Source organism: Medicago sativa, chromosome 3 (genome assembly GCF_051527215.1).
Source record: "Medicago sativa cultivar Bolivia chromosome 3, Bolivia_mono, whole genome shotgun sequence".
In the NCBI taxonomy this organism is placed as follows: domain Eukaryota; kingdom Viridiplantae; phylum Streptophyta; class Magnoliopsida; order Fabales; family Fabaceae; genus Medicago; species Medicago sativa.
The window spans coordinates 65,302,838-65,363,785 of NC_140751.1; the positions used below are offsets into that span (position 1 = coordinate 65,302,838).

Consider the following 60,948-nt stretch of genomic DNA (forward strand, 5'->3'; position numbering starts at 1 on the left):
ATACATCCTTGAGATCCATATTCTTCATGCTTCGGGTACGAACGAGCTCTTGCTGAAAAATCCATCCGACTACTACCTTGACGTCCAACCTGATATCTGAAACAAATAAGGATTGGGATGAGACATAATGTCTCAGTGAGTTCCCCTAAAATTCTAGGCTAAAGGCAACCTCAAGGGGAAACCTACGGTCACCACGTGTCTACATTACAACCTGACGGTTGATTGTACGTGTGTGGGGACTTGCATACTTAGACAGTCGTGCATACTAGGGCCGTCATAGTCTTATCTTACTTGTTATAGGCTTCACTTCCTATACATGTCATGGCGGTCGAGGGGGAAATCTAGGACCGCATTGCCAAGTATACGATCTACGCATCAAGGCCTAACCTAACATAATCATGACATAAATCTAAACCGGACGTTTAGGGGAAACCTAAGATCGTCATCGGTAACATGTTCTGTACTTGCTCTATTCCATGCCTTATACTTGTCCTATAGCATCTAATGCTCTTGTTCTTGAACTTATTCATGCATGGAAATAAATCTTGCATTTCATAACATAATCATAATCATGAGAAACATAATCGTAGCTAAGTTCATTCATTAGGTTAGCGTTGAACAAACAATTATTATCTTGATTCATTTTACGGATAGTCCCTGGTGGAGTAACCCCGAGATCAATACCATACATGACCGATGTACGTACATCGGACTCCCTCGGTGTCGTGCGGGTCCCTTGCGGCTTGAACCATTCTCCTTAGGTCGAGAACCTCCCGTATCCCCCTGGCGTGGATAACAAGAGACACGAGCACCTACGTCTTGTTAATTTCAGTGACATGCGGGTCCCTTACGGCTTGAATCGTTCCCCTTAGATCAAGAACCTCTTGTATCCCCCTGATGTGGATAACAAGAGACATGCCACCTACTTATTAGTCATGGTCTTGTCGTATACATAAATTAAACATGTACATACTTGATTGTTTACCTCGGAACCTTAATCGAACCGATTAGTGGTAAACCCTTACTTGTTCATATACATACCTAATCATGGTGGAGAGATAAACTATCTAATCCACATCTTAACATACTTGTTCTATCATTCTTAATCATGTGCGAATATAAAATACTTCGCGTCTTAACATCCTAGGATTGCTTGCTAAACCTGCTAGTTCTCGACTACTATGTCGAGGCTCTAGTTTTCACCCTGCTTAATGAATATCTTTCTACCCCATTCATGACATGATTCTCTCGTACGTTATGCTTTACTACCTTGTTAAATACTTGCTTCTCGTTACAAAAGAATTACTTAGAAAACCTATGCCTTGGGGGTTAGTTATGAAGGGTTTGCATTTATAGAAGGATGCCTAAGCGAAAACCAAACCACGCACAACGAAAGGGCCGAGACGAGCGAACAGGGCAGCAGCCCACATTCACTCGCCTTGCACTCGCAGTGGCGAGCTGGAGGCGAGTGAACACCCCTCCCTGCCCTTGTTGCTCGCAGTGGCGAGCTTCTTACTCGTAGTGGCGAGTTGGTGCAGACAGCACCTGCATTTTTGTTGTTTTAACCCAAAAATCTTCAACACATATAGTCCCAAGGCATACAACATCTCTAGTAATCAAAGTGAACCTGAAAACAATATTGAAGCAAGCAAACACAAGTACATAAAGCATAGCAATGGAAAGGGATAACAAAACACTAGTTAAAACCCTAGAAATATCATTCATGACATAAACATAATTCCAAGGGTAGGATATCTATCTATGGAACTCACCTAAACATGTTGTGATCTTGATTTCCAAGCTTCAAGCATCATCTTCACTATTCATGACCAAACCCTAGTTCTTGATTCACTTGTTTTCTTTGTACATACCATTCCATTCTTGTTATTTCCTTGCAATATAAAGCTTCATGATCCTTGCTTGATCATCTTGTTCCAACCCAAAGCTTCCTCACCTAAACCCTAACTTATTAATTCAACCAATCTCCCAAACCCTAAGCCAAACCAAGCTTCCCCATGACCATGTTATCTTGAAAGGACAAAGATTAGAGCCTTGCTAATTGAGGAAGAAGATTTGCAAAGGATTGATGAAAAGAAGAAGAAAGGGGGCGTGAGAGAGAAGTAGGAAGGAGAGAAGAAAGTCTTTGGCATAAGAGAGAGAAAGAAGATTGGAAAAATAAGATATTTTGGTACCATAACCAATTAAATATCCTGTCCCTTGCAATTACCAAATTGCCCTTGCCTCTATCGTTTTAAATCCGACACTGATACTCTATCCGTATAAGCTGACATAACATAAAATTATTTCCATAAACTTATTTTCCTTAAACTTTAATCCTCTGGCACGGTCGACTGATAATATTCCGATACTGTCAGGCTGGATATTACAGGTATGTTGTCCGATGTTTTCGTTTCTCGTAATGGGAATGCTCTCCGTCAAGTGTTTGGTTTTGTCAGGTTTTCTAATGTTAAGGAAGTAGACAAACCTAATGAGGCCTTGCACAATGTAATTTTGGTAATCAAATGGTGTGGGTTAATGTTGCTCAATTTGATAGGTTTGGTAGGGTAGGTAAGAAGGGTGAGAATGATGGTGTTGAGGGGTCGAAAGAAGGAGAAAGAAAAAACTTATATTTGCATATAGAGGGAGAAAAAAGGGAATGTAGTGAGGGTGTGAAAGGGGTTAATGTGAGAAAGGAGTTGGAGAATGTGAGGCACGTTGTTGAACGAAGATAATGATAAACGTATCTTGAAAACGACTTTTGGTTAAAAAATCGGTTTTTTGGGGAGTCACAATCTTCTTGGAAGGAAGTGGCTTTTGGTCAAAAATCAGCTTTTTATCTTCAATTATACAAGAAAAATAGTCTAACTTTACACATTCTATACATAACATTTACCTTAGCATGTTATCAATCCAATTTTTCTCTATCTTAATTACTTATTAATCATTTCAGACTCAATATGCTCATACATTTGTCTTAATGCTTAGTTACCCTAGAATTATAAAACATCCATACAGAACTAGACCATTGACCCGTGCTCCGCACGGGTCTTATTGACTAAAAAGACATCAATTCGTCTGTCTATAATACTTGCCAAGAAAAACGTATTATTCCAAAATAAAAGATAGTTCACATATAAGTCGTACCATTTTTTTAAGTTTAAAAATCTAAAAGAACGACTAAAATTGAGTGTTTTTGAAATGGGGGATCAATTCCGCGTTTGAGTAAAAATAGAGGGACGAAAACGCCTATACCGATTGACCCTGACTCTCATTGAGAGCCATTACTCATTACAAATGAAACAACTAAGCATTCATAATATTATAGCTTTTAGAAAAATCCATTTCAACAAACAAATAAAATAACTAACATTGTTAACGAAACAAAATGGAATTCATCTTTAATACTTGTTAGCTTTTAATTTTTTTTATTGGTGCTACATAAGCTTGTTAGCTTTTAATTTTTTTTATTGGTGCTACATAAGTGTGATGAAATCAAACATGGTTTTTTTTTGACACAGAAATCAAACATAGTTCTCACACAAATATAACAATTTAAAATCAAATTAGAAATTTAAATTATGTTAGCTTTTAATTTTTTTATTGGTGCTACATAAGTGTGATGAAATCAAACATAGTTTTTTTACACAGAAATCAAACATAGTTGTCACACAAATATAACAATTTAAAATCAAATTAGAAATTTAAATTACATAGCATTCAAATACAACAACTAAACATCAACCTGAATTTTAGTAAAAGGCAATTCTACTACTTCAGTTGACAATCAACTGCCAAAATAAAACCATGAATCAGTGGACCAAATTTTTAGATTATAAAAAGAACCAAAGTATATGTTGCCAAAAGAAATAGAAAGAGATGCGTAAGTGTCATTCGTCAATTATCGTATGTTTCACAGCGAAAGCAAGTATATAGAAAATAACACATGGCATGATGTTCACCAAATTTTTCATTAATTCTGCAAAAAATACAATACAACTTCTAAAAAGATGCAGAAAAAAAATATTATAATTCCAGCCCCTTCAACAAAACACCCTTGCTCTAAAAATAACATAAACAGACGATATATTTAGTTGTCGTGGTACCTCAAACTTATCACTTTACAATAGCACATGACTTGCCTTGAAAAAATATAACGAACATAAGATGAAACAATCTTAAATTCCACTAACAAACAACAAATCAAAGCACCTATATATATTCCATCAAAAAAGAAAACAAAATTATTTAGTCGACAACTGTAACAATCAAAAAAAAACCTCAACAATCAAAGACCTCAACAATTGACATAAATTCCTTGCAAACAAAGAGTAGTATAATTATTACTATATTACCTATCCAAAGAGTAGTATAATTATTACTATATTCGAACATTACTATAGTTTTACTTGCAAAAAATCATATCATAGCAAGATAACTTTAAAAAGGCAGTAGAAATAAGCATACCTAATAAAAGTGTAAAACTCAATATACTTGTTTGTTAGATATATAGTCTGCATAATATTGATACATGATGAGTATACTAATAATTAGTTCCAATATGAAGTCCTTTGCATAGTCACACGTTGCCTTAAATGTTAATTAATTTTGCAATGTTTTATAGTCATCATTCATATAGACTATGTAAATAAGAAACAAATAAGATACCAAAATATCTTACCTGCAAAGGACAATACATGGTTGAAAATGAATGCAAATAGTTTTGAAATTAAAACAACAATTTAGCAATTGAAAATGTACTCATAATATCTTTAATTTTCTGCATATAGAATAGAAAAATAGTAAAATACAACACCTTGGAGACTAATTTAATTACTAATTGAACTTACAAAGGAGCATCAATTAGCTAATATGATAGAATTGAATTTATAGAAAAAAATATTATCCTGTATATCTTGATCTTATCAATCAGGCCCGATAGTTGTATTGCACGCACACGTCAAAATGAGAAAGGTTACAAACTTACATGCATGATTCCACTAAAACAGTCAAAATAAATTTCCTATCAATGATGTTTCAAGTTCACTGCCATTAGTCTGGTTTACTTTAATTTGAACACAATATTCACCTGCAATGCATAATTATGAGAAGGTTAGTTGTCCTCATTTCTATCCATTCTGAAGTCAAGACTCATTGTTCATCGTCTAACTAATTAATGTTATATCCTTAGGTTTCATCTGCACAACTTTTAATTATGACTTAGACCATCAAATGATACAAAATGGAGTGATAAAAAAACTGGATGAGCAATGCCAAGCTCAATGACAGAAAAACAAACCAAATGAAACCCGACAATTATTTATATGAACAGTTACCTTAATTTGTCATAGAAAACTAAAAACAAAAATGAAAGAACGCATACCATTGTTAAATCAAAAAGCTGTGAACAAAATTCATGAATCAAAAGCTCAAATCTTAATGTTAACTATGAACACATTGCATCCGTGTAAAAACCTTTGCTTAATGGACAATAAAAATCAATAGCAGCATAATGACCAATGAGATTTTACATACCCATGCCTTTCAATGCAACAAAATGACAATAACAATAGCAGCAAAGTGACAATAAATGTCAATGAAAAATAGGAAGGGCAAAGACTAATAAGTATACAATAATCAAAGTAAAAGAGATGGAACCTTTGTTCTGCTATTTCTGGAGAACTCTCTCGGATGATATCATAAGCAAGACAATGCGTACATCGATTGCACTGGAATATGAGGGAAAACGTTCTGGTGGGCTAGAGCTATTCGCAATGAGAGAGAGAGAGAGAGAGAGAGAGAGAGAGAGAGAGAGAGAGAGAGAGAGAGAGAGAGTCAGAGAGAAGAAATTGAAAATTAGAAAGATTGAGGGTGATCACCTGTTTCTGGAGAGATTGAGAGAAAACCAAAACTTTTTCTGGAGAGATTCAGAGTTCATGGAGATTAAGAGTTTGAGGAAAACAATCTAGGGGAAATAAAAGGCAACGGAAGAGATGGAAACGATTTTGAGGAAAAAAAAAAGCACGTAAATTGCCATGAGAGTAGCAACTGTTTTGATAAGCATGAGTGATTACGTTTAATAGTAAGAGATATTTTGCTTTGCATAAGGAGCGATCTGTTTATTTTGCTTTGCATAACAATAGGAGATTTCCATAACAATTAACATTTTGATTAAATTAAATAGGGTTAATATAGTAAAATTAAGCAGAGAAATTAAAGTAAATCTAGGGCAAAATATTGCTTACGAGTTAACTTTGATTCAAGTAAAAAAATATATTATGGAAAGATTAGAATGGCCTAGATTACATATATAATTTTTGTTATCAGGTTTAAGTATCCAATTGGTTCAATTTTTTTTCCGAACATGTATAGGTATATCCTTTAAAAAAAAAAGTATAGGTACATAACCATGGCATAAAAATTCGCCCAACTTGTAACCTGGATAACTCCTACTTTAAAAAATAACTCCTACTTTAAAAAAAAAAAGTGTAGGTACATAACCATGGTCTATTATGTATGAAATTTTGTCTACTTTTCAATGATTCAAGTTTAATTTCAAAATGCTCTCTACTTTTCAACTCAATGAATCTTATCGTATTTGCATTCTAAGTGTTTTTATCATTTATCTATACTATATATAAAGAAAACTATCTCTTTCAGCACTTTTGAGTTGTATTTTTCTTTCAAAAAAGGCCCTCAATTTTTAATACAAATAACACATGTAACAAACAAATAGATAAGAATAAATTTAAATATTAAATCTAGACAAAAAAAAAATTAAATATTAAAAAAATATAACAAACACGATATGAATATATATATATATATATGTGTGTGTGTGTGTGTGTGTGTGTGTGTGTGTGTGTGTGTGTGTCTGTTTTTTTCTTTATCTTTTAAAAAGTGTAACAAACTGAATGAGTATATTTATACTTAATTTTTTATTATCCCAATTATACCCTTAAACAACTTTTTCTATGATAAAGACTGTTGTTGGTGTTATTGAAATAGATAATCATGTTTAATTTGGTTTGTTATAACTAGAAAGCAACAAACATTTATATTTTTTTTAAAATCAAACTCAAAATTTCATAAAATAAACATAGTTCATAATTTTCAAATTTTAATGCAGTAACAAGAGCAGAAATACGGGCACATGAGTGCCCGTCTTTTCGCTAGTTAACATAAGGAAAACCCAAAACTATTATTTTGTTTTTGTTTCTTTAACTTTTGTATACATCACCATATTCAATCATGATCGACGATTTGCGATTCAAATACCTTTTAGATTTTATATTATTCTAGGAAGCAATATCATGGTGCATTCATCATATTCATTCAACTAACTAACACCTAATTTGTCTAAAAAAAACCACCTATGAGAACAAAATATTATTTAAAAAAATAAAAAAGTGCATATTAAACCATGAGAATTTATTACTAGATCTGATGATTGAGAACAAACACAAAATAACAATAGGGAATTAAATAGAACACAAACAAAGAAACAAAAAAGTACATTTATGGTTATCGAAATCTCTAAGTGGTTTCATTTGTGTCAAGTTGATTCATCTTTGAAGTAATTTCCTTAAGCTTGTCATTAATTTCCCATGCTAGATCATTCAAAACATTTGTGTTCAAAGTGCTGACATAATTTTCTTGATTAAGACACTGTAACAAGATCAAGGACTTCTCCGTCTCCCAATTGGCCTTCTCCACTTTCACCAATTTCTCCTTTGACTTCTCAATCCTCTGCATCAAATAGCTCTCTTGGTTAAACTTCTTCCTTCCTTGTCCGAATTCTGAATAACTTTTGAACTTTGTGATAATCCTTTGAACCTCCAATGGGGAAGGCCATACCTCTGGCTCTGAATGAAATTCGCTATAAACTATAGCGCCTACATCAATCCCACATAGGGTAGTGAGTTCATCAACCATCTTTTTCAGACTCTTTTTTCTTTTGTTGTAAGTTATTTTCCTTGCAGAATCATTGACCATGAATGCAAGTTTCACCTTCGTTCTCATCCTCAATGTAGAAAAAATTTACAAAATGTTTTTTGTGTGTCTGTGGTTTTCTTCCTCAAAATATGAAGTTATTTATATAGACTAAATTGAGGAGCTCGTATAATTAGATGACTCGTATAATGACATCATCAGAACAACTTTCAAATATATTGTAAAATGCAAGATATCCGATTTGTTATCAATATTTTCCTATAAGGTAATAAAGTGATATGAATACATTTATTTTTTTGAATAAAAAGTGATATGAATACATAATTTCCATATAAAATTCTTTAAATTTTAAATCATCTAGAATGATTATACATGACTCGTACAATGACGTCATCAAATGTTATTATAAAATGATATTAACACATGACATAAAGGTGAGATATTATGGGATGTGTATGTATAATAGTTATTGTACATGAACATTCTTCCACTTATATAGAAGATATATAAATTTGACACGTAAATGAATATATGCAAGCTGTACAATTATTTTAAATATCATTATAATTATAAGGGCTTGTTTGGAAATGTATAAATTATGAAAAATAAAAATAGTAGTAACTTGTTTAATTTGAAAAGTTTTATTAAGAAGGTGCATTGAAAGTAAATACTATTCGAGATAAATTATAAAGTAATGAAAACATACATTTCATCTTTCTTGAAAATAAAACATACATTTCATCTAGTCAATTATACTTGCTTAAAAAAAAAAATATATATTTAATTATATCGTAAAAAAAAGGCTAAATTACACAAAGATCCTTTAAGTTTGAGGTTTGTAACAGATTGATCCTTTAAGTTATTTTGATCACACATAAGTCCTTTAAGTTTGAGGTTTGTAACATTCTGGTCCTTTAAGTTATTTTGGTCACAAATAGTCCTTTATGTTTATAAATGTTTTCGATTTAGTACTTCTATTAACCAAACAATGACGTGGTGAAAGGACTAGATCGAAAAGGTTAATAAACTTAAAGGACTTATTTGTAACCAAAATAACTTAAAACCAATTTGTTACAAACCTCAAACTTAAAGTACTTATTTGTGACAAAAATAACTTAAAAAATACATGCAAGAGTTTTACTTAGAGAAATGAATGCGAGTCTTCTCAAATAAAAAAAAAAAAAAAGTTATTGCGGGAGAAATGATCACGAGCACGACTATCCAACATGTTTTTCCCTAATTCCGAAATTTAAGCCTACTCCTAAGAACTCCTATTCTAGTACTCCCTCCGGTCACTATTATAAGCAAAAATCAATTTTTTAGGTTCATTCATTAAATGATGTATTTGGTTAATAATATAGACCAAATACATCATTTAATGAATGAACCTAAAAAGTTAATTTTTGCTTATAATAGTGACCGGAGGGAGTATTTTGCTATCCCAGTTCAACGCTTCATGAATTTTATCGAATAAAGTTCTGCATTTTATATCACATTTCTTTTTGTTATAATTAAGAAACAAATATCTATGAACTGACGTTAAGATAGAAAATAAAATTTGTCCCAGATTATAAGTCGATTTACATTACAAAAGAAATATTAGTATGTTATTTTTTTCTATTATATCCTTAACTGTTCATTATTTTAAACAATAAAAAATGGTATATATTAACAATGATAGGAAGTCCTAAGCACAAGGTGTACCGAGAAGACTCCTAATTACAACCTGTCAACATTACAAAAAGCGATTAGCCAACGCCTAAACACAAACAAAGGGCTTGACCACCACGTACTAAAGCCATAAACAAAGTTAGTGTTACTAGCTTTAAGCCACCATGAAGAATAGTTTTTTACTTTATCTAAAAGGTGAGCTATGTAATTTTCTACATTTTTTAATAGTCTATTATTACTATCATTCCATATAATCCAAGCACAAAGTAACTAAGCTAGCTGCAAAAAGGAGCGCCTTGCACGCGGAACCATCCGAAGAATGAGTAAACTGATATAAATGTTTGGAAATACTGTGTGGATCCTTAACTATTCATTACTTTCAATCGTTTCATTTATCTTTATCATACCATTATTAAGGACAATTTTGTAAAACAACTCATAATATCTCTTTCTCGCACAAAATTAATTATATTTCTTAATATGTGTGAAATGTCCAAAACATCATACAATTTGAGACGTAAGGAGTATTTGTTAAATTGTGTATTTATGAAAATGGTATTGTGTATTTATAAATAAATAATAGGTTAAAATGCACTTTTGGCCCCCTAAGTTTCGCCAAGTAGCGATTTTGGCCCCCTATTAAAAAAAATGACTTTCCAGCCCCCCAACTTCACCCCCTTTTGCAACTCGGTGGCCCCCTTCAATTTATTGAATTAAAATTAAAAAAAAAACCAACTAATTATTTACATAATTAAATAAATAAAAAAAGAAATAAATAAATAGAAAAGGAATATCTTTAATTAAAAAAAAGAAATGGAAAAAGATGGAACACGTGATTCATCACCAACACCATTCATCATCTTCCATCCAAACCCAGCAGCTTCATCAAGCAAATTGTTAAGAGTGGGAGAAAAACAAGCACAAACACAGCTGCCCAAGGGGAGATTATGAGACAACCATGCTTATCCCGCCTCGTCTCCGCTTCTTCCTTTGTACGTCGCAGTCGCCGCCGCACCAAACGCCACAATAAACTCAAACTCTCTGACCCTACCACCACCATCATCAACAACACCTTAACAGTCTTAAATACGCTAACGATACTGAATTAGTCTTCAAAACCATGTCGTTTCTTGAATCTCTCACCAACCTATCCAGCAATGCGGTTAGCATGATTCTCTCTTATAATCTCTTTGGTATTAACACTGATTCGTGGAGGCCGCCGAGAACGGAGCGGGATGGCTTTTGGGAGGATTCTGGGTCGGGTGTGTTTGGGTCTGGACCGTCTGTGCCGGTGGATCTTACACCGAATGTTAGGGTGTGTAAAGAGGCTTACACCGACGCGGGCAGTGGGTGTTATAAGACAGTGCAGGAAGCTGTTGATGCTTCGCTTGATGATTTGCCAGTGGGAGAGAGATTTGTGATACATATAAAGGAAGGGGTTTATGAAGAGAGGGTTAGGGTTCCGTTAAGGAAGAGGAATGTTGTGCTTTTGGGTGATGGCATTGGTAAGACTGTTATTACTGGCTCTGCTAATGTTGGACTACAGGAAGGGATGATTGTGGGGAGGGAGGTTGCGGTTTGATGAGAAGGAAGAGAGAAGGGTTGAAGATGATCACGTGCCCCTTCCTCCTTCCTTTTTTTTTTACCAAAATCATTTTTAATTCTTTTTTAATTCTTTTTTGTTTTTTTATTTTTTTTAATTAATTAAATGTCACGTGGCGTCCATCTATTGGCCACATGAGCTTTGACCGGGTCAAAATTGAAGGGGGCCACCGAGTTGCAAAAGGGGGTGAAGTTGGGGGGCTGGAAAGTCATTTTTTTTAATAGGGGGCCAAAATCGCTACTTGGCGAAACTTAGGGGGCCAAAAGTGCATTTTAGCCTAAATAATAATAAAAATGTAAACAAAAATTATGTGTCATATTTGGCGAAGAGATCAATTATGTTTGTAGATTACTAGTATTTAATCACTTTTGTAATATATTGTCCTAGTTGGTAAAGAATTGACTTACTAATAAGGTTGTGAGTTCAACTCTTGCTATTGTGAGTTCAACTCTTGCTATGAGCTTGATGATCTTTTTGGTGGATGATCTTTAAGTATCTATGTAAACGCTTTTGGGTTTTACTTTTCCCACCATGTGGGTTTCCTCGCGCGCCCTATTTATTTCCAAAAATGCCCTTGAGTTTCCGGATTTTATAATCCGGAATGGTGTTTTCTTTTGTTAAAGGGTGAAAAATGAGTAGCGGATTTTTCCAGATTTTGTAATCCGGAAACTTAAAAAAAATAGGGCGCGTTACATACATTTTCAGATTACATAATCCGGAAACCCCCTAAACACCCTTTTTCAAGGTAAAACAGTTCGGATTATATAATCCGAACTGTATCAGCACAAATTCTAAACATGTTTGTAACATGGATAGTCATTTTAGGGACAATATTTATCTTCCCAACTCTCATCCTTCTGTTTTTGGGTCATTATTACATGTTCTTAGTCAAAAATCGGGTTTTCGTGCTACTTGATTGAATTTCTCCGAAACTTCCCCAAAAAATCAGAAAAAAAATCAAGGACCATGACTTCCATAGAAGGGACTTCTTACGAGACTCCGCCCCTCAAAATCCAAAATTCCATCGTTTAGACACATTTCTCAGAAAAATCCGAAAAAATTTGCATTAGTTTTATTTGATTTTTAGAATTTTTTGGTGCTATTTTTATATTTTTATGATTTTATTTGACAGATTTTTAGCATTTTTTACTTAGTTTTTTTGTTGTTTTTAAAAGCAAAACTCAAAACTGCTGAAATGTGAGAGAGTCTGATGACTGATTATACATATGAATTGTCCGGATTATAAAATCCGAAATAGTAAACATGAATCCGGATTTTAAAATCCGGAAAGAACAAGGGCATTTTTGAAAAATTTACAGGGCGTGGGAGAAGGTCATAGGGTGGGAAAAGTAATACTCAACGCTTTTTGAGCTTTAATATCCACCTTGACCCTAGTGAGCTCCCAAAGCCCAACTCACCTATCTATTTTTAATAAAAAGGGTTAAGTGTTGAAATAACCTATGTTATACTCCCTCTGTTCCTTTTTAAGTGTCTTTTTAGGGTAAATTTTTCGTTTCTATTTAACTGTCTTTTTGATGTCTTAAGGGTATGATTTGTCAATTATACCCTTTATCAATTACTTTTATCTTTTTAAATAAAACTAATTAATGCTATATATTTAGACTAAATTTGACTGTCAATGGTAACAAATCTGAGCACCAACCATTTACTATCAATAAACTCTTGATTTACAAACATTTACAAACTCACCAATCTGACCAAAAAAGGTTAGATTGATGCACCTCTATTTCTTACTCAACTTTGATTAAACTAATGTTAGAACTTAGAAGGACTAATGTGGGGTGCACGTTTTGTTGAGATTTATTGAATTGGAAGAACTAATTTACCATGAACCCGTGTTTGTAAAAACTTGTACTTGGATTGAGTACATGGGTAACTTATTCATGTTTTGTACAATCTTCAAATTGACAGACTTACTTTAATTTTACTTGCCATTAACTCTTTTTGGAATGTACTTCAATTTGTTTCAGCTGTAAAATAAGGTGGTTGAATGTTCATTTTTTTTTCCTTCCTGATGGGTTTTACTGTGAAACAAAAAGAACACCAACGGTTAGAAATTGGGTTGTTTTTATTTTGGTACATTTTAGTGTTTTGAATGATTTAGACTTGTGATTTTCTAAGATAAGCTATTCTTTTTCTTAAAATTCCCACATCATTTGCATTATGCCGGAGATTAGTGTCAGACATTTTTTCCAAATCAAGCGGCCCTACATTGGAAGAATATCAAAAATCAAGCCTAAGATGGAATAATGACATGAAAGATACAAGTGCTAGCAGGAATTAACTAGTCCCTTCTGATTTTCTTTGAATATGTGTTTGATTCTTAGGATTGATCACTTTGTTAGAGTTATTAACTTATTACTACCACTAAAGCAAAGGGAATGTGATTTGAATTGATTGGTGTTATGATACCAACTTCCAAGTACTCCTATTCTATATTGGATCAACATTATTAAGTTATATTGAGCTTCTTTAAAAGTGAAGCTCAACTTACTAATAATGTCGTTTGGTTAATAGAAGTTATGCCAAATTGTTTTTTTTTTGGGAAGGTAATGCCAAATTGTTGATATACATTATGAAAGTGATTGATTTTAGTTTGATATTTAATTTGTTTCATTTTACATATAAATACTTGATTCATGTTAAGTAATAGTATTAAATACTCAAAAGTCAAAACTCAATGGCAACTTTTTTTAGTTGTTCTCATTTATAGCAAATATTTTTAGTGGGATATGCTATTAATAGTAACGGTAAATTTTGCTTTCTAGAATCAATAGCAACGCTTTTGATCTTTTCTCTTTAATAGTTAGGTGGGATTTAGCATGGGAAAGCAAAGTTTTTTCCCACCATGGGAAAGTTGAATTTTTACCACTAGATTAAAAGAAGAACATGCTATTATCATGCACTCTCTACACTGGATTTTTTATACTATCTTCCCTAACCATTCTCTCTCATCTCTCACCCACCACAACATCAAGCTCACGGTCCCAACTCTCCTCCACACTCTTCTCATTCTTCTGAAACACCATTGCTGTCATCCCTATTAACTTTAGCCTTGGACTTTTCAAGCAACACCGGCTTAAAATAAAACCTAAAGAAAAACCAAGTACTCCAAATGCTATCAACACGCCTTAAGCAAACTCTCAGTCTCATAACCACCTTGAGTACCAAGACCAACATCCAAAATATAACAAGGATCAGAATTCCACGGCTGCGGCACTGAAAGGGGTAAATTGATATCGGGCGGACGCGAAAGTATAACCTGTCTATTCATCTCTAAATCAAGTTCATCATGAGAACATCCACTTGAATCCATTGACAAAATTGTTGACGAATCGGGAAAGAAAGTAAAGAAATTCAGAAGAATGAGAAGAGTATGGAGGAGAGTTGGGACCGTGAGCTTGATGTTGTGGTGGGTGAGAGATGAGAGAGAATGGTTAGGGAAGATAGTATAAAAAATCCAGTGTAGAGAGTGCATGATAATAGCATGTTCTTCTTTTAATCTAGTGGTAAAAATTCAACTTTCCCATGGTGGGAAAAAAACTTTGCTTTCCCATGCTAAATCCCACCTAATAGTTATGGCAATGGCTTTTGGGTTGTTAAAAAAAAAACAAGTTATGGCAACGACTTTTATCTGTGGCAATTACCTATATATAATAATATCGTTGTCAGAAGAAAAGGCAACACCTTAGACTACAACGCTGGAAAAAGCATTATCGAAAAGTAATACAACGCTTTTAACGAATCAGGCAACGCTTTTCAGCCGTTGTTATAGACCGTAAATGTTGTAGTGTAATTACGAATATATCTTATCATTATCCTTTACTTTTGGATTTTAAAAATCATTCTAATAATTTTGATAGTAACTTCAAATTCTTGAAAATGCGGTCCCTGCATGGTGAGTGTAAAAATATTATTGAAATTACCTGGAATGATAGTGTTATAGGTTTTCCCATATTTGTACTAAGCTAGAAGTTAAAAAACCTGAAAAATAGATTGAAAACTTGGAATAAAGAAGTTTTTGGAAACATACATGTGTTTGTGAAGGATTCAGAACAAAGGCTTTTCTTATACAAGATCAAATTCAAAATGGTGGATTCATTGATGACCTGCTAAATCAAGAAAGTATTGCTCAAAAAGAAGATGATGAAGCTCTTAGCATGTAAGAGGTTTTCTGGTAGGAGAAAGCTAGAGTGCACTGGCATCTTGATGGAGATAGGAACAATGATTTTTTCCATATAGTGGCCAAAATCAAGAATACAACTAAACCAATATCCTTAATTAGAAATGGAAATTACCTTATTACCGAACCAAATCTGATAACTAAGTACATTGTTAACTCTACTAACCATTTGGTGCATGAACAATTACTTGTAGAAGAAGTTATTAGGAATAGATGAGAAAATTGTAAACTGTTATCTGCATGAATGAATGTGATAGTCTCCCACATGTTCATGGAAGTTAATCAGTGTGTAGATAAGTTAGCTAATGTGGGTTTGAATTTGCATGATTTTACTATTTGGAATTCTATCCCAAGTTTTTTAAATGAGTTGTACATTAGAGATAGGCATGGCTCCCCAAGCTACAAATTTATCTCTTTTTGAGGAGGTCTTGGTCTAGTCCCCTCCTTCTTTGTATTTTATTCTCTTTTAATATATTTTGGTGGTGATAGCTCTTTTACAATAATATAAATCATATATAATTTGTTGAACCTTCGGTGCTAAATATGATGCACTTAGAATGGTAATACAAGGGGTTGCAGTTGATTGTGATGGAACTGACACTAGCTATGTAGGTCGATCGAGGGACTTGGTATGCCTATTTGGTGCATTTTTAATATCTAGTTGTAAAAAAAGATGAATAATATAAAATCTCTTGAATTAACATCTTATGCACTTTTATTAAACTAAGTTTGATAATAGGATATCATATAATTCTAAATTGAAGTAAAGTTTTGAAGAAATGTTCTACATGAGATATTTTCCTAAATAGTTTTTAAACCATATTTAGGGTTTGAGTGTCAAAGTATATCTAATAAAAATATATAATAAGGTCTAATCCTAGGCCCCTCAAGCATTCTCTCTGAAAATTGTTTATGTTGCTTAATTTTAGAAATTCCAAAACAACATCATTCCATGAACATCTACAAGAGCAAAATACATGTAATCACTAAAACAAGAAATATTAAAATAAAAGACACAAAATATATATTAATAACTTTCAAAATTGTCATTTTTAACAAAGGCCACGGTTTAAATAATATATCTCATAAAGTAGAAGTTTTGTAAATTAGTAAAAATAGAAAATATAATAAAATTATTAATATAGATTCGCCATATTTTGACAAAGTAATTTACACTTGTAAAACAATGAGTTCCAAATTTTTCTATAGTAGAATATTGAAATTAAAGTCCTATGTTTTACCTTATAAAACTTTAAGAATTGAACAAATTGAATAAGAAAATAAAATAAATTTTGTAAATTCCAAATGAAAATATTTAAAATATTAACACAAAAACTATATATATTTTTTTTAGGAACAAGAACTGCCTTATTATCCATTTGAAAAGAAACTAACTTATAATGAATGTAAACAAATTTATTAAAAATTGATTTGAAGTTAGATGTTTCATTCTCGAAGAAAAAAAAAACCTCATCTATTATCTATTAAAAATAAAAAAATACACAGAGGGTCTAAATTAAGGTCTCTCAAGCATTCTCACAAAAAATTGATTATCTATAATCATTTTAGAGTTTAAAAAATAATATTATTTGATTTGAAAGCTGGTTAATTTACGTATCTAATTGTTTTATGGCGCTTTGTTATTATTCTGAGTCAAGTCTTGGCTAGACTTAAGCTCCTAGAGACTATTTTGTGTGGTTTTCACGAACAAACCCAACATCTCCTTGAGTTGTGATGGTTTCCTATGTGGCGGATTTCGTGTGGGGTTTATGTAGGATTTAGAGTAAAGTTGTTTCTGCACTTCAAATTGAGATTGTCTTTCCACACATTGTTGTAGGTATTTGAAAATGGGGTTCCTCTTTGATAATTTTCAAATTAATTGGCTTAATTGGATGCTTAATGTTTATGCCATGAATTTACTCTTCTTGTATGGATGATCATGCACTAACTCCATCTTATGACTTTTTGGGGAGCTTATCAGAGTCTCCAAACCAGATATCTTAGCAGCATCTTCACTAAAAACTGGAGGTCTAGACAAGTAAGGATTTCTGGCATTTGAATCATAACTGGAATTGTGTTAATCGTTACCACCAGGAGGAGGAATAGTATGAGTGGAAGTGGAAATAGACATGTTTTTCTCAAGATCTCGCATCTATGACATGATTAAGTGTTGAGTTAAAATACCATGCACTCTGGTACTAACTGCTGGTGAGATAGCACACAAGGGGGAGGGGGGGGTGAATTTTTCTAAGTTTTAAACCAAAAACAGAGTAAGCAAAGATAAACAAAGAAAAGGTAAGAGAGTAGATAGCCACACACGCAATTATCTTGGTTCACCCTACAATCCAATGTTAGTCTAGTCCCTTTGCACTTCTAAAAGATTTTACACTATAATTACAAAAGATTACAATCACTTAAACACATAAGTCTAGAATTTCCTTTACTTACACTTGAGGATTTCTACAATTAGAGTTTACAAATAAATTTGGTTATGTTTACAATTTGATACTTAGAGAGTGGTAAACTAACTTAAAGCTCAATTGACTTCTGACACTGGCGAAATTCTAAGATTGAAAGACTGTAAGAATTTTTCCAAGTGTTTGCGTGTTATCGTATTTGATAAAGTTTTAGCACATTTAAAATTTGTGAAGTCTCTTATGTTCATCAAATTCTCAAGGTCCTTAAATAGAAGAAGATAATAGAGTCGTTGTTTGAAGAAGTGTCAGTGGATTAATTCTTCGTTGAGAAGCTTTGATAAAGTTTGAAAGCTTTGCCTCTAATGGATAATTATGTTGAATAGTAGTAGAGATATCCTTTGCTTCTCAATGTTATGTTGCATTCTATTTGCCTTTCAAGATCTTTGTTTATTTCTGCAGGTGGTCAGAAGAAGACAAATTGTACTTTAGAACTTTAAACGCAACATCTCTTCAGAAGAAGACAAAAATGGTTATGGTCGCATAAGAGTTCACTGTGAAGTGTCCATTAAATGTTGACTTCATCAGCGTGTGCGTTTGTCAGAGTTTGTTTTTCATCAGATTCTGCTAGGCTCCATGCAAATTCTTATCAGAGATTTGACTTTTTGTTGACTTTTCTTCACATCATGGCCTTAGTCTTCAAAGATTCTCTTCAGTACCAAATGTATTCCTTTACGTTCAGAGCTTGGTGTTTCAAAACCAAAAAATTTAATTCCAAGTCAAAACCTTAGAAACATTGTTCTAAAACTCACTTTGGTTCAACACGCCTATGAAAGTAACTTTAACCATCATGTACATAATCCCTTGGTTGATGAAGAAAACCTCCAAGACAATTCAAATCCAGCAACTATTTGCATGACAATGATTTTTGAATATGAATTGTTTGTTTATATGAGTATAACATAACGAATCTAGGGGGGGTATTTTCCCTCAAAACTTTACTCGTGAAAATGTGGTTTTTCAAAAAATCATTTGAAAAATTGTTTGACTATTGCAATTTATATAAGCAACAAAGAAATCAAATCCAAACAATGTACACACTAAAAACCAATATTGAACGACGATTGATTCAATATATCACAATCAATTATTATACACTCAATTACAAATCAAATTCAATCTTAAATCAAACCTACACCTTAACCAATGAAATAACTACCAACAAAAATCACAAAGATTTGATCATTGATGAAATCATAAACAAGCTAATTTCAATTATAACAAGTGATTGAATAATGACTGAAAACACAATATACTTCAAAGAAAAACTAGTTTTAGCACATTCAATCACTTAACACATATTGAAATTCAACCTCTCAAAATTTATCATGAATCAAATCATATAATGTGGAAATTAAAAGATAAAGGAATAGAGTACACCAGATTTATATTGGTTCCCCCCAATCGTCCTTGCTATGGAGTACATTAACTCTTCGTAGAAAAACCTATGGTCTAGCATTATGATTGAATGTTTTACAATTTACTACAAGGTTTGATTACAAGTAATTAACGAATCTTATCACTCTTTAACCCAAAGATGACCAAAACCCTAAATCTACTTGTAGCAAGACCACCTCTAACTTGATGTAATTCTGAGATCCATGAATTTGATACCTCAACCCTTAAAATCTTCAATCATATGATATCCTTCAGAAATCTTTGTCATGGTCCCTTCTTCCACATAGATTCCTTTGATTTCCTTTGATTTTGACGAACTAGAAAATCCTTAGCTTATATAGAGGATAAAAAAAATCTTTGTTATGTCTTTAGGAACTTTGAGCATCTCAAATTCATTGAATTTTTTTCCCTATAATCCTAGATCCAATTCACATAAGTGTTAGTAAATATGACGATAACGATACAAATCTTTGTGGGGGTATACATTTGTCTTAAAAACTCTTCGTGGAAACGTAGTTTGAAAAACTTGTTGCGAATACACTTGACTATTCGAATTGGTACAAAAGAAACAACGATAAACTAATCACACAATGTGTTATTACACTAATTCACTTTTGAACAAGAGATTCACAATCAAATTATTGCATATCAATCAAACTTAATACACAAAACTATTATGATACCAATATCAATCTCAAATCAAAACTAAACTTAAACAATTAATATGTTAACAAAGAAACCCACAATTATTTGATCTATGATGAAATTTAAAACCAGTTAATCCCAAATATGAGAAGTGATTGAATTATCAAATTAGTTCACAAAATTATTCCAAGAAAGTAGGTTTAACGCATTCAATCACTTAACACATCAATTAACCTAATCAACAATTATCATATATCAAATTATAAATTGCAGAAATTAAAGAGAAAGGAAGAGAAACACACCCACATTTATAGTGGTTCCCCCAATCGTCCTCGCTATGTGGTACATTCACTCTTTGTAGAAAAAAATCATACGGTCTCCAACTATTATGTTGCTAAAATTATAGTCAAGTAAAAAGATTCCTTTAATTTAAGAATCCAACCGATCCTAAACCTTCTATGCTAAGTAACTATTCTAAAACCAAAATCTTCAGATCTTCTTGAAATTGGTTCTTCCAAAGTATTTGAATCTTAAGTTTTCATGCACTCCTTCAAAGTTTGTGTCCAAGAAATCTTCAATGCTATGAACTTTGCTTCATTCCCTTCAACTTTGATGCCTTGTGAAAAAACCCCACACAATCACGTTTGGAGGTGAAAATAAAACCTACTTTTTGCATTAGATCCTTGATTCCCTATCAAGATCCTTGAGAGAAACTAGCTGTTACAAAAAACTATGGCATCCTATTAACCTAGATATCAAATCCAACAAACTATCCTTGAAAAAGTGTTTAATCAAGAGTTGGAGAGAGAGAGAGAGAGAGAGAGAGAGAGAGAGAGAGAGAGAGAGAGAGAGAGAGAGAGAGATTGTACATAACTTGTTCCCAACTTTTTTAACCAAGTTTTTATGCAACATTTTATTTTTAGAAACACCATAAGGAGGATGTGACCTGGAGTAATAAGGTGATTTACAAAAACTAAAACACATAATCAAAACTTTCTAAAATAACCTAATCAACCTAAAGAGAAACTTCATAAAGTGTTTTCTTATAGTTTTTGAGAGAAGGATAATAGAGAGAAAGGTAATGAATGATTTCAATGGTTATAAGTAATGAGGACACTGTCTAAATCGATTCAGAGAAATTTCAATTCGATTCCATTGAAGGAATAAAATGCATTATGAGCATCGTTTGAAGATTGAATTGATTTGGATGAAGATTAAGTCGATTCAATGATCCTCCTCTGAAGATTGAATCGATTCAAATTGTATCATATGATTTTAATCGATTCAAAAGTATCTCAGAACTCTTTGGTTGCACTGAATCGATTCCAGGTGTCCTTTGAAACGATTAAAAAATGTATTAAAAATAGTCGACAAACTCTCTAAGAACCTGTAGTATGTTAGATATGATTTCCACTTCAAAGTAGGTTCAATACATGAGTTTCACAAATGTTTTTTGCATGCAAACTATGTTAATGCAAGATGATAACATTTTCTAAACTTAGAGGGACAAAATACAGTCTAAAACTATCCTACAAAATGAGACATCACTCAAAACCTAAAATAAAGTATTAGAAACTACATGAATTAGTTCAAATAGTTGCAACATGCCTTAATTATGCAGCTAGAAACAAAATGGTTAGCTAACAACTTCGAGATATGTCTCAATTGGTTGAGACTCCTAGGTAAATCGGAAAAAGTGAATCTTGAGAAAGAGAAGTTTAAAATCAAAATCGAAATTAGACCATTTAAAACATCCAAGTTCTTCTTTTAAGAGAATGAGGAAATTATATTTGAAAATGAATCCAGTTAAATGTGCTTTGGTGTATATGTAGAAGATTCGTTGTATTCTAATACAAGAGAAATGAGTAGAGTTGGATACAAACAAAACAAAAGACATTTAGAATGTGCACCTCCACAGAATAAAAATCACTTCAATCCATGCTTTGGTTTCACAAATTGTGTTTCGATACATGAATTATTTTTACGAACACATATGGTTAAAAAATCCTATTTTTTATAATCCTCTCTCTATTCGAAAATCAAGTATATAAACTAGTTTTCCTTCATTTCCTTTTCAAAAAACACACACTCTTTATCTGCTCTCTGAATCTTTTTCTCTAGAACCATTTTCTAAAATAACAATTAGATACTTTGAGTGTAGTATCAAATTGTAGAGCGATAACGTCCAATTTAGGAATTGTTCTTGTAAATTAGGTCGAGTGTGTTTGTGAGATTTTTGAGCAAAATCTCAGGGTTTTCACCTCAATTGAATTGGAGCATTTTTAAACAACACTTGCAATCGAGGATTCTTATTTTGGCGAAAACATTGGAAAATCAAGTAGGAAGCGGTGCTTCGTGAAAAGATGATTCACAAAAGAAGCAAAGATGAATCAAATCGAAGAGCTTGGGTCATTGATTTTGGAGGTTCAAGATCAAGGGTTGAAGAAGAACTGAATACACCATTACCAATTTAAAGATTGGGTTGTCTTCAACCTTGAAGTTTGATTGTTTTAACTTTTCTCAACAATTATCTACGCAGTTTTCATTAATAAGAGGTCTTAATCTTTATTCGAAGATTAGGACATGCATACCCAAAATGCGAGGATGAACATGAGAAACTGTCTAAACAATTCATTGTGCGATATTCTTTTTTCTCTAGAATAAAAACATCAAGAGATAAACCTAACTTTCCTAGAACATCAACACATTGATTGTTGTCCTATAAGTCACAAGAGAACTGAATCTTTTCGTCCTCCAAAAAACCAAAGAGAAAGTTTTGGGATGACAAAAACATCACATTTTATTTTTTATGGATTAAAATCAAAATTCGCTATATTTTTTAAAATAAATATTTAACTCTAATATTTTTTATTCTAATTCTACCTTTCGCTTCATTTTAATTTTTTTTATTTCATATATCCTAACAAATATCTTAATTATTTTAAAAATTAAGGATGCCATTGTGTTAGCTGAATTATTTTAAAAATCAAGTTGCACACTCAATATTAAGGGGTGCATTCTCTTAATTAAACATCAAGTTGCATACTCAATATTGAAATCTCACACCATTATTGTTTTTGATGTAGCCACTGCTTCATCATTGAAAGCATCAGAGGAAATTACTGCTTCTTTTTCAACAAGTACATACTTCATTTTCACATAACCACATCACAAAAACAACAATGAGAAATCATATTAAATAAAAATCACAAGAAAACAATAAATTCTAACCTTTTTCACTTTGCCACTACATGTTCTCTTGCGACCTCTCTTAATCCCGCTCTTGATTCTTTTTGATAATTTAGAAATTGAAGACAAAGGCCAAATATTTATTTTATTTTTTCTGTAATCTCTTTAAAAAAGTGATTTTAGGCGCGAGTAGCAGTCTGAACTTGCATTTAGATAGGCGCGAGTTTTGCTAGGCGCGAAAAACGTTTAGGTTCCAATGAAAAAAACAATTAAATGGTGTGTGTTTTCAAAGCCGGCATTTGAAAAAAGAAACAAAAAGCGAGGCGATGTGATTGTACATGTCGCAAGTATTTAAGAGAGAGTGTAAAAACAACTGTCCGTAGCATTTTTCTTCAAAAACGATTATATGAAAACCAATACCAATTGAAATTCCAACATAAACAACACCAATACCAATGGAAGCCAAACAATTCAGGAAGTCTCTATTTATTCATCATAACATTAACCAACAATGATTAAATGTTTTTCAAACAAGAAATTATAAAATAAAAATACACGAAGCAATAAAATTATTCCTGTGTCCAACTCTAAGCACGGACTCATTTAAAACAAAAGCAATAAAATTAAACCAAACATAAATTCAACAATTGAAATATAGAGACTCATAAAAAACAACAAAGTAGATGATGATCACTTTTCAAGGACTTGTTGATCAAGGCCAGAAACCATGTGGCACAATGTTACCATTTTCAAATGGTAACACATCACCAATGTTGTTGTTGGTGAAATCCATTGGCCAATGCTGCCTTTGCATTGGATCAGCAATGTTCTCCAAACCCTGCTCCCCTCCTCCAGTCACATTTCCAGCTTGGTTTTGAACAACCTCTTCAGCTTGAGATTGATCGAGTTTCCTATCGATCTGTTTCAAGTTCTGATCAATCAACCATGAGATATCATTGAGATCATCCATGCCAACATGGTCAAAAATCTGACCAGCATTAAGGCATTGAAACATCAGATGAGTCATTTCCTTCCTTTTGTTGTCATTCCTTTGTTTCTTCAGCTGTTCTTGAGCTTTTTGGATCCTTTGCTTCAAGAAACTCTCTTGATTGAACATTTTTTTGCTTTGCTCTAGTTCGGGCAATCTCCGGAACCTTGACAGCACCTTTTGCACTCCCCATGGCGAAGGCCAAACCTCTGGTTGAGGATCGTTTTGATCAAAGATGATAGCACACGCTTCGATCCCACAGAGCGTGCTGATTTCATCAATCTTCTTGATCAAACCTGGTATAAAAAATACAACAAGATAGTAATTAATGATTGAAACAACAAAGTAGGTTATTTAAGATAAATAAAAATTGGAACAACTGTAAATCATGAATTTGTGAGTTTTCTTCTACTAATCGAAAAAACAATTTTATTTTTTTTTAATAAAAAGACCCGAAACACCAATGAGATAAAAATAATTTCAGCTGAGCTCACACAGACTCTATTCCAAAGGGACAAACATGTTAAATATATTTAAAATGAAATAAAAATTGGGGAAATAAACCAAGCCAAACAACAAAATGAAATCTCTCACTTAATTTAGTGGCAAACAAATTTATAGGTTCATTCTATTGAAGTTGATCTTATCTGAGCTACATGATAATAAATATGAGCACCTTTCACAACTGGGATTTGAACTTCAGTTTACGATGTTGTGGGAGTTTAGTCCATTTTGCTAGACTCAACTCCCCATTGATTCAATTTATCGATCTATAAATTTAATTATTAATTTTATTTTTTTTCAAGTAGATATCTAACTCATGAATGCTAGTTTTTATCATTTTTCAATGGTAATTACAACATGTATGGTATGCAACTATGCAAGATTGATTCTCTAAAAAAATAAAACTATGCAAGATTGATATAGACATGGTTTATATAAATAAAAGAGAAGAAAATCTCAAACCATTTTTTCTTTTCTTGAATGTTCCCCTCCTCTTTGTGTCACTGGTGATGTAGGCAAGGCTCACCTTCTTCCTAGTCATGGCAGCGTTGAGAAAAGAGAAAGAAATGAGTAAGAAGGAAATTCTACAAAAAATGAAGCTTGGTGTATGTATTCACTCATGTTATGCCAATATTTATAGTAGATAAATTTGAGATTAATTGAATTTAAAATAATAAAATAATATCCACCGACATATGTGCATTGTCTTAGGACGAAAATTAGTGATTAAATCTGTGTGCGATATATGCCTTTTTCTAGAAGGATTTTGCAAATAAAACTTTTTTTAAATGACCCTTCAATATTTTGTCAAAAGAAAAAGATCTTTTCCATTTGGAGAGAATAAATAAAATCCAAAATTTTAATGTGTAATTCACTAAATGGGAAGGTTGTTCGACCCAATTTGTAAAGTGCAGCGGAAACATGTAAGGGGGAGTCTAGTATGAAAACGTGTAATTCAGATTCTTCTATTTGTCAAAAACAGCCATGAAAACGTATTCATAAATAAAATAAAAAGTTCGAAGATTTTTTCTATCTTAAATTGATGCACCATCTCTTCTCTTTATCTTAATTTTTATTTATAGAAAAAAAAAATTGACAGTATCCTCGTATTTGGCATACGGGGAACCACTTTGGTGCCATTAATGGCACCAATGTCACCATACCATTACATCTCCACCACACACACACACATCACACACACATTCCCACACACATTCACACACATCAACGGCCAGGATTTCTCCAATGGCACCAATGGCACCTAAGCTAAGTCACTGAAGTATTTCCCTGGCATACGTGATTGAAAAAGATAAAATATTTTTCCATTAGACGAATGTTAAAGATTTTTTTTAGATGCTGATCTTTTTACAAAGTTGATTATTGAGACATAATTTCTTTTGTTGACTGGATAAGAGACATATAGTTTTTTAGATAACATCATTTGAGTGTAAAAAAATAAGGGTTAATTATGTTTTTGGTCCCTACAAAATTGCAACCTTGTAAGTTTAGTCCTTACTTAATTTTAATAGCATTTTTAATCCCTACAAAAAATTTCTGCACTCAATATTAGTCCTTACTCAATCCAAATTTGTTTAATTTATGCTTAAACTCTTAAGTTTTTCAACAATTTTTTACAGGCGTGTTAAGAACGTTATTAAAAGGTCATCCGAAAAAAATATCGCAAAAATTTGATTTCTACGTCCATATTTTTGTTATTTATATCTTAAACTTTTGTCGTTTTAAAAAATTCATATTTAATTTATTTCATGTTAAAAAATTATAGATTTTAGTAAATGAACCGTTCATAGTGTTCTAAAGTTGTATAAAAAGAATCGTTAAAAAATTTAAGAGTTTAAGGATAATTAAACAAAATTTATTTTAGCAGGGACTAAAATTATAAGTAAATTTTTTTTTGTAGGGATTAAAAATGCTATTAAAATTAAGTAAGGACTAAACTTACAAGGTTGCAATTTTGTAGGGACCAAAAACATAATTAACCCAAAAAATAATAACATCCTATTGAATTTTATTTGACTAGTACAACTATTTATTGAAAATTAAAATAATTTATTCTTATTTGTTCGTTAATTGTTTTTTTTCTTCTGATAATTAAAATTTTATTGATGTTATCTAGCCAAGAAATTAAAATAATTTATTTTTATTTCTTCGTTAATTGCTATTTTTTTTATAATTAATATTTTATTGATGTTTTCTAGCCAAAAAGCTAGATAGAGAGATACAAACGCCTTGGAATCATGACTGTAGTTATTTATAATCGATAATATTATGTAATAAAAAACAAGAGTTCACATTGCAACACACAATTTTCTGAAATTATTTTGCCCACAAACTTATTAAATTGAGATATATTAAATTTTATGAGCAAACTCTAACCGATAAATGTCATGGATTTCAAAATATTTTTTAATTTAATGAATTCTAATTATAAAGTTGTGTGAAGATCAAAGTTTATTTGGAAACCAGTTATTTATATTCTTTTTAGTCAAAAAAAAAAGTTATTTATATTCTTTTATAGGTAAGCTATAATTTATTTTATAAAAATGGCAACTAAATCAATGTAATTAATGGAATAACTCTTTCTTAATTAGAGGGAATTTTCTTTAACAGACAACCTAGATATTTTTGTGTGAATCGGGTATTATTTTTTCGATACAAAAAACCAAATATTCTCTGCAATTTTAAAAACTAATGTGTTGAGTTAGATAAAATGAATGAATGACCTGATGAAAAAGAAAGATAAAATGAATGACCAAACTCTCATTTCTCAAGAGATTTAACGTTGCTACATTCTCAAGATTGAATTCAAATTTACAACCTCCAATTAAGAGGAAAAATATATCTAATCATTTCATCTAAGAACAATGTTACTAGGTAATACATGATTTAGATGAAATATATGGTTATCTTATATACATTACTTTTAAAAAATATTTACATCAACGGTTCGAATTTTATCATTTATTGCAAATCTCACACGATTTTTTCTTTTTAAGTTTATAATCATATGATTTTTACATCAATTAATTAATGAATTTGAATAAGAAATATTTGTTTACAAAAGTGTGATCAGAAGGAGTATATGTCTCTTTTTTTGAGAAGGAAGGATTATAAGTTTTTTTCTTTTGACAAGATGAAAGAGTATCCGATTATATACTCTCTGGTCACTATTATAAACAAAAATCAACATTTGAGATATATTCAATTAATAATGTATATGATATTTATTATAGTCCACATGCATCAATTCAATTAATTATGATGTATGTTATAAAGTTCAAAACTGAATTATTAAATTTATATCTAATGATAGTAATAAAGCCTGTCTCCTAGAGGTAGTTTGATTGTAAGGTTGAGATTAAACTTTGTGGTTCTCCGTTTAAGACTCGGTATCTCCAAAATTCAATAATGACCGTAATAAAATTTTAGACATAAATTCAATCCGATCCCTTATTTTTTTTTTTGAAGGAATTCGTTCCCTTATTTATTTAATCATGAATTTAGAAATTTAGTCCACCAATTTTATAAGTTTTACGATATATTTTCACCACCAAATTTTTAGCTTAATTTTATTGATTTGACTTGGGGGGGGGGGGGGGGGGGGGGGGGGGGGGGGGGGGTAAGCTCTTCAGATAAAACGAAATTGAAAAACCAAACCAAAACCAAATAAAAAATTACCCGCTCTTTTTGGTTTGATTCAAAAACCGAAGCAAACCCAACCTGAAGAAAACCCAACTGGACTCATTCGGCTCTCGTTTTCAAAAAAAATTAATGAATCGACGAACCAAACCGATAGAAAAGATAGAAAAGTAGTGCATACCTAACTCCAAATATAAAACTACTTTCCTAGATTTATCCACACTTTATCTAAGCCGAGTTATATCCTATAAAGTCCTCCAAAGCGCGTGTTTTGTATTTACTTTAATTCATGTTTAGAATGTCTTCAAGTTGTATGGTGAAGTGGCTTGTGCATGTCGACTGAGTGATCACCATTTTTCAATTATTAAGTAGAGTAATTAGGTAGAAAAAGGTTGTGTTTTACTAGCATCTTTATGGTGAATTTTCTAGGCCTACTGGATTGAAGTACGGAGAACCGAACTCTTTCGAGCAAAAGACTGCCAAACATGTCGGGTCAGCTAAAGGCTCTTGGTGTTTTTATAATTCAAGGATATTTGTTATTTTGCTGTCGAATTTTATTTTGCAAGTATATTGCCTGAGGATAAGCAAAAGTTAAAATGTGAAGTTGTGATGATAGTTAGTCATATAGTGTTTTTAATATCATTTAGGAGTCATTTTATAATCTATTTAGCAAGTTATCATTTGTTCTAGTCGAGATTTTGTAAATAAATGAATGAATGAATGAGCATGGAAGAGTTAATAGGCAGACAAGACCTTGAAACATGTTGAATCACCCAAATCAGACAACTTTGTGGTCGTACTATACTTTCTTACAATATATATCAAGTGTTTTTTTGTAGTATAATCACTACAAACGTTTCAGTTAGGAGAAATAAGACAAGATGAAGAAACGATGAAGGCTCAACTATTGATACATGTGTGATGCATGCTACGAGCCACACATCGCGCATTTTAAAGAACATTTGGTTCAAACATTCCTGCCATAAACTCTGTGAAATCACTGTTGAGTACAAACTTTGATATGAAAGATCTAGGAGAAGTTGATGTAATAGTTAGAATTAAGATTACTGGATCAGAAAAAGGAATTTCCTTGGATCAATCTCACTACATTAAGAAGATCTTAAGGAAATATAATTATTTTAACTGTAAACCTGCGAGCAAACCTTATGATCCAAGTGTAAAACTCTTTAAGAACACTAGAGATGGTGTTAGATAAATTAAATATGTGAGCATCATTGGCAGTCTCAGATATGCCACTGGCAGTACTAGACCCGACTTTGCCTATGTCGTGGGACTCTTATACAGGTTTACAAGTAGGCCAAGCAATGAGCATTGGCATGCGATTGAAATAATCATGGGATACCTAAAACGAATTATGACTTTAGGACTGCATTATCAAAGATACCCTGTTGTACTTGAAGGGTATAATGATGCAAATTGGAACACCTCGTCGGATGATTCCAAACCAACCAGTGGATATATATTTAGTATAGCTGGAGGAGATGTTTCTTGGAAATATAAGAAACAAACCATTTTGGCTCAGTCCTCAATGGAGTCTGAGATGATAGCACTAGCTACTGCTAGTGAAGAAACAAGTTGGCTAAGATGTTTGCTAGTTGAGATTCCTTTATGGGAAAAACCGTTACCAGCTGTGTTAATTCATTTTTATAGTACCGCGACTATTGCAAAGATTAAGAATCGTTATTACAATGATAAGAGACAACAGATAAGGCAAAAACACAGCACAATTAGAGAATTTCTCTCTAATGGAGCGGTTAAAGTTGATTTTGTATGTACTGCTGAAAACCTAGTTGATCATTTGACGAATGGACTAACTAGAGAGAAATTCCAAAATACATCCAGTAGGATGGGACTAATGCCTATAGCTCACTAAGTGATGGTAATCTGACCTACATGATTGGATATCCCAAGACGTAGGTTCAATGGGTAATAACAAGTCATGAAGTGACAGAACATGTTATGATAAGATTAAGGAAGCATGATCCTGCAATGAAAGAAGGATGAGATGATACAAACTCTTAATGAGATCTATACTCTATGTTGAGTGGGGTACATAGCTACAAGAGTATACCCTTGATAGACTCACCTATATAAATGTGGAACTGAGGCGGTTCCTATGGAATTTTGAGGCGGAATTCCTAAAGCATTAGTTAAAACTAGGATAGATGTGCAGGGCCATAAATGCACGAGCTTTTACAAAACACTGTAGGAAAAGGTATGGGTGCATACTCTAAGTCTGAGATAGTGTTCAAAGATGTAAGCAACTCTTGTTGAATGAGAATAGCTTCCTCTATGCAAAGGTTCAAGTTGTGGGCAACACCCTTGTTTATTAGCAACCTTATGGAGACGTCTTTGACGGTATTTTTCGAAACCCTTTTTATATTCAAGTGTGGGATTGTTAGACACTAGTTGAATTTTAGTGGAAAGTTGGAAGAATAAACACATGTCCCATAGAAAATAATTAGTGTTGGTATGAATTGAAAAATGTCCCACATTAGATAGGACATACCCACTAGTAGTGTTTATATAAGTGAGAGATGACCTCCAAGGGTGTGCTCTTGTGGCACCCACTTTTGCAAACTAGGAAGCGCTTAGGAAATATATATATATATATCACACGCGCGACGTGGATTCCTTAAAGATTAAGTTTGCTTAATCAGTAAGCTAACTTAATCCTCCTGTGATTTTCCTCTCTTCTCCCTCTTTCGACTTGTGTTGACGAGTCCTTCTTCCTTTCTTCTACTCCTTCTGTTCCTTCAGTTTCGAGTGGTCTTCATACCATATAGAGTGGTTTAATACCATATTGAGGGTGTTATTTCTCGAACGATTACTTACGGTGCAGTACATAATCGAACAGGTGAACCGGGTTATTTTATCCTAGAGGCGGCTCAGTTAATAGTCTACCTTGCACAAACTCGGGTAGTGCTACAAAACGTCTTAAAGAGAGTGACCTGATCGTGACACAACCCGGTAATATCTTCGATGGTGATTTCTTCATTTTTAAAAAGGTACTTCTCTAAATCTGTAAAAAAAAAAACATAATCTTCTCTATTACTGTTTGAACCATGTAATTTATTGAGTACCTTTGAAAAATTGCAATTGCTTGGTTTTATTCATTATGATTTGTTGTTAATGCTTTTAATGCGTTTATGAATGTCCATAAAATGATATAATCTCAATGACTACTAACCTTGGATTTAGGATTTAATCTCTTGGATTTAATCTATTATAATTGTTCAATCTATATAATAACTTGACATATTCTATTATCGTCTTTGTGACAATAGTTTGACGCTCATTCAAAGGTTACATACTCCCACAAGACATTAGGAGTTGTAACGAGAGAAGAGTGTTAGTGACCAAGACATTGACCTAATTATTCTGCTCAGACTTCCTGAAAACTAGACTTTTCACCCGTGCTGCCGCACGGGTCATATATAGTTCAAGAAACTACTTGAAATTCAGTAAAATAATCCATTGCGATATATTATATAGACTGTTTCTACAACTCGTTAAATACGTCTGTATGTTAATTTGTTATATTAATTAAGCCTTTTCCCGTCCGTAAATTTTATGAAAGGAAGCATATCAAAATCTTTAGTGTTTATTGCACCTTGAAACAAAGTAATGGTTTGTAGATTTGCTTAAACAACGCTATTGAAATGAAAACGCAATTACATTGGTTCCAAATCGCAAAAAGTGGATTAGGAAGTATAACCAACAGATAAATTATTGAATATTGCTTTATTATGCAAATCAACCATGAAATTATCAAGCAGAATATCAGTTTTCATGTTTTCGTTCTGTGTCAACATGGTTCCATTAGTAAACAGCAAGTTATAGTTCAATGCACTAATATACATATACCATGGCCCGACTGGTATGAGTTTCAGTTGAACCATATAACAGAAATTATACGGCAACATGACAGAAGCCATTCCACGCATATATAAGAAATTATACGGGAGCTGATACATAAGAAAACACAAAACAACATGTCTGCACGGATACAGTAGAACGCAGCCTTAATAATCAGGTATTATTTCAATGTTTAAATAGCTGCTACCAAAAATAGTTCAATACATAGTACAGATTAATAGTCATAAACTATATGACTTTCAATGAGATGATGAATCTTATATATGTTAGTAATTATCTAAAATATAAGACTTTATCTTAACAAAAATGGCCTAAGTTTGGAATAGTTTTTGCTGGATGCAGTAATAGGAACATTGCAGACCGATGAATCATTACTTGATCATTTTTTACAGACAACTTGATCACAACTTATACATATTTAAGGTTCTCCACAAATTTGATTGTTTCCTCCGTGATCCAAGTCATTACACTGTCTATAGAGCCAATAGCTTGTCACCAAGGTGTGTCCATGAAGCTTATTAATGTATTGTTCAATATCAGTGATTGAGGACATTTAAGATTAACTTAATAATGTGACAATAGTTTAACATAAGTACCCAATTATAGATAATCATAATCCTCGGTTAAGCATTCAAATACACAACTATAAGCTCCATTGAGAATAATCAAGATATATAAACACACTTCAGTGGAATACAATCATATTTTTCTCTTTATTCTCTTTCAATTGTACTATAAGTGTGCCACTTGATTATGAACATGCCTAATATGTGATGTAGTTTTTGAAAACTGAGAAATGAATTGATATATCACTTGCTGTTCAAAAATAAATAAAAATTGATACATCACTCAACAATAGATCCCATATAAGAGTGTGAGAGCTGCTGATCCAAGATGGCATTGGATGTGTTCATTGGTTTTGATTCAACGATCAAGTAAAAGAAATTAAGGTCAAACTGTAACCCAATTTTGTAGGGCTTCGCGTCCACCAGATCTGCGTCATTTGCAGCTATTATTGACAACTGCAGGTTGCCATAACAGGACCAAATTTGTCTCTGATTACCGACAAAAGAGCCCAGCTGCCCTCCTCGTTTGGTCTCGCTGCATTCACGTTTAGTTTGTATCACCTGGAGGTGGATAATCCAAACACACATTGGAAATCAAAATATCCTATATTTGTTAGGTGCAAAAGACCATATCTGCTACTTTTGATTTACTCTTTTAATTTGCAGTGAACATTGCCCTAGCTAAATTTAGTTCTTGTATCCCTTTATCACAGTAGCTATATATTAACTTTAGATAATTTCCAACTCTGCTACCTCTTCTCTAAATAAATAACAACCTACTATTTGCTCTCATATATTTTATCATTTTACACTTTTCTGAATTTGCTAAACCTCATAACAATCAATGTACGGTTGTCCTGAAATCCTGCTAAATCTTAGTAACACCGTTCAATCGCAGTCTATCTGCAACTATCAGGAGAACCCTATTTACATATTCACTCAGTCAAATACAACACAACTTCTTGAAAGGTACCTTGTAATATAGAATAGTAGCAGATACGAAACTGACAGAATCAGAGTTTCAAAAATACAACAATGACAGATCTTACTATTAAAGATCTTCAATAATTTTGATTACTAAATATGTTTTTCTATTGATGTTTAAATAAATCCTGCATAATTTATAATACAACAACACTTTCTAAGTTAAAAGGTCAAGTAAATAAGGCCTAATTTAGAAAAGAACTCACTATCACTTTTTCTAAGTTTATATAAGTGGATGAGTTGGAACTTAAAAGAGAGAGCTACCTATGAATTCAAACATTAGCACTTTTAAGTTTTTTTTTATAAGTGGAGGAGTTGAACCTTAAAAGAGAGAGCTACCTGTGAATTCAAAAAAGAATTTATTTTTTAACAGAATATGAATCAACATCTATTGTCATCAACATATAAAAAATCTCAACATAGTAAACTCATTGAAGAAAACTGTTAAATTTTTCTCAGTAGCTATTCAACAATTTCAATAAGAATAAAGGATTTAATATCATCACTCACCAATAACTACTTGAAATTATAGCTTTAAGTATAATTCAAAATATTATTGTAACTACATGTACCTTGATTGGTTAAATAATCTCTCTGAGTACACTGCACAACCAATGACTCCATCATAACCTTTTGTACGCGCTATTCAACAACACAGACACACCTGAAAAGTTAGACATCATTCTCTTGTTAAGATAAAGGAAAGAACACACTTGAAAAACAAAAAACAAAACCCGAATACAGTGGACCAAAACTTTAGTTCTAGATTATTAAAAGAAACATAATATAGGGTGCCAAATATATAAGATAACTAAATAATTGCAAGAAACTTTGATATGCAGTGTGACGACATCAAAATAATGGAAACCTTGTGGAATTATCCAAACGATCCCAAGCTATATCAAGATCAACATTAGCTATAGAAACATCCAGTATGTTGGCTGCAACCAAGCATTGTCATTCTTGCCATTTTATATAGGTTTATCCCACTAAGCAGAGCTGATAAAAAATGTGATTTTATGTTGACATATTCAAATGCTAAAAGTAAAAATAGGTCAAGATATGTAGGAGTGACTTAAGACTTTGGTCATTATTCATCAAGAATAGAAATAACATAGTATTAAGAATCATAGTCATAGACTCAACCATGCTCAACCACCCTATCTACAACTCAGCTCAATCTATCAATGCAGTCAGAAATGAACTTACCCGGCCAGTCCACAAATAAAAGGACAAAAGAAAACCTTCGAATATGGCCTTTATTTTGCCAAGGAACCCTGCAATGGTACATCATCATTGTTAAATTCAGAAATTGGAGGAGAAAAAACAATAAGTTTTAAATTACAGGCATAATGGGAGCTATTATCTATTCCATGTCATGATTTAAGAAATGCACAGAGAAGACCTCAACTAAGTTCTAATGATCCTTTTATCAAACAATTAGAATGCAAAGTACATCCATCAATGTGAGTGACTGTAAATGATACTGAATTGGGCACTGCCAAAGCATCACATTCCCATTTCTCATGTTTTGAAAAATCTCTAGTGGCTGCCAAAACACAGGTTTGACCCGTACTTAATACACTTTGTCACTTGTCATAATTTGTAAGCTGTCAAAACAAATGAATGAACCACAGCCAAAGCATCACATTCCCAATTCACCTGTTTTGAAAAATCTCTAATGCAGACAAACAACACCATAACTAAAAATTAAACTATGCAATCAAACCTAATGTCACATAATTTCATAGAGTTAAAACGAAACAAAAATAAATTATTCAGTTGCATTACCTGAATGGTCGAAACCAAATCGTCACAACAACAAAGGAAATTCTACAAACAATGATATACAACCCAGATCGAGATGCAGATGATTTCATGACTATATTTGATGTGTGATTCTCTTCAGGGTATGTTCACTATCTCAACTCACTGTTCTCGCAGCGGTTTTCGGTGAGGTTGCCGGAACTGGAGGAGATGAGGATGAAGAAAAGCAGCGAAATCAGCGATTGAGAGAGGAGTAGCGAAATCGGCGGTTGAGAGAGGAGAAGAGCAACGATGGAGGAGAATCGGAAGATTGGGGTGAGAATCCTCCCAATCCAAAAACCCAATTGATTGGTTGGTTCAAAGCTGCAGTACCTAAAAACCCAATTGCTCTATTTTGTTTATACACCATATAGTTGCCAAATCACAGCTCATATTTAGAATCAAATTTGATTAAACTGATATCTATCATTATCACATATGAAACATGATTACATAAAACTTTTTCAGAAACACAGTGATTTGGTTTTCAATCAACCAACATGCAGAACTAACAGAAACACTAAATTTTTGGAATTCATCTAAACTCTACAGAAAATACCTAGGATCAGAGCGCGATTTGCAGAAAATCCATGGAATAAGAGAACCTATTCCAGAACCAAATCATAATCTAGCTGGAAACTTTCCATCTATTATTGTCTCAATGAAATTCAGTCATATAGCAAATAACCATTTATTTCAAACACCTGCAACATTAAATGATTAAAAAAACAGAGAGCCAATATTAGATGCATATATGCAAATTAAACAACCAAAAGACCAACTTTTTAGGACGTCCTAAATTTTATTCCCTAAAATCAAATATAGACACCAATTAACCATAATACATGTATCATATTATGCAAAATTGTATACTATAAATAATTTGTATAACTTATGTGCAACATTTACTAAAGTAATAAAATTGGATGAAGTAAATTGAACATCAAATACACAAAAGAAGATGATTACCAAACACATTGGTTCCTTTGGCTCAATTGCTTGCTGGCTAATTGAAGGAAGAAGATTGGATGAGAGACATGGAAAGGGAACAGTGAAGTTGGAAAGAATAGTCCTCTCTCACTGTGTCTGCCATGACAGTTGCCGCCACCGCCGGAAGCCATCGTCGTCGTCGACAAATCTGTGGTGGAGGAGGATCGGAGCATGTCATCAGATCTGGTCGGTGGGAGGACGAAGGAGAGGATCAGAGCGAAGATTGAAAGGACCGGGGTGGAGGAGGACGATGGTCACCAGATCGGGTGGGTGGAAGAACGATGGGGATGATGGAATTGGAGATTGAGAGGACCAGGGTGCAGGAAGAGGTCGGAACAGTGAAAGAACATAGTGAGAAAGAGAGCAAGAAGAAGAAACGTGTGTGTTGTGTTTTGTTATCGTTTTGTTTCCTATGCGATGTGTATCAATTTTCAAGGAGAGATTTGATCAACGGCTGATGTGCTAACCTCCCTTAATTATAATGATCTAACGGCTGAAATTGATTGGAGCCAAAAAAAATTAGGTTTAGGGTTGGAATTAGGGGTTGGATGTCAGCTAGGATTAGATATAAAAGATAAGAAAGCAATTGTAGACCTTCGTGGACTCACCAAATAGTGAAAGAGAAGTGAATCGAAAACGACCAAATCATTCTATTTACATTGATTTTATTTCTTTAATGCAAACCAAATTTATGGCCTATGTATTCCCTCAATTTTATACTTTCTGAGTACAACTGATTTGTCGAATTGAAATTTATCAAACAATCCATACAAATACGAACTTTTATAAATATTATTAGTTAACGACAATTTAATACACATGCTAAACCGACCATCAAGATCTCAACTAGGTTGGAACCTAAGAACACTAACAAACACTAGCAGCACAGTTATGTATATATAAAAAAAAAAAAAAAACAAGATTGGATTGAAATAAACCAAAACTTACATAATAAATTAAATAATAAAGCATTAAAAAAAATGAAATTTTGAAAGTCCTTTAAATTCCAATTAATGTCCGTTCTTTTAGCTTCATGAATATTCAATCTTTTCTACTGAGTCTTGGATAAATATAGGGTAAATACGATATCTCCTTTTGTAGTAAGTGTTATCTCCACAACTCTTATCCTTTACAACCTCATAGGTTTTCAAGTACATGAGCGTTCTTTCTGCACTACATGTTTAAAATTGCGAAAATCATCAATTTTTATAGTTACCTGATGTGTCTCAGGAATGATTATGGTTTACCCAAAATCTAGATATTCTTTCTCATTAAATTAGGCTTCATCAGAAGACAAACTCACAAGACCCCACTCAAAGGCACCCAAGCAAGCCCTACACACAGACAGCTACCGGCTCCAACAGAGGATAAGTTCCACCACCCACTCATAATGAAATCAAGGAGAACTAAGTTGACTCCGGAAAAACCAAAACCATGAAAAGAATTGGATCTTGTGAACCAATTCCTCACATCTAGTGTCCTATCGAAAACCATCTTTATAAATTTTTCGACGTAAATCTGGAAAAAGAACTTGTTGGAACAAAATGTGTTTAACAATGAACATTAAAGAGTTTTGATGATAACAAGGTATTAAAAATTGTAAATTGGACTAGCTAATATTTGTTCAAGTGTACAGGACCATAGTTAAAAATTTACATCATATAAAGGTTCTGAAGAACAAAAAGAGAGCTAAGGAATCAAGAAAAGGAAGCTTTAAAGCGTCTGAAGAGAAGTGCTCCTGAAGACTAAAAGTGCTCCTGAAGACAAAGTGCTCCTGAAGAATGTTGACGTCATCAGAAGCAGAAGTTCATCAGAAGCGGGTAGTTCAGAAGCGACTTCATCAGAAGCTGAAGCTCATCGGAAGCTGATTATCACCACATGCTGAAGATTCAAGGATCAACACTCCAAAAGCTGTCTATTGGATTCGAAAACACTACGGAAGACTAGTGGAATTTCGCAACGGTCATTTTGATGAAGATTTGAAGGCATTGGAAGCTTATCTTCAAAAAGTGTTGACATTGTACTATGTACGAACTGTACAACCACCTTCCCCACTACTCTGCAGTTGTCCACGCTACAAGACAAGAAAACAGCTCCAGACTACGGCTACGCCTGCAAAAATGTTCCTTCACAATGGGAATGGATTTCAAATTGGTTCTTCATAGGACAACAACCAAATCAGGCAAAAGATCACTGGTGAAAGATCAAGCTTCAACAACGACTCTTTTGATGTGCTGGCAATTTCACAACGTCTCTTTCACACCTCTATATAAAGGAGTGAAGACTTAGAGTTTTGGTACTCTAATGCGGAACAAAAGACTCTCAACAATTATACAAGTGTCAAACCTCTGCTGAAATTGTTCTGCATTCACTTAGAATTTTTGTTTCTCAAAGTCTTATTCTATAAATTCTTAAGTCTTAGAGTCGTATCTGATTTGTATTGTGAGCACCTCTGATTGAATATCAAGTGTTCAACTTCAAACATTTTTCTTTGTAATCTTGTTTGTTTAGAAGTCTCTTACAGTTGTGCTTGAGCATAGAAGTCTCTTGATTGTGTTCTTGAGCATAGGAAGACTCTTGCAAAGTGTGCTTGAGCAAAGGAAGTCTCTTGCTATGTGCTTGAGCAATTGTAATCAGATATTACATTTTAGTGAACTCTCCTTGGAAGTGCAAGGGGGACTGGACTACTTCCGGATTGTGGAAGGAACCAGTATAATTGCTTTGTGTCTTTCTTCTTCTTCTTCTCTCTCTCTCTCTCTCTCTCTCTCTCTCTCTCTCTCTCTCTCTCTCTGTTTTTTATCCGCTACGTTCAGATTCTGATTATCACTTCAGAAGCTGTCTCACTTAGCTTCTGACCAGTGTGTTCAGTTTAGGAGAAACGAATAATTTTTCAAAACACAATTCAACCCCCCTTCTTGTGTTTTTCTCACCTTCAGAACTTGCGTATATCATTCCCTTGTTTCAGTAGCCTCTCCTGAATTTTAATTATTATTGAAGAGGAATGCATGCATGGAAGGATCCAACTCTAGTTGTTATTAATATGAATATGAATTAATGAATGGAAATAATGCCTCATTGATTGATTAATGAGAGTAACCCATATATACATATATATATAAAAGTAATCTAATTCTTCTCACTATCATCTTTATGACGCAATAGTTATATATATAAAAGCTTACATTAAAAAACATCTCAAAATAGGGAGGGAGGGTAAGAAAAACATCTCAATATTGACATCTAAAAACGAAGCCAGGCCAAACAGGTAATTCACACGGCCAAGAGGGTTTCACAACTGTAACACCCATACCAGACGTATCTAGAAAGTCCGGCACGTGTGTTAATATTAGTACTGGATGCATTAAAATATACAACTTAAAAATTTTCCGAATGAATAATATTTACATCAAGTCACGTTCGTACAAAACTTAATACAATACATTCATCCATACATAAAAATACATCCTTAATGTCCATAACGTCCTGCAGCTTACGAACGAACCCTTGAAGTAATATCCATCCGGCTCCGAACATGCATAAATATCCTACTTATCTGAAACAAATAAGGATTGGGATGAGACATAATGTCTCAGTGAGTTCCACCTAATCCTAGGCTATAGGCAACCTCAAGGGAAACCTACGGTCACCACGTGTCTACATTACAACCTGCCGGTTGATTATACGTGTGTGGAGACTGGCATACTTAGACGGTAGTGCATACTAGAGCCGTCATAGTCTTATCTTACTTGTTATAGGTTCCACTTCCTATACATGTCATGGCGGTCAAGGGGTATCTAAAACCGCATTGCCAAGTATACGATTTACGTATCAAGGCCTAAGCTAACATAATCATGACATAGATCTAAACCGGACGATTAGGGGAAACCTAAGATCGTCATCGGTAACATGTTCTGTACTTGCTCTATTTCAAGCCTTATACTTGTCCTATAGCATCTAATGCTCTTGATCTTGAACTTATTCATGCATGGAAATAAATCTTGCATTTCATAACATAATCATAAGAAACATAATCGTAGCTAAGTTCATTCATTAGGTTAGCGTTGAACAAACAATTATTATCTTGATTCATTTTACGGATAGTCCCGGGTGGAGTAACCCCGAGATCAATCCCATACATGACCGATGTACGTACATCGGACTCCCTCGGTGTCGTGCGGGTCCCTTGCGGCTTAAACCGTTCCCCTTAGGTCGAGAACCTCCCGTATCCCCCTGGCGTGGATAACAAGAGACACGAGCACCTACGTCTTGATTACTCAGTGACATGCGGGTCCCTTACGGCTTAAATCGTTCTCATCATGAGAACCCCTTGTATCCCCCTAATGTGGATAGCAAGAGACATGCCACCTACACTTATTAAGTCATGGTCTTGTCGTATACATAAGTTAAACATGTACATACTTGATTGTTTACCTCGGAACCTTAATTGAACCGATTAGTGGTAAACTCTTACTTGTTTATTCTTAATCATGGTGGAGAGATTAACTAATCAAACCACAACTTATCATGCTTGCTATATCTTACTTAATCATGTGCGAAGATAACGTACTTCGCGTCTTATCATTCTAGAAATCTTGCTAACTAACTCGTTCTCGACAACTATGTCGAGGCTCTAGTTTTCCCTTGCTTAATTAATAACTTACTACCCCATTCATGAAACGAACACTTCTCTCATATGTCATGCTTTCCAATATAAATAAATACTTGAATTTCTTTCGACACAACGTTTAAAAACCTATGCCTTGGAATCTTGTTTTGAAGGGTTTATATGTATAAAAGCATACATGAATGAAAGCCGAACCAAAACACGACATCTAGGCAAGACGAGCAAAACAGGGCAGCAACCATGCTTTACTCGCCATTGCGAGTTGGCTAGCTCGCCATTGCGAGTAGCATTTACTCGCCATTGCGAGTTGGTTGCGAGCAACCCTACAGGACGGCCATTTTGCTTGCCATGGCGAGTAATAGCTCGCCGTGGCAAGTTATGACAGTCCAGCACCTGCACAAAACATGTTTTTGACCCAAAATCCTCAAAACAAAGTTTTCCAAGGCATATCATGACTCTATGGATCAAAATAAACTTGCAAAGTAGTCTTGGAACAAGTATTCACATGTATTGGGAGCATGACATAAAAAGGGGTTACTAAACATATACCTAAAACCCTAGAATTATCATATGTTTCATATTAATTAACAAGGCTTAACATAATCCCAAAAAGGGTGGGAAAACTAACTATGGAACTCACCTAGTGATTGCACTTGATTCCAAAGCTCACAAGCATCATCATCATCACATCCTCAATCTCCATTCCTCGGTACATTCTTCAACATAAACTTCCATGCTCACACAACCAAAGCCCTATCTTCTTGATCCATAACCAAACTCTTGCTTCCATGATCACATCTCATAAGAAACAAGGTGAAGGGAGAGCATAATCCAAACCCTAGAACATGCAAATCCTTTCCGAGAGTATTCAAACTTTGTAAAGGTTGGAGCTAAACCATTCTTGATGAAACTTTATACATAACCCTTCAATGTAACCACTACCAATCCAAACCCTAACTCTTGGTTTTCTTCTTGAGAAGAGAAGTAGAGAAATCAACAAGGTACAAACTTCCCCTTAACTTGAAAGATCATGAAGAAACATGACCTAGAAGCTTGCCATGAAAGAGGAAGGTTTAGAAGACTTGATGGAGGTGAGAAGAAGAAGAATGGCGTGAGGGAAGAAGAGAGGAGGGAAAGTCTTACCAACTTTGGAGAGAGAAAGGGATAAGGGAAAAAAATGAGATATTTCTTGGCCATAACATATAAATATCCTTTTGTGTGCAATTACCAAATTGCCCTTGCCTCAAGCGTGTTAAATACGACTCTGATGCTTTTCCCGTAAAAAGCTGACATCTCATAGAATATTTCCATCACACTTATCTCCCATGAATTTAATTTCTCTGACACGATCAACGGGTAATATACCGATACTGACAGGCGGGATATTACAACAACCTACGCATAGAAAGTACAAGGAGATCCTACGAAATTACCAAAAACTACTTCTAGGTAAACAAATGCTTTTATGACATTAATATGGACATTGGAGCGAGTAATGGGAGATAGGTGCTTGGACTTTGTTTTTGTGGCTATTTACGATCGGCTGTGATATTTTAGTTTAACTTTTTGTTTATGTTCGTTTCTGGGGGTTTAGCTTGGTTTGGATGTTGATTAGAGGTTTGCATTTTATTGATGTTTAAGATGTACGATGTATACATTTTTTTTAGTGTTTCGCCTATATTCATCGGTCCATATTCGTCTTGTGCAAAGACTTGATTATTAATAAAATTTTGACATTAAAAAAAAAGTTGTATTTACAGCTAGATCAAAGTCATATTTTTGGGATTATGAGTTATTTTACTCAAGTAAAAAAAGGAATATGAGTTATTTTATTCAAGTAAAAAAAAAAGGAATGAGTTATTTTTCCAACTTTGGGTGCTATTTGTACTTAGATGTTTTAAAAAAATATTTTATTCAAAGTCATATTTTTAGGATGATGAGTTATTTTATTCAAGTAAAAATATATATTTTTTTGAACAAGGAAGAATGAAACTTATCTTATATTAAACGATAAAAGATGCTCATCTCAACACAGGATGTGCCAAGAAAATTACAATACACAAAAAAAGAAGAACTAAAGTAAAATCATCCAACCATTGTCCAAACAATTTAAAAGAAGACACTAACGATATTTTAATAATTAACCAATATGGAATTTAAATTGTCTATTAAAATTACAGAATCACGATTTTACCATTCAATGGTAAAATCGTGGTTCTGTACATTTATTAGTCTATTCATTTCTTCCATTTGAAGAGATACGGACACAAAGAAGTTTAAAAATAATTAATAATGGTGGGACCCACTACATATTTTTTGTAACTATCTTTCATCAAATGACATTGTCCATTTATTTAAGGAGAATGCTAAAAGAAGAAAGTTTTCACAAATAAGTGATGTAACAATTATTTGGTCAAAAGTAATATCTTATATTCCCAATACAAAATTTCTATTCATGAATTCCTTAATCAATGCACCAGGGACACCGGTTAACAAGACCCTTTATTTAAAGCAAATATAAAGGATCTTAACTCATTTTGCTATTGTCTTCTGATAAAGAAAATAAGTATAACTTGGAGTTCAAGGTTAGTTTTTAATTATATTATTTTATATTCTTCTAAAACAATTATTGAATTTTATATTAGCAGCGGGACAGAGGTTTGAACAAAGACACCCCACTTATTCACCTTAAAGATGAATTTGTAGGCACAAGATTATTTGACTAAAAATAATTGTAAAATGTGTAAAATATATGTCACTGTTACAAAAATACTTTAAGTATATAAAAATATATTTTTTTTCGCTAAACTAGGAGAAATGACAGGCATCATGGGGAAGCAATGACATCCCAACTAGGCTGACACCCCGATGAACCCCCATCATACTCCGTCAAACTCAAATATTATTATAAAAAGGGGAAAAATATATACAAGAGAGGGGACTAAACCAAAACCCTCAAAGATAAAGAAAAAGAAAGCGGAAACATAAAGAATATAAAGATATTATTAATTTTAAAAATAAATTAGTCAATGATCTATTTAAATATTTTTTTTAAAAATAGTATTAATTTTTTAATTGAAAAAAATTAATGTCTCTTTTAATATTTTTTAATAAGTCAATAGATTATAAATAAACATTTATTAATATATATGTACAGTGTCCAGATAAAATTTATATTAAAGATTATAATTTGTATTTAATATTTTTTTATTGTCTCTTTTAATATTTTTTTTATAAGTCAATAGAATTAAACGGTCTTTAATATTTTCGAATTTATTTAAAGATTATAATTTGTATTTAATATTATATTTTTTGTTACAATATTTAATATCATAGTATTGTTTTTAATAAATATTTATTATTATATTTTTAAATATTTTAATGTATCTCAAATTTGTCTATATAAGCAGCACAACAGGAGCAATAAGAAAAACATAACATAAAGCATTTTCACAATTTTTAATTTGTTTTCTGATCCTCACTATCATGGCTAGAGGGAAGGTGAAACTAGCATACATAACATGTGACTCGAAGAGGAGGATGACATTCAGAAAGAGGAAAAATGGTTACATTTAGCCTCTCTTTGCATATCATACATACAGTTTTGTTTTTATAGAATCAGCAGATGTTAACAGTTTTTTATATATTTTTTAAATTATAATTTTATAATTGTGAAATTTCGTGAATTAACTTTTATTTAATAAATTTGGAATTTTACTATAGGTTATATAATGTTTATGGATATGTTTATTTTTAATAGGAATTATGAAGAAGATTGATGAAATTAGCACTCTTTGCGGAATAGAAGCTGGTGCAATAATTTACGAGCAAAACAATCCTCAAGTACAAGTTTGGCCATCAGATTCAGGGGTTAGAAGTGTGATATCCAGGTTCAGAAGTTTGCCTGGACTGGAACAAAGTAAAAAGATGGTGGATCAAGAGGTATTCTTGAGGCAAAGCATTGGGAAAGTCTATGAGCAGTTGATGAAACAAAGGAAGGAAACCAGAAAGCAGGAAATGACCAATATCATTCATCATTTCATTCATACCACAGAATTTAATGGATATTTAATGAGCAAACCTGTTCTTAATGATTTGTCCTCTTTTATTGCTGAGAATTTGAGGGAGGTCGATCAAAAGATGAAAGGAATGCTAATCGAAGATTGAGAGGAGGTTGGAAATGGAGGTGGAGTTATGAATGGAACAAAAGAGCAGGGAAATTCAACTTATGAATATATTTTCTCTTTTGTTGTATAATATGGACTCTCTCCATTATCATTTGATTTTAATGTCTTTTCCTTTATGTTTTAAAGTTGGTCTTCATGTATGTTTGTTTATTTTATGAATGGTGTTGGAATCCTAGATATTGTCTAGCTAGATTATAGCATTGTGATTTTTCGCGTGTTGTGAGTGGTTTATGTAGTGGGGTGTTGACTGTTTGTATTGGGGTACTTTCGGCCTTAGTTTGATTGTGTCTGGTTGGGATTTTGTTTGGTTGTTTGTGTTGTTTTGTTGTATCCAATGTTCTGTCCGTCTCGGCTTGAGTGGATTTGGTTTATTAATTTTGTTTGCTGTTAAAAAAAAAACATGTAGGCTTTGTTTTTTAAGTTATTTTTACTTTTAAAGTATTGATGATCATCGGTGAATCAATAAAGACTATTTTTTAATCTCCAAATGATTAGTGTGATGGTTCATTTATGCATGTCCGTAAATTTGGCTTCAACCCATATAGTTGGGGGAATAGAAACCTCTCAATGATGAAGACCATCAAAATTCATATGGCCTAAAGCTGTCCCACAAATCCTAATTGGTTTTCCATTTTTATATTAAAATATGTTTTAACAAAAAATATCATGCCATACTGCTTATCAGCATCCCTATCAATAATCTTGTGTTATCTGCTTAGCCTACAGTGCTCTGCCTTTTGTTATTCCTATTGAGTGATTCTTCCTTATGTCATTAATGACATCTTGGATTGTAACTTTTGTTCGCATATCTGTTTGCAAGAACCCTAGGACAAGTGTGCTTTCCCACTAAAGTCTTTATTTGATAAGGGTGCATGTCCCCCATTTTAGAACAAAGAGCCAAAAACCCACAATTGCCCTTAGAGACAACCCTTACCCCATAACTCTCATTTTTCACAAAGGTAATTTCATACCCATTAAATATGGTCCACTCAATTTTTTCATCCTTGAACTCCTTTAGATAATTGAATTTCATACCTAACTTAAATTCAAACTTCTTATTTAATTTCTCCTTTCTAAACTTCTCATACCTAGGTCCTTTCGCATGGTCAGATTCATCTGGATCTGATCTCTCTAACTCCTCACTTAAGTAATCAACATCTTCCTCCTTCATATGACACTTACCTTTACCCTTACTTCCCTTTAATGAACTATTGCCTATTACTAATTTCTATGTAGGGACTTCTTCAGATTCAATAACATCAAACCCATCATCAAGTCAAGTAGCTCTCTCATTCTAGTTGTCATCCAACTGCACATCATCACTACTATACTCATTCTTTCCACCTTCAACATCAATACCCTCATTCATATCAAAACACATAGGTTCTTTAACTTACTCACCTCTTTCTATGACATTTTGTACATTGTGCTCTAAATACAAATGTCCATCAACTTTCTCACTCATAGCCCTATAAGCAACCTCATCAGCAATATGATCAATATAAATTTGAAAAAACTCAATATCTTTCCCATCAACTCTAGCCCAAACCCTAAAGTCTTGTTTCTCATAACCCCACCCAGTTGCAAGTTCATCAATAGCATCCATACCCCATTTCTCTATGTCAATATCAGATAGTTTTGTTTGGATCCCACCTCTGTAGAACAAAACTTCATCCCTAACAAACTCACCACCATGATGAAATATGCAGTTGAACAAACATTTTTCTGCCAACAAATTTACACAAATCAAAGCAAGACACGTGTTAATATGGACCCCACACACAATCAGAAATGCACATTTCATATTTAGGAATAAAAAAAACCCGAAAAGACAAAATAACATGCAAATACATGTCTGTTTATGCCATATTTTCAGAACCACAACAACCATAACATTCAAATATTTGTTCATGCAAATATTGAAAAAAGATACAGAAGAAAAAAGATGTTTACCTCCGACGCGATGCCACTTCCTTCTTTGTTTGTTTTCCTTCCACAATCAACGATCGTATTTCCTCTGTTTTCCTTCGTTTTCACCGATACTTTGTTCTTCATGTCATTCTCGTTCTTCATGTTCATCTTTTTCACCGCCACCTTCTTCTTATTCGCGTTCTTCGTATGTTCTTGGTTTCAAAAATCATCTTCTAGGTTTCAAAAATCAAAAAGGTATAGTAGTGTTTGATTCTGGGTTACGGTTTCGAATCTTTCTTTGATTGGATTGGATTCTCTGATTTTGCATTTGATTGGGTTAGGGTTCGAAGAGTTTTGAGTGTTTTTACTATGTTAGGGTTGAAAATGAAACCCCCAAATATGAAAAATTCTTTTCTAATTCTCAGATTTTTAAGTTTCTTTTTTGTTATTTTATTAATATTAACATCAATTAATGATGTGTAAAACCATTACATAGATGTCATGTTTTAAAACAATGAAAAATTAAATTAATTACACAGTGGCGTGCAACGTCAGCGCCTGGAGTGTGTCAAATGGGGCCATGGGTGTTTTGTGGAGAATCTTCATTTTTCAAAGTTGGAATATAAAAAAAAAAAAAAAATTGCAAGGGGGTAAACCCGAACTCGCCCAAATTACATGGGGTAAATACGTATTAACCATAAATAATATCACTTTTTTTTAATGAAAAGATAAAGTCTCATTTAAAAATCTTCTTTAAACCTATAAATATGTTTAGTAAAAAAAAAGTCTATAAATGTAGGGAAAAGAAAAATTTGTCAAAAAAAAAAAAGAAGCCTATAATGTGCGGCCGACATTGTGCATTAGAGTACAACGCAAAATTAAAACAAACGATATTTTCTTTTAGGAAAACAAACGATATTTATTCATTCAAATTGATTGAAATTACATTAATACAATACAAATTTGCTAGAAATAAAAAAGTCGTATTGTGAAAAACTCACAACATTTGTGTAATATCATAAAACAACAAAGTACATAAACCTATAAATATGATCATTATCCTGCGTCCCGAATAATCATTCTTCCATATCAGTAACGTTGACAACATTAAAATCATTGACTTGATTTGTAATGGATCAAACATGATATGGCAATCTAAACCAAGCAAACATCGTAACATGACAAGAAATACAAACAACGATGTACATAGACGACGAACAAAACAATGTCACATTTATACTTAAAAGGCATAAGAGACTTTTGGAAGAAAAAGTGAAATTCAACTAAAGCTTGATATTCAAATAGAGAAAACAATACTTTTTAAAATGCAATGCAATATACAAATATTTCTAGTTGACTTTGCAACAATACGTTAATATTTTAATTCCCTTTCAAAAAAAAAATTAAATTTTAATTCATTATTTGTTTTAAATAATGTCACTATATATTTAAAGGCGTTGCCCATAGAGTTGCATTCATATTCATAGTATCGATGTTTTTGAGGAGAAACACATAATAATTATGTATCCTCTCAAAAAAAATTATGGTTATTAATTAGAATAAAAATCAGCTACATGAAGAGGATGTTGTTGAAAATTATTTCAAACAAACTTCTTAGTTTTCTGGATCTTATAATTAGAGTTTTTGAATTAGTCTCAAATTTCTGAGTTTCAAAACTTACTAAGCCCTTAATTTACGACCTCCTATTGAGAATTTTTTTTAGCCACAACTAAATATAATTTTTTTCTGCCCCTGGCTAAGGGTTTTCTTGACCCTACTTTTTTCATCAACGATAATATTTTATGATGATTTTGCATAAAAAAAGTTTACATATTTTTTTATATAAAAAAATAATTTTTTTAAAAATATATTTCAATATAAAAATGGAAAACCAATTAGGATTTGTGGGACAGCTTTAGGCCATAGGAATTTTGATGGTCTTCATCATTGAGAAGTTTCTATTCCCCCAACCATATGGGTTGAAACCAAATTTACGGACTTTGCATAAATGAAACATTACACCGATCATTTGGAGATCAAAAAATAGAGTCTTTATTGATTCACCGATGATCATCAATACTTTAAAAATAAAAATAACTTGAAAAACAAATCATACATGTTTTTTTTAAGAGCAAATAAAATTAATAAACCCAAATCCACTCAAGCCGAAACAGACAGGACACTGGATACAACAAAACAAAAAGGACACAAACAAACACAATCCCAACCAGACACAAACAAACTAAGGCCGAAAGTACCCCAATACAAACAGTCAACACCCCACTACATAAACCACTCACAATATCTAGGATTCCAACACCATTCATAAAATAAACAAACTTACATGAAGACCAACTTTAAAACATAAAGGATTGTTTGGATGACATAAGAAAGTGAAAGGAAAGAAAGAGAAAGGAAAGATTGGTTAAGGAAAGAAAAAGAGTCACTACAAAAAAACACGTTATTTCCGGCGGCTAAATTTGGCTTATTGCGGCAGTTTTAGCCGCCGCTATTAACGAAACCGGCGGTTCCCAAAACTGCCGCAATTTTTGCTGCCACAAAGTTTAAAATGGCAGTTTAGTGCAAACCGCCATGTTAACTGCCATAATACGCGTTGGTGATAACGGCGGCTAATTTATCGAGTAAAACGGCGGTTTCAACCGCCGTAATGTACAATATTTCAACAAAAAAAATTGAAATTAGTGGCAGTTTGAACTGCCGTAATATACAATTTTTAAAGGAAAAAAGTAGCACATAGTGGCAATTTGAACTGCCGTAATGGTCATTTCATTAAATAAAAAAAAAAACAGAAAATTGCACTGAAATAACACAATTAGTAATATTAATTATTTTCATACATAAATTGTGATATTACATAACTAATGAAAATCTGTAACTGAATTTATATTGTATACATGCACTATAGTTGAACTTTCCAACGACCTCTTCATACTTGCTCCACCCTCTTGCAAAAAGTTGTATTCCTCATAAAGGAATAGTCCCTTGCAAGTTAAAGAGACACCCACAAAACTACTAAGCATTAAAACTAGTCACCATAGTTAGTACAATCACCATAGTATATTTCAAGAGCTGCTGATGCTTCAAAATGTATAACCAAAAAAAATATTGACATACTATGAATGGGGGATGAACATAAAGTTATCAATTCTAGCACCAGGTGACCTAAACAATATCAACACTAATAGAACAGAAACACCAAAGTTGTATGGAACAAAATAGAACACAAACTCTAAAATAATCAATATGATGACAATATAATCACTTTAGTTATAGCCAAAACATTACTTTAACTGTAATCACTTCAGATTGCAAATCCAAAACCCAATAGAAAGCAAATTCCAAGAAGAGGTAAATAACCAATACCTTAACGATCACTACCAATTGATGGACCCCCCGCTCTCTCGTAGAAACAATGGGCAAAATAATAAAACATAGTCACCTACTAGATAAGTTCAACACAAGAAAAACAAGTGAAAATGTTGATGGAAAAATAGAAATTATAAAGGTATAGCATAATATAGGGAATTCATAAAGGTATCAGGAACACATTTCATACCTACTGCACAGTCTTCACTGTGATTTCTCACGGCAATTTCGGAGGTGCTGACAGTTGAAGGAGTTCTATACTTCTATGGGACGAGCATAAAGGAAAGTATTAAAAGTACTCCCTCCGTTTCAAAATGAGTGTCGTTTTAGCTAAAAAAAATTGTTTCAAAATGAATGTCGCTCTCAGTTTCCAATGCAATAATAACTTTTTCTTTTCAATTGTACCCTTCAATTAATATTATGTTACACTACTTCCAAAGTATTATTTTTTCTTTAATGAAAAACAAACCAATAGTTGATTAGGATAATTTGGTAAAATTGCTATGACATTTGACTACTTTATTCAATTCCTTAATCTGTGTGCAATTGGCTAAAGCGACACTCATTTTGAAACGGAGGGAGTATAATATAGAACGAACTAAAGTAGTAGCTATGAAGTGAGGAAAAATAAAGCACTAAACTAGTGGTTATAAATGCTAACTAGTAAAAACATGAGCTAATATATTTACAAGCTGACAAGAACTTCATCACAGGAGAATATTAACTGATACAAACAGAACAAAAAATCAAAATCCAAACACTAAAGCTAACAATTTCAGAGATCTGCAGTGTTCACTGAACTAAGCAAAATCAATTACAGATCATATAAAAACAACATTAACTACTTTGACAATTAAAACATAAAGGGCTAGGAAAAACTTGCCAATAATCTTTCATTTCTTGTAGTCAATTCGAACAAAACCAACCATATAAATCAACTTTTCTACATTCATTTGTGTAAACGTGAAAAGGAAAAACAATAAGTTTCAACATAATAGGAAGCAAAAGAATCCTTGTGAAAACAGTATGAACAGGTTCTATTAGATAATCATCAGGCAGGATGCATTCGAAATCAGTAACTGAAAGTGGACAGGAAACATAATATGTAGCATTCACAAAAACCTTTCTGAAATATATCAGTGCCAAAATCAATACAAATATCACCAAGTAACATGAGTTGTGAGAGAACCCAGAAAATTATATGTTGTGTTTGGTTCTATATTCAGCTCAAGTGGGTCTATTTAAGTACACCTTGTTCAAACTAGTAAATACATGTCAATTAGATGTAAGGCAGCAACACACAACAACATTATAACCCTGTAGGCTGTAACTACAATTTTTTTTTTTTGACGTTATAACCCTATAACTACTTGCTGCAACACAAATAAGCTAATTTATGAACTAAGCAAATTTAACATGAGAATTTCATTAAAACCTAATTTTCTCATACTAATCACAATACCCATTAATCTCACATGAGAATTTCATTAAAACCCATTTATCTAATATTGCATAAAACTAACGATTTTTTCAACTGAAAACTTCAAAACATGCTTCAATCTAAACTAACTCTGACAGCACATATGGTTAGAAACAGACAAATGGAGAAACTCCTTTTTTTTTTATTTAAGAGATAACAAATCTAGAATAAAGAAAAAAAATACCCAGATCAGTATCAATTTCAATTTTTTTCTCCAAATCCAAAACAAACAAAAAAAAACCAGAAAGAGAGAGGGAATAAATCACCAACAAAAAATCGAAAAGAACAAAGATCAATAATTTACCTGTCCAAATATTTAAGCAGCGATGATGTGTCTCTTCATGAACCTGAATTTAACTTCAAAAACAAAGATTTAGTTAAATTTAGCTATTAGTGAAAAATTAATCTAGGGTTTCAGCAATACCTGACAACAAAAGCAAAACTACTTCAAAATAGATTATCCAGATCGAGTGTTTGAGAAGATTTGACGAAGAGGAAGAAAAACCTTCAAAATAGATTCGTTGGTTATAGATGGGTTTGCAGTCGATTAATGAGTTCGATCCGAAAAATGGGTTTGAGAAGGAATGGGCTCGATCTGGAAAAGTGGTTCGATTAATGGGTACGACGGTTTGAGATGCACACAAATAGTATAGAAGGGTTTGATATCTAGATCTGTGGAGTAGAAGAAAAGAGTTCTGGAAAAATAAGAATAAAAGAAATACAAAAAGGTATAAAGAAAAGTAATAAAAGGATAAAGAATTAATGAAGAAAAATTGGAGGGATTTTTCCAAAAAAAGAGGGGGAAAAGAGGATAAGTAAAATGTGAATACCGGCGGGTCAAAATGCCATAATATTACACACATAAGATGTTGTTAATACTGGCGGTTCATACCGCCGCAATTAACTGTGAATAGTGGCAGCTCAAAAAACTGCCGCAATGTACCGTTTTTAGTGGCGGTTTTAAAAACCGCCGTAATAAAACCGCCGCAATGGACGCGATTTTTTGTAGTGAGTAGAAAGAGAGAGGATTGTTTTGGTTGTTTGGAATGAGAGAAAGTGAAAGGAAAGAGAGGTGAAAACTTTCTCTTCCCTTGCATGGTTCAATAGAAAGTTGAAAGGAAAGAAAAGTATATATTTATGAAATGACAAAAATATCCTCAAGTAAAAATTTAATTGTTATAAAGAATAAAATTAGAAAAGAAAATAGAGTAAGCTGGAACTTTGAACATAGAAGAATACTTATTAAAAAATTGTAAATTCATTAATGATTCATTTAACAAATAAATATCCAGTTAAGCATTATTTTATCTTACTATTTAATTTTTATTAAAGCTACCTAAGCTTATTATTACCTCAAAAAAAGTTACCTGAGATTTTTGAAGTTCTAATGTAACATTAGTTACTTTTATATTGAAATCTACTCATAATGATCCTCTCTCAAAGAGAACCAAATGCTGATGCAAAAAAAAAAATGCAAATGTTGGATGGATTAATATTGAAGCAACTTCATTCTACTATAAATAGAGTTTGAGTCACTAATTCATACATTGTCCAATGACATTACACTTCCTAGTGCAAATTCAACATAAGTTCAAAACCAAAGTTCTTTGACTAAACTACCACAAAGCTGCATATTTGTAGACAATGAACTTCTCTACATTTGTGTTGATAACACCAATCCTCAATTTTCTTTAGTACTTTGTCATGGATCTACAATCATAGCCACTACCCAAGATTCAAAGCCCCTGCATGACACAATGCATATGTATGAGCAAGTTATTTGTAGTAATCTTCAGCACCAACTACTAAAAAGAACAAAAATAATAGGATTACGAGTCCAACGTTATTTTGTAGCAAGTTATTTGTAGTAATCTTCAGCTCCCTCTCATGACTTCCATCAGTAATAGGATTACGAGTCCAACGTGACATTATGTTAAGCATGTGTAATGCATGGACAATATAACACAATAGGACTACAGAATAAAGACGTTGTTGCCTTTCTAATCGATGTCGAAAATGACTTAAATTTAGCATGCCAAGATTAGTCGAAGGTTTTATTTTAGAATGTACTTCTTTTATACCATTAGATTCATCACCAGACTTGTCTTCCTCAATAATAGAAAAATCCATGTCACAGAGTGGAATGTTAACCTTCAATCAATATAGCTTTGTTCAGGCCCATATCAGAATATAAAATCACTTGATGAAATAAATAATTTGACATTAGAAACTCCCTATAAATAATTGCCTCACAAATCAAAAGATTTGGTGAGCTTAGAATTTAATTTGTAATATTTTGTAACAAACAATCATAAGTAGTGCAATTAATATTCCCAATAAAGAGGAAAAAAAAAAGAACAAGGACACTGTTAATAGAATACTATAATTTCAAGTATGTTAATGGATAAACATTCCAAAAATTACTAAACGCTAACCCTTGTTTATGCTAATACAAAACAAAAAATCCTCGTTAAAAAACAAACAAACCATAATAATAACATAAATATGGAAACAAATCTTAAGAGATAGTCCAAGATAGTCTAAGATAAGAACTAATCCTATGAGATAGTTTAAGGTACTCTAAGATATAACAAGATATTTTAATATCTTATAACGCATTATCTTAAACTAAAGCTCACTAAGCTCTCAGCAGGATCCCTTTGAAAGAGAAAAGTAACCAAATAATATAGTTTGATGCTGAAGATTGTCAGGGCCAGGTACATTTGGAACAACAATTAAGACCAAATTGAAACTACAAAAAAAAGCCAAGGCCAGACAAGAAATGTGAAAAAGAAAAGTGCCAAGCTGCAATTGAAACAAAACCAGTGAAAAAACTGACAAAAAACTGCAACAGAGAATGGTGCCAAACAGCTACCAAGATAAAACCGCAGCCAAGCCACAACTAAGATAAAACCGGTGTCAAACCCCAAATGAGACGATACCAGTATCAAACATCAACTGAATAATTTGTGTTATACTTTGATATTAAAATTAGAAATAAATTTTATCAAAACATTTGAGGTAAATGGGTGATAAGGACAGTAAATGGAAGAAATACAGATAACTCAGTGAAATATGTGAGCTCTTCACAAGCAGAATTGGCTCCAATAATTTGAATGTACTCACATAAAAAGTCAAACAAATAGCTACCTAAATCATATTTCTTTTGAAACCCAAAACAAACAAATTATTTTTTCTCACTTCATCCAAAAAGCATTTCAAAGTATAATAAAATGAGGGGAGAAAACATAGAAGGAATAAGATTTCATCAAAACAAAATCAATTTCATGCATAGAAGATAATGAAAACAAACACACATAATTCAAAATCAACTTTTTCAATGAATAAAGGAATACCCAAATGGAAGGGGAAAACACAAATGAAAGAGAAAAGAGTTGGAAGAGTACCTTACAAAGCAAAGAGTTTACTGATTGATAGCAAAAGAAAATGGATCCGATTTGGTTTCAAGTAAATGGCAGAGAAACGAAAACAGTGAACCCTTGTATTGTCTCATGAGAGAAGGAGAAGCTGAAGTGCGGGTCTTTGTATTAAGGGCACTTTTGTGTTGAGGGCACTTTTGTCTTTTCAACGAAAATTTGGGTCTTTCTCTCCCGCTTCCGTTCAGTTGAGCGCGGAAAGTTTTTTCGGGTGGGCCCCATCCAAATCTTTCTTTCTTTAACCTTTCTATAGTTGTTCCAAACCATGGAAACTCAATCCTTCCATCATCTTTCCCTCCCTTCACTATCTTTCCTTCTTCTCTCCCTGGAACCAAACACACCCTAAAACATAAAGGAAAAGACATTAAAATCAAATGATAATGGAGAGAGTCCATATTATACAACAAAAGAGAAAAAATATTCATAAGATGAATTTCCCTACTCCTTTGTTCCATTCATAACTCCACCTCCATTTCCAACCTCCTCTCAATCTTCGATTAACATTCCTTTCATCTTTTGATCAACCTCCCTCAAATTATCAGCAATAAAAGAGGAAAAATCATTAAGATCAGGTTTGCTCATTAAATATCCATTAAACTCAGTGGTATGAATGAAATGATGAATGATATTGGTCATTTCCTCCTTTCTAGTTTCCTTCCTTTGTTTCATCAACTGCTCATAGACTTTCGCAATGCTTTGCCTCAAGAATACCTCTTGATCCACCATCTTTTTACTTTGTTCCAGTCCAGGCAAACTTCTGAACCTGGATATCACACTTCTAACCCCTGAATCTGATGGCCAAACTTGGGCTTGAGGATTGTTTTGCTCGTAAATTATTGCACCGGCTTCTATTCCGCAAAGAGTGCTAATTTCATCAATCTTCTTCATAATCCCTATTAAGAAAAATCCATAAACAATATATAACCTATAGTAAAATTCCAAATTTATTAAATAAAAGTTAATTCACGAAATTTCACAATTATAAAATTATAATTTAAAAAACATATAAAAAAACTGTTAACATTTGTTGATTCTAAAAAAAAAAAAAAAAAAAAAAACTGTATGTATGATATGCAAAGAGAGGCTAAATCTAACCATTTTTCCTCTTTCTGAATGTCATCCTTCTCTTCGAGTCACATGTTATGTATGCTAGTTTCACCTTACCTCTAGCCATGATAGTGAGGATCAGAAAACAAATTAAAAATTGTGAAAATGCTTTATGTTATGTTTTTCTTATTGCTCCTGTTGTGCTGCTTATATAGACAAATTTGAGATACATTATACTATTTATAAATATAATAATAAATATTTATTAAAAAAATAATAATATAATATTAAATATTGTAACAAAAAATATAATATTAAATACATATTATAATTCTTTAAATAAATTTTAATGTATTAAATATCATTTAATTCTATTGTACATTGATTTCACTATCGCTTTTAATATTTTGTCTGGACACTGTACATATATATTAATAAGTGTGTATATAATCTATTGACTTATAAAAAAAATTAAAAATTATTAAAAGAGACATTAATTTTTTTCAATTAAAAAATTAATACTATTTTTTAAAAGAATGTTTAAATACATCATTGACTACTACCTCCGTCCCTAATTATAAGACCCTTTTGAGAATTTTTTTTTTGTCCCTTTTTATAAGAACCCTTTGGTATTTTTAATTACATTAATTATTTCTTTACCAACATACCCTTACTCCCCTCCGTCTCTTAATATTAGTCATTTAAGGTTTATGCACGATTATTAAGGAAATGATTAGTTGTGTTGATTTAGATGGTAAAATTAGTTTCATTTACTAAAACACCCTTATTAATTGTAGTTAGTGAAGTAGTTAAGTTGGATGAAATTCAATAAATAAGGATATAATAATGGAAAAACATAATAAATGCTGCATTGATATTCTAAGGTGACAATTATTTTGAGAAAAATAAAAAATGGTAAAGAGACAATTATTGTGAGACGGAGGGAGTATTTATTTTGCATCATTTTCTTCAATCAACAATAAATATTATGTTGAAAACATAAATTAACTCTCTCTCTTAAGGATAAAATTGTAAAAACAATAGTAATTATATACAAATTTAATACTACAACCAACTTTCTTAATCTCCATAATTTTTGCAAAAGGCTCCTATATTTAGGGACAGAGGTAGTACTTATTTTTATATACTTGAAGTGTTTTTGTAACAGTTTACAATTATTTTTAGTCAAATCTTGTTCCTACAAATTCATCTTTATGGTGAATAAGTGAGGTGTCCTGGTTCGAACCTCTGCCCCACTAATATAATAAAATTCAATAATTGTTTTAGAGAATATAAAATAATATAATTAAAAACTAATCTCGAACTCCAAGTTGTACTTATTTTTTTGAGAAATTCTTACATAAACTCTTACCTAAGAAATCATTCTTACACTCAACCAATTAAAATCAGACATCTCATTAAAATAATAAAAAATAATTAATATTATAATTTTTTCTCATTATTTTTAATATTTCTCTCCTTTTTCCACTTTCTTTAACCAACAAAAACCACCCACCACCATTTATTGTTTCCATTTCCTTAATTAAAATCACATTTTTTTTAAAGTTAATAACATGTGCATATTTTTATTGGTTGGGTGTAAGAATAATCTCTTAGGTAAGAGTTCATGCAAGAATATCTCTATTTTATTTAACCGATGACAATAACAAAATGAGTTAAGATTCTCTCCATTTGATTTAAATAAATGGATAATGTTATTTTGTGAGAGATAGATACAAAAAGTATGTAGTGGGTTCCACCATTATTAATTATTTTCAAACTTTTTTGTGTCTCTATCTCTTCAAATGGAAGATATGAATAGACTAATAAATGAAGAGGATCTTAACAAAGTTATAACCTAGCCTCGATATACCGAGAGTTTCAAAGTCTCATTTGAAAAGTCAACACTTTTGTCAAAGTCTCCTTTCAAAGTCTTTGCTCAAGACGAACAAGGACCAGTGAGACAAAAACTACAAAGCAAAGGCATTGTATATAGGCGGAACACTCAAAAAGGAAATGTATACATCGTACATCTTAAACACCAATAAAAAACAAACCTCTAAATTCAAATCAACATCAAAACAAAGCTAAACCCCCACAAATCAACATAAACAAAAGTTAAGCCAGAATCTCACAGCCGATCGTGAATAGCCACAAAAACAAAGTCCAAACACCTATCTCCCACTATTCACTCCAATGTCACTCCAGAAAACCATTACACGCGTTGAAACCCCATAACAACAACGCCTCACATTCTCATCACGACAAACATCAATTCAACTGAGTCAAATTCCCGCACTCATTCGAATTCCACCACTCATTCGAATTCCACCACCAATCAATCCTCGTTTTGTTAGGGAAGACGCCAAAACAAGCCAAACAACTTGAGTCAAGAAACTGACTCCCGATCTCGAATCAAAAGTAATTGGTCCACCAGACTCCATAAACAAATCACTAAGGCACCCCTCAACATTTGGACCTTTGGAGAAGATACCTTAACCTTCCTAACAATTTGAAAACTAGACGCTAACTTCCGATCTCGAAGCAAAAAGGATCGGCCCACTAGAATTAAGAAGACAAATCTCAAGATAGTCAACATGTGGAACAATAGTGCAAACAGAACCAACTCAAAAACAACCCAAAAATGAACCACCTAAAAACCAACACGGGTAAGCACCGGCGGAGATGGACCCAAATCTTAGGTCACCACATAATCCAATTGATAACCAAAATAAAGCGAGATTCTAGTCACAAACAATTGCATCCAACAAAAACATATCACCACCAATTGACTTACGGTTATGCTTCCCCCTCATCAACACTATCAACTTTTATGCATAACAAAATCTCCACCTATAAAACCGATTGAGAGTTGAGACCACCCCAAAGGTTGCAACCACCACTACTAAGCTCAAGCAAACACCTAAAATCACCACCATTGCTATTTCTAGCCACCACTCAACCCAAAACATCGCAAAAGACACCATAACAACCCTACACAACACCAATAGGTCTCCCAAAACCCTCTACCAAAACAGAGCCTTATATATCCTAAAAAAAAAAACCCTAAACCATCGCCTTTGTCACTTTTCCCACCTTGTCAAACCCAAAATAGCAAGAGTTAACAGAAGAGAAGATGGATCCGGATCAGAGCTCATCCCGAGCAAATAGTTGAATTAAAGCAACAAAAAAAAACTAATCCCCATATATTGAAACACCACACCACCACGTTGTCGTCATAATTACTACTACCAAACCTCACCACCACATTCAAATACCATTACCATTCAAACTCACCAATTGTTGACGCCAGATAATTAACAACGCTAGAAAGAAGATATTGTGCAGATTTCTTTGCAATGTCTCGGTTGAAGTCCTCATAGTCACTTCGTTGATCTTAAAGGAAACTCGGTTGAAAAAACAAAACTCCCAATTCCAATACTTTTTTCCAAAAAGCTCAATATGTGTGGTGATCACCCTTATAATTAGTGACCAGCTGAAAGGCTATACTAAACAACGTCATACCAAATTCTAATGGAAGTTGTTTGAGTACAACGAGTAGTCTCATATGCAAGCAAAACCATATAAGCAACAAGAAGTGGGGCGAACTCAAAAGAAGAGCAACAATGCCACCACTAAACACCACAACACCATAAAAATAATTCCTTTCAAAAGGAACACCATAAATAGAAGCATCACTAGCACGCTACAAGTTATTGCTTTTCAGCCACCGAGAGATTTGAATCCAAATCTACCTCCACAAACTATCCACACATCACCACTAAAACCACTATGAAACCACCACGAGAACAACCACGAAAACCAGCACCACCACCACCTCAAAACCCTCCAAAAACCACCATGAAGTGCTACAAATCAACACCGCCGTGAATAAGCCAACTTTGGAAAAGGGCCGAGAGAGACAGGTGGTTGCTAGGTTGCTGCAAATGCTACTTATTTCTAACCAAGCAATTGTGCTCAAATGCTTAAAAACTTTCCTTTTTGTTTTATAAAATTATTTGATCGATAACTACAACTTGGTTTTGGAGAAATAACATCCCTTTTTGGTTTAGCTTGGTTTTGGAGGTATGCTTTTTATTAGTCTTTTAAGATGTACGGTGTATGCATCTTTTTTGGGTGTTTTGCCTATAAAAGACGCTTTTTGTTTTTATAGTCTATGTCTTATCTGTCTCTGTTTGTCTTGTGCATGAACTTCGTTATTAATAAAATTTTGCCGTTAAAAAAAGATGACAACGACAACTTGAAAACAAATATGAAGACTAGTAAAAGTAAAAAGAGAAGAGATAGAAAATAAAACAATTATTTTTAATAAATAAACTTCACAG

The 60,948-nt window shown here is 32.7% G+C and overlaps 3 protein-coding genes, 3 long non-coding RNA genes and 1 pseudogene across 8 annotated transcripts; 1 reads left to right on the top strand and 6 right to left on the bottom strand.

The window, feature by feature from the left end:
• Nucleotides 1-7,364: 7,364 nt before the first annotated feature.
• LOC146939227 (agamous-like MADS-box protein AGL80 pseudogene) lies at nt 7,365-8,029 on the bottom strand (annotated as a pseudogene).
• Nucleotides 8,030-23,604: 15,575 nt separating this feature from the next.
• On the bottom strand, nt 23,605-25,232 carry LOC146939228 (agamous-like MADS-box protein AGL80). The gene is made up of 2 exons (XM_085752992.1): nt 25,089-25,232; nt 23,605-24,418 (listed from the first exon to the last, which is right to left on the bottom strand). Exons 1-2 carry the CDS (start codon nt 25,165-25,167, stop codon nt 23,847-23,849), a joined length of 651 nt encoding a protein of 216 aa, XP_085609118.1. The 5' UTR covers nt 25,168-25,232; the 3' UTR covers nt 23,605-23,846.
• An 8,754-nt stretch (nt 25,233-33,986) lies between these two features.
• LOC146939229 (uncharacterized) lies at nt 33,987-35,824 on the bottom strand. 3 transcript variants are annotated; one of them, XR_015031590.1, is made up of 5 exons: nt 35,525-35,824; nt 35,139-35,411; nt 34,943-35,010; nt 34,306-34,397; nt 33,987-34,072 (listed from the first exon to the last, which is right to left on the bottom strand). It is a non-coding gene; the product is annotated as an uncharacterized LOC146939229 (long non-coding RNA). The 3 variants fall into 3 exon arrangements; XR_015031588.1 differs by lacking the exon at nt 33,987-34,072 and having other exon boundaries at nt 34,244-34,397; XR_015031589.1 differs by lacking the exons at nt 33,987-34,072; nt 35,139-35,411 and having other exon boundaries at nt 34,244-34,397.
• Nucleotides 35,825-44,543: 8,719 nt separating this feature from the next.
• LOC146939230 (agamous-like MADS-box protein AGL80) lies at nt 44,544-45,517 on the top strand. Its single transcript, XM_085757923.1, has 2 exons — nt 44,544-44,718; nt 44,914-45,517. Exons 1-2 carry the CDS (start codon nt 44,640-44,642, stop codon nt 45,318-45,320), a joined length of 486 nt encoding a protein of 161 aa, XP_085614049.1. The 5' UTR covers nt 44,544-44,639; the 3' UTR covers nt 45,321-45,517.
• A 4,744-nt stretch (nt 45,518-50,261) lies between these two features.
• LOC146939231 (uncharacterized) lies at nt 50,262-53,107 on the bottom strand. The gene is made up of 4 exons (XR_015031591.1): nt 52,543-53,107; nt 52,423-52,475; nt 50,829-50,901; nt 50,262-50,714 (listed from the first exon to the last, which is right to left on the bottom strand). It is a non-coding gene; the product is annotated as an uncharacterized LOC146939231 (long non-coding RNA).
• A 500-nt stretch (nt 53,108-53,607) lies between these two features.
• LOC146939232 (uncharacterized) lies at nt 53,608-55,819 on the bottom strand. The gene is made up of 2 exons (XR_015033434.1): nt 55,526-55,819; nt 53,608-53,863 (listed from the first exon to the last, which is right to left on the bottom strand). It is a non-coding gene; the product is annotated as an uncharacterized LOC146939232 (long non-coding RNA).
• An 85-nt stretch (nt 55,820-55,904) lies between these two features.
• Nucleotides 55,905-56,788, bottom strand: LOC146939233 (agamous-like MADS-box protein AGL80). Its single transcript, XM_085757925.1, has 2 exons — nt 56,651-56,788; nt 55,905-56,448 (listed from the first exon to the last, which is right to left on the bottom strand). Exons 1-2 carry the CDS (start codon nt 56,727-56,729, stop codon nt 56,042-56,044), a joined length of 486 nt encoding a protein of 161 aa, XP_085614051.1. The 5' UTR covers nt 56,730-56,788; the 3' UTR covers nt 55,905-56,041.
• Between the last annotated feature and the right edge of the window lie 4,160 nt (nt 56,789-60,948).

Bases quoted from the DNA above. Each gene is read 5' to 3' on its own strand.
- LOC146939230 (XM_085757923.1), top strand. From the start codon at position 44,640: ATGGCTAGAGGGAAGGTGAAACTAGCATACATAACATGTGACTCGAAG. The intron at 44,719-44,913 runs GTTACATTTAGC...TATTTTTAATAG, and splicing joins ATTCAGAAAGAGGAAAAATG to GAATTATGAAGAAGATTGAT.
- LOC146939233 (XM_085757925.1), bottom strand. From the start codon at position 56,729: ATGGCTAGAGGTAAGGTGAAACTAGCATACATAACATGTGACTCGAAG. The intron at 56,449-56,650 runs GTTAGATTTAGC...TTTTCTTAATAG, and splicing joins ATTCAGAAAGAGGAAAAATG to GGATTATGAAGAAGATTGAT.
- LOC146939228 (XM_085752992.1), bottom strand. From the start codon at position 25,167: ATGACTAGGAAGAAGGTGAGCCTTGCCTACATCACCAGTGACACAAAG. The intron at 24,419-25,088 runs GTTTGAGATTTT...TTTTTATACCAG, and splicing joins ATTCAAGAAAAGAAAAAATG to GTTTGATCAAGAAGATTGAT.